Source organism: Bubalus kerabau, chromosome 1 (assembly GCF_029407905.1).
Source record: "Bubalus kerabau isolate K-KA32 ecotype Philippines breed swamp buffalo chromosome 1, PCC_UOA_SB_1v2, whole genome shotgun sequence".
NCBI lineage: Eukaryota > Metazoa > Chordata > Mammalia > Artiodactyla > Bovidae > Bubalus > Bubalus kerabau.
The window spans coordinates 21,654,509-21,726,597 of NC_073624.1; the positions used below are offsets into that span (position 1 = coordinate 21,654,509).

A 72,089-nucleotide genomic window follows, 5' to 3' on the forward strand; every position below is an offset into this window, starting at 1 on the left:
TGTTTCTTGAAGAGTTCAGTTGGTTCTTTCTACCATTCTGGAACTCTGGGGCCTGTATGCTGTATGCAATTTCCATTTGACATTTAGAGCTTTGCAAACCTGTTGAATTAAGTCGGCTACGAAGGCAGAGCTGTTGTCTGATCCTATGGTGGTTGGGAACGCAAATCTGGGGATAATTCCTTGAAGCAGACAGTAAGCCACTTCTTTTGCTTTTCAGTTCTGGTAGGGAAGGCCTCCATCCATCCTGAGAAGGTACATACCATGACCAGTAAATAGCGACCATGTTGGCAGGTTTTCATTTCAGTAAAGTCCACTTCTAAATGTTCAAAAGGCAGAGTGCCTTTTAATTGTATCCCTGGGAATTTTTGTTTATGTCCAAGGGCAGCATTGACCTTCGAGCAAGCAGAACAGTTCTGGGATTCCATTCTACACAGGGAGGAAAGTCATGGAATTAGGAAATATTTTCGAATTAATTCTTCTATTTTGTCATGTCCCAAGTGAGTTATCTGGTGAACCTGAGATCCCAGTGTGGGGGCTAATACCTCAGGTACCAGTAGTCTGCCACCCAGCAGTTCCCACCAACCTTTTTCATTTTTGGTGGCCCTTTCTGCTTCAGCCAGCTGGTCTTGGGCTGGGGTATACTGTAGGAGAGTCAAAGTTAACAAAGGTTCTGATAAATCCCCCACCAGCAGCCCCAAATTCCTCAGCCGCATGTTTTGTGGCTTTATCTGCTAGTCCGTTCCCCCATGTTGTGGGGTGTCTTCCTTTTGGTGACCCCAACAACACATCACCGCTACCTTTTCAGGTTCCCATACAGCATCTAATAGAGTCAAGATTTCTTCCTTGTTTTTAATGTCCTTTCAGTTGACTGTCAGAAGACCTCTCTCCTTAAATAAAGCCCCATGCACATGTAAAGTAGCAAAACCATACCTGCTGCTGCTGCTAAGTCGCTTCAGTCATGTCCAACTCTGTTTGACCCCATAGACGGCAGCCCACCAGGCTCCCCTGTCCCTGGGATTCTCCAGGCAAGAACACTGGAGTGGGTTGCCATTTCCTTCTCCAATGTATGAAAGCGAAAAGTGAAATTGAAATCGCTCAGTCATGTCTAACTCTTTGTGACCCCATGGACTGCAGCCTACCAGGCTCCTCCGTCCACGGGATTTTCCAGGCAAGTGTACTGGAGTGGGGTGCCATAAAAGCATACCTAGAGTCAGTGTAAATGTTTGTCTTCTTACCTTTTGACAGCTGGAGGGCCCAGATTAGAGCATATAGTTTGGCCCGTTGAGCAGACCAGTGTGATGGCAGGGAGCCAGCCTCGACAATGATTTCTTCTCTGACTACTGCATATCCCAACTGTTGTCCTTGTTTCACCAGGCTGGTGCCATCAGTGTACAGGACCGAATCTGGGTCCATGATTGGCTGGTCTTTCAGGTCAGGTTTGCTAGCATAAACTTTTCTCTAGGATTTCTTTGCAATCATGTGAGGGTCCACCTTCTGCTTGACAAGGCTCAATAGTGACATGGGGGTTCTCACATAAAAGTCCCTGATATTGAGTAATCCAAGATGTTGACAGCCATTTGTGGGGTCCCCTTGTAGGAGAGTGTTGACCTCATGGGGGACTTTTATGGTTAAGTCCTGGCCCAAAGTCAGCTTGGTTGTCTCTTGGACTAGTAAGGCAAATGCAGAAATCACCTGGAAACATCCTGGCTACCCGGTGGCAACATTGTGCAGTCGTTTTAAGAGATAAGCCATGGGTCTGTCCCATGTCCCCATAGGCTGGGTCACCACTCCCATAGCCACCTTGTCTTTTTCAGTTATGTAAAGAGATGGTTTGGTAAGGTCTGGCAGGCCCAAGGTGGGTGCTGACGTACTTGCCAGCTTTAGTTCCTCAAAGGCCTGCTGCTGTCTCTCAATCCAATTCAGTGAATCTCTTTCTGGTCCAGTTAAGAGTTCATATAACGGCTGGACCATCTGGAAATAACCCAGAATCCAAATCCTACAAAACCCAATGGCTCCCAAGAAATCTCGGGCCTGTTGTCTGGTTTTTTGTTGTGCGATTCTCAAAATGACATCTTTTCTGGACATGTCTAACAGCCTTGTGCCTCCTCTCAACAAATCCCGAATACCTTATCTCCTCCTTGCAGATCTGTGCCTTCTTTTTCAAGACTTGGTAGCCAGATTCCATCAAGAGCTCCAGTAAAGCCTTGTTCCCTTCCCAGCAGTCCTGTTTGTTCTTGGCAATCAAAAGCAAGTCGTCCACATATTGTAGCAATCTGCATCTGAACCTCTCTGGCTGGAATGAGTCCAGGTCAGAAGCCAAGGCTTCCCCAAAGATGGTTGGGAAATTCTTAAATCTGTGTGGGAGCTGAGTCCATGTGAGCTGTTGTTTGGTGCCCCCTGCTGGGTCTTCCTTTTTCAAAAGCAAAAATGGGTTGAGACACCAGGTCAAGGCATATACAGAAGGCATCCTTGAGATCTAAACAAGTATAGATCTTAGCACTCGGTGGGAGGAGGCTAAGTAAAGTATAGGGGTTAGGAACAGTGGGATATAGGGTCACAGTGGCTTGGTTGACCAGTCTAAGGTCCTGAACAGACCTGCAGTCTAGTTCCTCTTCTTAACAGGAAAGATTGGTGTGTTCCAGGCTGACTGACATTCAATCAGGGTGCCCACCTGTCATAGCCTATTTATATGTGGCAAAATGCCAACCCCCTTCAGCGGTAGTGGGTGCTGATGTTTCCTGACTGTTATGGCACCAGGTTTGAGTTCTATTTCCACTGGAGCTTGATATTTGGCGAGCCGGAAAAGGGGAGGTTATCTTCCACCCAAACCTCAGGGAATTGTTGGATCAACTCTCTTTCTCGAGTATTTAACTCATCTGACTTCTCTCCTGGAGGGTCATACAACCTCCGTGTCTCTATTCCTGAATACCTTATCAGTGATCTCAATCAACTGTGAGTGAGTCATGGCCAATAGTCTGTCTACCTTTTGAGGCTTGCGTCTGATATTGGGGTGGGCTTGATACACAAAACCTGTGTTTACTATCATCTGAAATCTAGCAGCCTCAAGATCTATTGGTGTATAGAGCCTATAAGCCTCGCACAATCTTTTGTAAAACTCAGAGGGTGATTCAGTTTCTTTTTGAATTATTTCTGTGGGCTTTGCCATATTCATGGGCTTTCAGGCCCCCCTCTTCAGGCCTTGTAAAATAGCCAGCCGATATCTCTCCAGGTGGCCCCTCCCTTCCTCTGTGTTATAGTCCCAATTGGGCCTCTCATCGGGGGTGGCTAGTTCTGTCCACCGCTGCAGGTTTGCAGTCAGGTGCCATTTCTCTTAGCCATTTTCTGGCCTCAGTTAGGATCCTGTGTCTTTCCTCAGTGCTGAAAAGGGAGACTAGTAGTTGGATTATGTCATCCCATGTAGAGCAGTGGGTTAGAAAAATAGTCTCCAACAGCCTGATCATGCCTTGTGGCTCCTCCGAGTATGATGGAGTGTGTTTCTGCCAATTTAATATGTCCATTGAGGAAAATGGCTTGTTATAATAGGCTATCGGAGGCTGGTGGTAATGTTTGTCTTCTCCCTGAACTGGGGGTTGTTGAAGCTCTCTGAGGGGCATTTGTAGTGGAGCCCTTTCCCCCGGCCTCCTTGGTGGAGTGCAGCCTCTGTTTAATTCCAGTGTCTCCTTCCCCCTTCCCATCAGTACTCACTGGGAGGGGTGGATATAGCTTAGGAGGTTCTGCTGGGGCTGAATCCTGTGGGCATTGACTAGAGGCTACTTATCCCAGGGATCAGAGCCTGCCAAGGTGGTAGCTCTACCTTCTCCAGGGGAGCTGGTGGGAGGGCAGCTGCAGGAGCCCCAGCAGGCCCTGGATTGGGTAAGGCGGACTCTGGTCCAGGTGGAGCATTAGATGGCAGGCGCCTCATCCAGTATGCAGGAAGGGGCAAATCGTCCCTGTCTGAACCCTGCAGAATTTCTTTTTTGTTATCAGTCAATTTTTTTTTTTACCATTATGTTCCCTTTTCCTTTCTGAATGTAAAGCCTTGCCCAGGGGGTAGGATCTCGAGCCAACCACGGCCATATATCAGTATATGGATATTGATCCGGGTGTCCCAGCTCTCCTGTGACCATTGTATAGGCTGCTTCCACTATTTTTAAGTCCATGGTGCCCTCTGGTGACCATCCTACTCCCACAGAAGGCCTTTTGACCTCATAGAGTATGCAGAGGTGGTTAGGCATCATCTTCACCCCATAGTCTCTTCCTAATCCATTCTTAAAATTTTTAATCATGCACTCCAATACAGTTGCCTTAGATTCATTTCCCCATATCTTGCTTGCCTTCTCGGACCTTCTTTTTCCTTTGCTTTTCGTTCAGTCTACGAATACTTTCACTCAATGACACTTAAATTGCCATTCCGCCTCCTTCCTAACTGGGGTGAGAAGAGCCTTACATTCCAGATCCCAGAGGGAGAAGGGGGATCGGTATGTCTTCACCTGGATCCAAGGGACAATACCTGCAACTTTAACTGCAGTAGGGGTAGTTTGAATAACATAAGGGCCCTTTCACCAAGGGGCTAGCAAATCATGTTTCCAATCTTTGACCCATAGTTGGTCACCAAGCGTAAACTCATGAATCTGTTCCCCAAGGGGGAATGGCACCCTTTCTTGTACAAACTTATTTACCTGACTTATTACCTTACCCAGTTCCATCTGCTGTGAAATCCTATTCCCCCTTACCTGAGGCAAATTTGTTGACACCTGTTTTATTATGGGAGGGGGCCTCCCATACACAATTTCATACCTCCATATGCCTTGGGACTGTGGGATCATCCTGCATCTGAGCAGAGCCGTTGGAAGCAAGTCCACCCAGCAGCAATGAGTCTCTATGATCCACTTGGAGAGTCTCTTTAATGTCCGGTTGGTTCATTTCACCATCTCAGGACTCTGGGCCTATATGCAATGTGCAATTTCCATTTGATGTTTAAAGTTTTGCTTACTTGTTGTACTGCCGGGAGCCAGCACGGGAGTTCCCACCCATGACAAAGGTCATGCGGAGGCCTGATATGCAAAGGCGAGTCAGGGCTCAAGGGGCCCCCCTGGACCTGCTGGAGCATCTACCCCCAAACCAAAATCTGTCTGTTTTACTATTTCACGACTTTCACCAACTCTTCTGACATTTAACGGGGAGCTATCCCCAACCACCTTTCTCTGTAAGAAAATCAACTTAAAACACTAGTTAATAAGTCTCCTGGGCATAATAGATCAGTCGCTCATTCGTGTCTGACTCTTTGTGACCCCATGAATCGTAGCACGCCAGGCCTCCCTGTCTATCACCAGCTCCCGGAGTTCACTCAGTCTCATGTCCATCGAGTCAGTGATGCCATCCAACCTTCTCATCCTTTGTCGTCTCCTTCTCCTCTTGCCCCCAACCTCTCCCAGCATCAGAGTCTTTTCCAATGAGTCAACTCTTCACGTGAGGTGGCCAAAGTACTAGAGTTTCAGCTTTAGCATCATTCCTTCCAAAGAAATCCCAGGGCTGATCTCCTTCAGAATGGACTGGTTGGATCTCCTTGCAGTCCAAGGGACTCTCAAGAGTCTTCTCCAACACCACAGTTCAAAAGCATCAATTCTTTGGCGCTCAGCCTTCTTCACAGTCCAACTCTCACATCCATACATGACCACAGGAAAAAACCATAGCCTTGACTAGACGAACCTTTGTTGGCAAAGTAATGTCTCTGCTTTTGAATATGCTATTTAGGTTGGTCATAACTTTTCTTCCAAGGAGTAAGCATCTTTTAATTTCATGGCTGCAGTCAACATCTGCAGTGATTTTGGAGCCCAGAAAAATAAAGTCTGACACTGTTTCCCCATCTATTTCCCATGAAGTGATGGGACCAGATGCCATGATCTTTGTTTTTTGAATGTTGAGCTTTAAGCCAACTTTTTCACTCTCCACTTTCACTTTCATCAAGAGGCTTCTTTTTAGTTCCTCTTCACTTTCTGCCATAAGGGTGGTGTCATCTGCATATCTGAGGTTATTGATATTTCTCCCAGCAGTCTTGATTCCAGCTTGTGCTTCTTCCAGTCCAGCGTTTCTCATGATGTACTCTGCATATAAGTTAAATAAACAGGGTGACAGTATACAGCCTTGACGTACTCCTTTTCCTATTTGGAACCAGTCTGTTGTTCCATGTCCAGTTCTAACTCTTGCTTCCTGCCCTGCATACAAATTTCTCAAGAGGCAGATCAGGTGGTCTGGTATTCCCATCTCTTTCAGAATTTTCCACAGTTTATTGTGATCCACAGAGTCAAAGGCTTTGGCATAGTCAATAAAGCAGAAATAGATGTTTTTCTGGAACTCTCTTGCTTTTTCCATGATCCAACGGATGTTGGCAATTCGATCTCTGGTTCCTCTGCCTTTTCTAAAGCCGGCTTGAACATCAGGAAGTTCACGGTTCACATATTGCTGAAGCCTGGCTTGGAGAATTTTGACCATTACTTTATTAGTGTGTGAGATGAGTGCAATTGTGCAGTAGTTTGAACATTCTTTGGCATTGCCTTTCTTTGGGATTGGAATGAAAACTGACCTTTTCCAGGCCTATGGCCACTGCTGAGCATTCCAAATTTGCTGGCATATTGAGTGCAGGCGGCTGCGACCGGCAGGCTAAGCGGGGCCGAGAGGAGCCATCCCACGTCCGAAGTCAGGGGCAGAAGCCAGGAAGTCCACATGCACGAAGGCCAGCGGCCAAGAGGAGTTACCCCACGTCCGAGGTCAGGGGCAGCGGCCAAGAGTACCAGGCTGCAATGGCGCAGGAACGGCTGTGAGGAGCTACCCCGCATCCAAGCTCATGCGGGGCGGCCAGGAGGAGTTACCCGGTGTCCGAGGTCAGGGGCGGCAGCCGGGAGGAACTACCCCACGCCCCTAAGCCTGAGGCCAGGGGCGGCAGCCGGGAGAAGCAACCCCCACACCCGAGACCAGGGGCGGTGGCCGGGAGGACCAACCCCACGTCCAAGGAGCCGTGGCTGCATGGGCGCAGGAGGGGCTAGAGGAGCTATCCCACGTTTAAGGTCAGGAAGGGCGGCGGTGAGGAGATACCCCTCATCCAAGGTAAGAATCAGTGGCTGTGCTTTGCTGGAGCAGCCATGAAGAGATACCCCATGCCCAAGGTAAGAGAAACCCAAGTAAGATGGTTGGCGTTGCAAGAGGGCATCAGAGGGCAAACACACTGAAACCAAACTCACAGAAAACTAGTCAATCTAATCACACTAGGACCACAGCCTTGTCTAACTCAATGAAACTAAGCCATGCCCGTGGGGCAACCCAAGATGGGTGGGTCATGGTGGAGAGATCTGACAGAATGTGGTCCACTGGAGAAGGGAATGGCAAACCACTTCAGTATTCTTGCCTTGAGAACCCCATGAACAGTATGAAAAGGGCATAAGAGGAATGTTTCAATTCAAACCCCTCTGATGACTTTCTAGCTTGCCTGACAGGTTTGTTCAGATTCACAGCCTCCCAACCATGAGAGGCACGGGAAGCTTAAGATATTCTAACAATGCAGAGCTTCTCAGAGAATTAAAATTTTTAAAATAGAACTAGTAGAGGATTTCTTTTTTGAGCTAATGCTTGCTGCCAAGTTTCCATATCCCTTACCTACTGTGTCCCTGGGAGTATATTGATTAATATAGTTGGTGTATAGAAATGTAAGTAGTAGCTTTAATGTTTGTAACCTTGGACCCTTGAGTTGATACTTCTCTTGTTATAGCCCACCACAATTTTGCCCTATAGGAATACAACTTTATCTAATGCTTTCGGAGGGTGGTGCCTGACTTTAGAATAATCACCTTTAGAGAAAAATAAGTTTTCTGAAGAAAGGGTCATAAAATGTTAACAGGCCTCCTGGCCAGAAGATGATGTAAATCACCTAAAACTTTTGCATATGGTAAGTTTGCAGAAAGAAAGCCTGGCTTCGATAAGGATCAAGGACTGCTGATCTTGCATAACTCTACCCCTTCCCCCATTATCCTCTATGCACAACTTAAGGTATAAAAACTACTTTGAAAAATAAAGTGTGGGCCTTGCTCATCAGGCTTGGTCTCCCCATGTTGTTCTTTCTCTTTCCTTTTCCTTTTCAGGCTGATCCCTTGGAGCGCAGGGGCCCTCTGTGTTCACTTTCCTGCCTGGGCTTCTAAGACCCACTCGAGAAGGTGCCTAAGGTGGGGCACCTTCCACGATTTGAGAGGGCGCCTGCAGCCTACGTGAACAGAGCAATTCTCGTGCTGGGGCTTTATTGGCTTTCTGCGTAAACCAAGGAATATCAGCCTCTTTCTCTCCTCTATTTTCTTAACTGCAAAATTCTTTCCTTATCTCTTTATCTATCCTTTTAATCACTGACGCTGTCCTCCCAAGGGAATCCCTGGATCCTACTGGGGCTGGACCCTGGTATTGTACTAAATCAGCTACAAAAGCTGGGTAATTGTCTGAACCAATGTGGTAGGAAGTCCAAATCTGGGAACTATTACCCTAAGCAGGCACCAGGCTACTTCTGATGCTCTTTCAGTCCAGGTAGGAAAAGCTTCTACCCATCCCGAGAATGTACATACCATGACCAGCAGGTAATGGTAGTGTTGGTGAGGTTTCATTTCAGTGAAGTCCACTCCCAGGTGTTCAAAGGGCAGTGTGCCTTTCAGCTAAATACCCTGAGGTTTTGTCTGAATACCTGAGAGGCAGCATTAACCTGTGAGCAGGCAGCATGGCCTAGGTAGGTTGCTTGGTGTGTTTGGCTTACCAGATTGTGTGCCAGCTCCTCTGGTACCAATAATTTGCCACTTGGCAATTCTCACCATGCCTTTTCAGTCTTGATGTCCCCTTCCACTTTGGCTAACCTGACAGCCGTTGTCCTTGTTTTATCAGGCTAGTGCCATCAGTATATAGGACCCAACTAGGGTCTGGAACCTTGTGTCCTTCTTTAAAACAAACCCCAGATACCTTACCTCCTCCTTGAAGATCTGTGCCTTCTTCTTTGACACCTGGTAATCTGCTTCCATCAGCGGCTGGAGCAGTGCTTTTGTCCCTTTCCAGCATTTTTCCTTGGTCTTGGCAGCCATCAGAAGGTCATCTCCATACTGTGGGAGCCAACATCCATACTCTTCCAGATGGAATGAGTTGAGGTCAGAAGCCAAGGCTTCCCCAAAGATGGCTGGGGAGTTCTTAAACCCTTGTGGGGGAGTCTAGATGAGCTGTTGTTTGGTGCCCCCAACTGGATCTTCCCATTCAAAGGCAAAGATGGGCTGTGATGCTGGGGCGAGGTGTACGCAGAAGGCATCCTTGAAATCTAGGTGAGTGTAAACTTTAGTCCTCAGTGGGAGGAGGCTAAGTAAGGTATAGGGGTTTGGAACAGTGGGGTGTAAAGTCATAGTAGCCTGGTTGACTAGCCTGAGATCATGTACAGGCCTATAGGCCTGTCCTCCTTCCTTTTTGACTGGCAGGATCAGCGTATTCCAAGCCCAATGGCACTCTACTAGAATGCTCTCTTGTTTCAATCTATTGATGTGGGGCAGTATGCCAGCCCAGGCCTCTATCAGTAGCGGGTACTGGCACTTTCTAACCTGGATGGTGCCTGGTTTGAGTTCTATTATCACTGGGGCTATATGTTTAGCCAGCCTGTGGGGAAGGGGGTTTGTCTTCTGCCCAGACCTCAGGGAATAATTGAGTTAGCTCTCTCTCATGCTCTTCCTGCCCACCTGATTCTTCCTTTGGAGGCTCATGCAACCTCCACTCATCTTGGGGTGGTAATGAGAGAGAGAGCAAATAAGTCATAGTATCCATCCAGAAGGTGGGCCTCTCCTCAGGGGAGAAAGTTACTTGTGCTCCTAGTTTGAAGAGCAAGTGTCTTCCCAACAGGAGTACTGGGCACTCAGGAATGTAGAAGAATTCATGAATCATTTGGTGCCCCCCACCCTCCCCCCCCCCCCACCTCGCATCTGACATTTTCTGGGCTGGCAAAACAATTTAATCATCTCTTCTCCCGATACCCTAGTTACAGTGGTAGTCTTTTTGGACAGTGGTGCCACAGATTTTGTTACTACCGACAGTTCTGCTCCTGTATCCACCATGAAGTCAATGTTTTGGTCCCCCACTTTTAAGGTTATCATGGGCTCTCGGGGACCTGATATCTCTGAGCCCCGGAAGCCCTATTTAATTTCCAAGCCAGCAAGCCCCACAACTGCAGGAGCTTCCTCTTCCTTCCTTGCCTTAGTGCATTCATTCTTCCAGTGGCCAAAAGCTTGGCACCAGGCACACTGGCTTGGCTGTAACGGTGCCCGGAGCCTCCGTTGGGAATGGTTGAAGGACTGTCCTGTCCCTGGGGCAGATGAGGTTTTCTGGAGGGCCCGAGATAGGCTTTCCCAGAGCAGCAGCTAGCATTGTAAATCTCTTGTCTATTCTCTTTCGTTCCCTCCAGCTCTCTGCCAGAGCGCAGTCTCTGCTTAATTCCAACGTCTCCCTCCCCTTCTTGTCAGTACTCACCGGGAGAGGCGGGTATAGCTTGGGCGGTTCGGCTGGAGCCGGATCCTGGAAGTGCTGGCCAGAGGCTTCTGTCATTGGGATCGGAGCCTGCCGAGGTGGCAGCTGTACAACCTAGGGGAGAGCTGGTGGAGGAGCAGCAGCTGCTGCAGGACTTCACCTGGCCCTGGATTGGGCATTAAGGTGGCCTCCGGTCCTGGTGGAGCACTGGGAGGCAGGCATGTCATTATCCAGTATGGAGGAGGGGTCACGTCGTCCCGTCCAAATCCTGTAGAATTTCCTTTTTTATCATCAGTCAATTTTTGTGCCATTATTATTTTTCCCTTTCCCTTCTGGATACAGAACCTTGTCCAAGTAGGCGGGTCTTGGGCTAACCCTAGCTATGAGATCAATATGGATATTGATGCAGGTGTCCTGGCTCTCCTGTGACTACTGTATAGACCGCTTTCACTATTTTTAAGTCCATGGTGCCCTCTGGTGGCCATCCTACTCCCATAGGGGGCCATTCGACCTTACAGAGTATATGGAGGCGGTTAGGCTTCATCTTCACCCCGTGCTACTGCTAAGTCACTTCAGTCGTGTCCAACTCTGTGAGACCCCAGAGACGGCAGCCCACCAGGCTCCCCTGTCCCTCGGATTCTCCAGGCAAGAACACTAGAGTGGGTTGCCACCTCCTTCTCCAATGCATGAAAGTGGAAAGTGAAAGTAAAGTCGCTCAGTCGTGTCCGACTCTTTGTGACCCCACGGACTGCAGCCTACCAGGCTCCTCCATCCATGGGATTTTCCAGGCAAGAGTACTGGAGTGGGCCCATAGTCTCCTCCTAATCCATTCTTAAAATTTTTAATCATGCGCTCCCATACAGTTGTCTTAGATTCACTTCCTCCCATCTTGCTTACCTTCTCAGACCTTCTACTTTTCCTTTTCGTTCTGTCTACGAAGTTCTCAGTACCCTATGTACTTCTGATATTTCCACTCAATGACACTTAAATTGCCATTCTGCCTCCTTCCTAATTGGGGTGAGAAGAACCTTACCTGCCAGATCCCACAGGGAGAAGGGGGATCTGCGTGCCTTCACCTGCCAGTCAGCACAGCCAAACCAGAACACCACGTGGTCCAAGACTGTTTCTCCCTTAAAGTCCATTCTGCCTTGGTGGGCTTGATCAGGTGCAGATGAAAACACAGATGGGTTAAATATCCCATGTCCCAGGCCATCTCTGGAAAAGCCAATTCATATTCACTTACGTATCCCCTTCCTTCTAGCCTAACAATTCCGAGGGGGTCAAGAATTTCACAGCAGACAGGACATCTTCTGGGGGAGTGCAGAATACAAGCATACAAGGACCAATTTCTTATCCTAAAAATCCCCTGGTGATCGCTGGTAATAATTTTCCCTGAGACGGCGTGGACACACCTCTTAAATGACCTTCACAAATTTCCTTTCTAAACCCTAGCACGCTCGCCGACCTGTGTACCAAGCAATCCCTGCTGCTTGCCTATTCCAGGCCCCTGTGGGTCCGTGCCCTTCTAGTCCCTCCCAGGGGAGTGATCAGGCCCCCTCTTCCACCCTGCCAGGTGGGTTCCTCCTCATCTGAGCGCTCAGTTCCATTGCTGCCGTTCACTACCTGCCAAAGCGAAGAAACCAGGCATTGAAAGGCTAAATTCTTCCAGAGGGGTGAGGCACCTTCACCCCTCCACGAGATTCAAGCCACAAAGCCTTGGAGTGGCCTCAAATGAGACCTGTCTCCTCAAAGTGAGGAGTTTCCTGGCCAATGCACCAAATGTTGTAGCCATGCATTCCAGGAAACAAACTCACTCAGAAGGACAATGCAGATAGTGGAGTGCAGTTTATTACACCAGCGGGCCCAAGGCAGAGTCTCATCTTAGCCAAGGACCCTGACCAGCATTTGTGAAAATCTTTTATACCCCAAGTGTACGTGTCTGAACCCACCACTCCAAATTCCTTGAGACTTACATAAACCAAGGAAAATACAATCCCAGTAACCCCATCATTCACGTGCTATGTGCTCATGTGCTCAAACAGTCAAACAATTAGCCAATAATCAATAAACCCGAGGTTACACTCCTATAGATACAGAAACATTTATGGCCTGTCTGGAGGAAGGGGTGATTAGTGTATGTTTTCTCTTAGGTGATGAGTAACCTAGATATGATCTTCAAGGTTCCCCTGTCTGGAGGGGGTCTTATCCTTCTGTTGTCATTTTCATAGGCACTAAACACAGAGTTCAGAGTCCGTTGGAGAGGTGGCCGAGCATGATCAGCATGAACAGGCCTAAGATGGAGTCCAGGCCTGATGAATTCCTTCTTCAAGATAAAGCTGTAACCCCCAAGTGTAGAACACTGACCGTTGACTCTTCTGATTGGCCAGTGACTGAGTTTAAATATTCTGAATGCGAGTGTTTCTTCAATGGTAGGAGAAAAGTATATTTCATCCTTGTGCATCGTGAAAAATATATGAGAGAAACGAATGAAACCCAATAATCAAAGCAACTCCTGTTAGGTAGCTCAGCAGAGGAAAGTACCCTCTTCAAGAAGCAAGAATATAAAGTGTGCACAGTCAATGGTGAATGGTAACTAAAAATGATTCTGTGTGCACCATCAGCTACGTGGACATGCAGACCATCTGGGAGCACACTTTTCCGTTCTGAAAAGAGGCTCCATACTTGACTAAATGCCCTACCACTGATATCTTAAAATTACTAACAAATTAAACAAAGCACTCCACCCTTTTTATTTGGCACCTGACTGTGCAAATGATGTAGTGGATTCTAACTCCATGTGCATGGAAGGGATGAATTGGGTTTTTTCCTTCATCTAATCTAGCTTTTATTGTAAGCAGCTTTTGGCAGGAAAGAGTTCTTCACAGGAAAGAGCTCTCTGAAAGTTACCAATTGAATTGGCCCCAGCTGCTCATGGCTTACCAAGTCAAACTTATGAACATTTGTGGAAGGACAAGCTGTCTTTAATCAGAAAGCTGGCAATCCGAGAAGATGGTAGACTCAATGTCCCCCCAGAACCACCTCCGAAGATTCTTCTTGGCCCTGAAAGTTGTAAAGAAAAGGGAGGAAGGGATCTCATTTCCTTGTTGAGACAGGGGAACCGCCACCCCCCACTGCATGCAGGCTTGTGGCCTCCTGGCAGTCTTCCTCTAGACTCCTTCCTCTATCTTGTTCACATGGCTTATCTGGGAGACTGAAACTCTTGGGTGGCATTTTGGGAGGGGGAGGTGCTCTGAAGAACTCTGTTGATTTATGTTTAGGCACATAAAAAATTCAGCAAGAGGCAAAGTGATAGATAAGAGGTGATTTCTTAGAACAGGACATTTGTGAGGCTTAGAAACAGGTGGGTGAGAGGATTCTGCACCAAGAACTAAATCAGCTACAGTTTTATAATCAAAAGAAAAGTGGGGAGGGGCAAAATCACTTTCTTCCTCATTTCTGAGAAGACATCATGCTTCCATCATCAGCATCTCCTTCAGGTTGGTCTGGGGAGTTTCCTTGTCCCTAAATGATCAAACCAGGATTGTCATGGCACTAAGGAACTATTTCAGGTCTCAATACAATAAGGATCTTTGATTTGAAATGTCACCTTTCCATAAATTATTGTGTGTATGTTTTTTTTTTTTTTAATGTGTGTAGAAAGCATATTCTAGGGGTCATTAACTTAAGGAGCTCACTGGGCAGGATGTGGGTTTTGTGCCACCATTCTTTTATTGTTTTGGGGCATACCTCATGGTTTTGGTGCTAAGCAAACCTGCTGGTTTTCTGGTTGAGCAGATCTATTTTCTTAAGTGATCCTTAACTTACAGGATCGTTCAAACCATTAGCTTTAACTTACAGGGGTCTCTCATACTTTTTTTTTTTTTTTAATTTATAATCCCCTAGTGGGATTAGCTATTTACTCTGTCCCCATCAAGATCGCTGAAGAAAAAGCTAGGGATGAGATCTGATCATCTGTTAATTACTTATTCTCAATTCCTACTTCTTTGATCTATGGAAAGAACTAGCAAGTTAGCCAAGTTGCTGTATGATTAAAACATTTGTAAGGTGTGCTCAAGGGTCAGAGATGAGTAGAGCATGGGGGTATCTGATTAAAAGTTATTTACAATACAGTTTTTCTAATGACAAGGAAAAGAGCCTCCTGCTGTCGACTTTAAAATATATTCACAACCTAAAAGTTGAGAGTTGTGTTTTATTTGATGGGAATTTTTAAGTCTTTAGGCCTGGGAGGCAGTTTCTCAAGTAGCCTTGACAGAACTGCTCTGAGGAGGTGAAAGGGAAGAACCAGGTTATATAAAAGGTTTGCAGCAAAGGGCAGGAAGTCTGAAATCAAAAGATTTTATTGTTCATTAAAGAAAGCCAGATATCCGATGTTAAGGGATTTAGCACTTTTCTACATATTGGAAGATGCAAGAGTTGGGCTCACTGAAATCATTCCTTTCCTATCCACCTCACCTATCTGGGGCCAATATTCTGTGTTTTCACATCTAAAGTTTCCTCAGGGCTCACCATAGGGTAGTGGCTGTGGTCTGATGGTTGATAGATAGCAGATATTCTTCTCCTTCCTGTGTTTTCCTAGCTCTCACAGGCTAACATCAGAGGGCTGCAACTACTGAGGCCTGTGAGATCCTTGTTTACTGGTATGGCAGGAAATACTCCATTTCTCACTGCTGAGATCTGTTTTCTGCAAAGAGCACCTTGCATGCCTAAGGCCCCCTTGTTTTATCTCTGTCTTCAAACCATTAGCTTCCAATTAACAGATGATCTTACCTCTTTCCCTAGTTTCTGTAATCTCATGAAGAGTGTAAACAAGATATCTTAGAAAGAAAGGTCACAAGAAGCCAACAAGCCCACACACTGGAGGATAGTGATGACCCTGACCCCTTATTTCAAGGATTGACTGACATTACTTCCCTTTTCCCTTTAAAATATTTCAGGGCTGAGCAGAATCTTGGAGGTGGTTCTCAGGGACACTGAGTCTACCGTCTCTCCAGATTTCCAGCATTCTGATTAAAAGCAAATTTCCTTTCTACCAGTATTTGCTTCCCTCGAGTATTGATTTTTGGAGCAGTGAGCTGTTGAACCTCAATTGTTTTTTATTATACCTACATTTTTTTTTAAATTAAACTTCAAAAAAACTTTTCAGATCATTACAGACTCACACTAAGTTGTAAGAAATATTACAGAAAATATTAGGTCCCTTTTACCTAGTGGACCCCATGGTAGCATCTTAAAAACTAAAGTGTGAAATCACAGCTAAGATGTGGACACTGACATGGTGGAGATACAGAATGATTCCATCACCACATAGATACAGCCTGTAGCTCTTTCATAGCTACACTCCTCTTTCCTCTCTCATTATCGTCCTAAGCTGTTGTTCTTTATCTCTATAAATTTGTCATTGCAAGAATGTTATAAAAAATGGAATCAAACAACGTGTAAAATTGTGTGACTAGCTTTTTTTTTTTCATTGCTTCAATCAAATTGTTCCATGTATCAACTGCCCATTCCTTTTGATTGCTGAGTTGTAAGCCTTTGTATGGCTGTTACAATGTTTGTCAGACTATTTTTCTGGGCTCCAAAATCACTGCAGATGGTGACTGCAGCCATGAAATTAAAAGACACTTACTCCTTGGAAGGAAAGTTATGACCAACCTAGATAGCATATTCAAAAGCAGAGACATTACTTTGCCAACAAAGGTTCGTCTAGTCAAGGCTATGGTTTTTCCTGTGGTCATGTATGGATGTGAGAGTTGGACTGTGAAGAAGGCTGAGCGCTGAAGAATTGATGCTTTTGAACTGTGGTGTTGGAGAAGACTCTTGAGAATCCCTTGGACTGCAAGGAGGTCCAACCAGTCCATTCTGAAAGAGATCAGCCCTGGGAGTTCTTTGGAAGGAATGATGCTAAAGCTGAAACTCTAGTACTTTGGCCACCTCACGCGAAGAGTTGACTCATTGGAAAAGACTCCAGTGCTGGGAGGGATTGGGGGCAGGAGAAGAAGGGGACGACAGAGGATGAGATGGCTGGATGGCATCAATGACTTGATGGACGTGAGTCTGAGTGAACTCCGGGAGTTGGTGATGGACAGGGAGGCCTGGCGTGCTGCGATTCATGGGGTTGCAAAGAGTCAGACACCACTGAGCGACAGATCTGATCTGATCTGATCTGATACAATGTTTGTTTACACCCATCTTATGACATCTGGTTCTTCATAGGTTTGACTATTACAAAGATTCATGCTTAGTATTAAAAGACACTGTGACTAACTTGATGGCAAATAGGTTCTGGACTGTCTTTCCTACTAAAATACACAAGTTCAACAGTCACACATGGATGAATTCTTCTGTGAGAAATTCAGAAACTGTTCAAGAGGCAGAGTAATTGTGAAACTAACCACATCAAAACTAGTAGGAAAAGCTGACAACACTTTTCCACCACACTCCCCATCCCCTTCACCTCAACATAAAATCAGGAGAGTTAAGTCCTGCTCCCAGATTCTCCCTGAGGAGCATAAAGTTTGGACTCCATATCTAGTATCTCAGTTTTTCCAGGTGCTACCTGAGGGGCTAGGCATACCTCATTTCCTGAGGACTACAAAGAATAATGGGCCTTTTTTTTTTTTTAAATTGAGGTATAGTTTACAATGTTGTGTTTTTTTAGTTGAGGTATAGTTGATTTACAATGCTGTGTGTGTACAGTATAGTGATTCAGTTATATATATACACATATCTAGTATACATATGCATATATATATATATATTAGATTCTTTTCTGTCATATGTTATCACAAAATATTAAGTACAGTTTCCTGTGCTATACAGTAGGTCCTTGATGATTATTTTATATTGAGCAATATGCATATATTAATCCCAATCTCTTAATTTATCCCTCCCTTAATCTCCCTTTTGGTAACCATATGTTTCTTTTCTGTGTCTATGGATCTATTTCTCTTTTGTATAATAAATAAATTCATTTTTAATTTTTTTTTAGATTCCACATATAAGTGATATCATATATTTGTTTCTCTCTGTCTGACTTACTTCACTTAGTATGACAATCTCTAAGTCCATCTGTTAGGTTAGAATAGGTTAGCTAGAATAGGAAAAGGGAGTCCAGAATGGAGGTGGCTAAAAGACAAGAAAGGGAAAAACCCTCAAAAATAGAACAAAGGAAGGTCCAAAGACTGGAGTGAGGACATCAGGTAGAAAAAACAGCACTCCTGGCTAGCCCAGTTTACATAGGGCAGACCCAGGGTGGAGAGGGGGTAGGGAAAACATATAAAAAAGAGGAGCTAAAGGGCACGGTGTCCCTTACTCTCTTCTCTTTGCGTCTTTTGGGTTGGCATGCACTCACACCTCGAAGATGTATTTTTCTTTTATTTTCTAAATAAAACTGAGCTGTAACATGGAGCTGTAACATTGATTTCTCTGAGATCTGTAACATTGATCTGTCCAAGAGCTGTAACATGGTCTGTCCAAGGGCTTTAACATCCGTTGCTTCAAATTTTTGTTGTGATGAGACAGAACCAAGGAAATTACACACTCCCATGACACACCCATGTTGCTGCAAAGGGCATTATTTCATTCCTTTTTATGGCTGAGTAATATTCCATTGTTAAGTACATACCACATCTTCTTAATCCATTCGTCTGTTACTGGACATTTAGATTGCTTCCATATTTTGAGTATTGTAAATAGTGCTGCTATGAACATTGGGATGCATGTATCTTTTCAAATTACTGCTTTCTTTGAACATATGCCCAGGTGTGGGATCACTGGCTTATATGGCAAAGGGGTGGTTTTAAATGAGCACTCTGAAAGCACTTTATATTGCTCCTTCCTTCATCTCAGAGCAGAATGAAGAGATGATAAAGTCCACTTCCAGCTTCTCATTAGAAGTTGGACCACACAACTTGCACCATAACTTTTTTGTCTGTTACCCAAGAATCTGGTTTCCAATTTGCCTGTCTCAGAGAACTAAGGAGGCCCAGCATATGATAATTCTGATTGGACCTAGTATCCTTTAAACTTCTGGGGGCCACTAAGAACAAAGACAAAGGTTTTAATGAACAAAAGTTTAAAACACTGTGCATGCATACAATGGAATATTGATGTTCAATTACATGGGTGTTTTCTCAGCAGAAGCTCCTGTATATTCTAGCTCCTGCCTTACAACTTACCCCTTGGGAACAGTCCCCTCAGCTATCTAAGTGGACGATAATCATGGGCTATAGTCCTCGGTAAGTCTGTTGAAGAAAACATAATTCTCAACTCATAGGTTGTGCATATTTTCAGTCAACAATAGTTTATGCTACTATGAGGGTAGTCATACCAGAAAGAAAAACCATGCGAGCACATGTGAGTAGAGAGTCATGACTTTGAGTTGCATTTGAGACTGAGTAGCTTTCTGTCCAAGAATGTGAAGAGAATATCCCCGTCAATTGCCTTCTATGACACCAACATTGGCAAGCAAGATGTGGAATTAGGAACAAAATATCATTTATTTATACCAGTACTCGACAAAAATGAAATGCTTAGGTACAAATCCAACAAAATGTGTACAAGTTCCATATGAAGAAAAGTACAGAACTCAGGTAAACAAAATCAAAGAATTTAAATCAGCTGATACACCATGTTTGTAGATAGGAAAACAGAATATTTTCAAGATGTCAGTTCTTTACAACATCATCTATAGGTTCAATATACTCACAATAAAAATGCAGCAAGTCATTTTATAGATTTTGGCAAAATAATTCCAAAGTTTATATGAAGAGTCATAATACCCAGAATAGCCAACCCAATATTGAAGAAGAAAATTGGGGAATGGACCCTATTTGATGTCAAGCCTTACTATCTAGCTACAGTAAGCAAGTTAGTGTGCTGAAATAAGACAAACAGATCAATGGGACAGAATAGAGAGACCAGAAATAGACCTTCATAAATGCAGTCGACTGAACTTGGACCAAAGAGCAAAGGCAATATGAAGGAGGAAACAGAACAGGCCCCATCTTGAAAGCAGGACTCCATCTTGGTCTGGACTGTGGACTTTGAGCTCTATGCCCAGTATCTATGGAAACGATATACCGATGGAAAACCAGACCCCGGATGAAGGAGCCTCAGGACTTGTACCTAGACTCTCCATCGTCTAAAAGACTATGCTAATTATCTCTGTAACAGAACAAAGTCATAAATCCCATTATGCTTATCGGGGTATGACCACAGGCCTATTGATAAATGCTCACTGTTTAACTATCTAGGCTTATGACACACGAATCATGGGTTAACTTTGATCTTATATCTCTTTTACCTTGTCCTGACTAGTTTCAAGGAATTTGGGGAGGTGGGTTTGAGCACGTACACTTAGGGTATATAAGGTTTTCACAAAAACTGGTCAGGGTCCTTGGCTAAGAGGAGACTCTGCCTTGGGCCCGCCGGTGTAATAAACTGCACTCCACTATCTGCATTGTCCTCTGAGAGAGTTTGTTTCCCAGACGCGTGGCTACAACAAATACAACGGATATCAACATGAATCTGCCACAGGTATACACGTGTTCCCCATCCTGAACCCTCCTCCTTCATGTTGATATATGGCAAAACCAATACAATATTGTAAAGTTAAAAAATAAAATAAATAAAATTAAAATTAAAAAAAAATACAACAGAGAAAAAGTAGTCTTTTTAAAAAATCGTACTTGAACAATTGAACATACAAAACACACACACACATACACAAGTTAAATGCTAATCTAACACCCATCACAAAAAAATAACACAAAATGCTATTGGCACTATTTTTACTTTCATTTCCATACAGCAATGATGAAAGAAAACTATGTATTAAATATTTAAAGAGTCAAATAGAGTAACAAGAGACTTTCATCTGTTACCTCATTTGAATCTTTAAAATAGCCAGTGAAACTGGTGATCGATTTATTTTTCATGTGAAGTACCTCTGCTTTGAAGTAATTTATAAAGGTCACAATGAGAAGTTAGCAGGCAGGAAGGCCAGGGGTCTCCAAACAGAGTAAATAGGCTGCAAGTGTCAGACATTTTTTCTCTCTCTCTTAAGCGGCAGGAGGAAACAAACAAGTGTTAGATTTCTTCCCCTTCTCTATATAAATTTAAAAGGAGGTTTCCTTAAAATTCTGTGTTGCCATGACAACACCTGGCTCCACCTGAACTTAACTTTTCTCAAACCTTGAGCTTACCAATGCATTTTTCTCATGGAAATGTTTGTCTTAAGCTATGTTAGTGTATTATGTACATTCTGCTTCTAAAACTCAATCATACATAAAAATTTGTGAGACTGGGTATCACTTGGGTAATGAGTGGAGGCAATTCACTATTTGTGATTTAAATGGGGTGAAAGCAGGATTTTAAAAATCCAATAAAGTGTAAAAAACAGATTGGTATTTGTTTATAGGTATAATATTTACTTAGCACACTGTAATTTAAAACAGAAACACTGAGAATTAAAGTGTAAAAGGCACCTTTACAGTATTTCTAATGCCTTAAAATAGAGTTTAAAGTAAAATTAGTCTTAGTAATCTTTTAAATTTTTTGGCTGCCCCAGATCTTAGTTGCAGCATGTGGGATCTTTGATATTCATTTTGGCATGTAAAACCTATTTTTTTTCCCCCCAATTTTATGATTTCGTTTCCTACTTATTGTGGTAAATGGAGAATTTATTATTATTGGAGCAAAATCCCACATGCCACAACTAAAGATTCCACATGAGGTACATCTGATTCACTTTGTTGTACAGCATGCGGAATCTTTAGTTGCCGCAAGTGGGACCTCTTGCTTGCAGGATGCAAGTTCTAGTTCCCTGACCAGGGATCCAACAGTCCCCTGCACTGGCAGCAGAGTCTCAGCCACTGGGCCACCAGGGAAGTCCCTAGACTTAGTAGTGTTAAAAACTTCTCTATAGATTTGTTTTCTTAATTTAATTAATTAATTATTAGTTTTTGGCAGCACTGGACCGTCACTGCAGTGTGTGGATTTCTCACTGTGGTGCCGTCTCCTGCAGTGAAGCACAGGCTCTAGGCGTGAGGCTTCAGTAGCTGCAGCACTCGGGCTCATAGTTGTGGCTCACGGGCTCTGGAGAGCGGGCTCAGTAGCTGTGGCACAAGAGCCTAGCTGCTCTGTGGTGCATAGAATCTTCCTGGACCAGGGTTGGAGCCCGTGTCTGCTGCATTGGCAGGCAGATTTTTATCCACTGTGCCACCAGGGAAGTCCAAAAACGTGACCATGTACATTTGGAACTGACAGTAAGGGAATTTTGAATGTGTTAACCAATGGTAACATTTCTCATTTGTTATTAAAATAATTGTGCATGGTTTCAGCTATCATAGTCATTTTTATGGTCCCACATGTGCAAATAAAGTGCCATTTGTATGGAAAAAAGGGAATTCTTTCAAAGTCGAGTCTGACCCTGTGACCCCATGGACTGTAGCCTACCAGGCTCCTTCCTCCATGGGATTCTCCAGGCAAGAATATTGGAGTGGGTTGCCATTTCCTTCTCCAGGGGATCTTCCCGATAACTTCTGAGCCAGCTCCCTAAAAATGCCTTGAAGAATTTAAGGACATGCAGACGTTATTTGTTTGCTGCAAATCCATTTTCTATCTGTATAACTTCTGGCACTGCTAATTCCAAGGTCATTCAGGTAGCCACGTTCCCCATCTCCTGTGATGATGAACCTAAAACCAAACATGAAAACGTTAAAAAAGCATAGGCTGGACATCTACATTTATTTCTCCCCTATAATCTTCAGCACCCCCACTCCACATATTTTTAATGTGGACAAGAGAAAAATGAAAATCTGTTGTTCATAACGCTTCTGAGTAAATATACACCATTTCTGTATTCAGTTCCTTTTATATTCTGAAAGTCACTGCTGGAAAATTGGAAGATTATTATCATCCATCCCAAATTCAGTTATGTTGTTGACTAGGTATTTAACTAGGACTCGCTGTTGTAGCCAAGTGAACTGCTCCCATGGGTGGTGATAAAAGAAACTGTCACATACTGAAATATCAGTAAGTCATTCTGGCTTATACATGACTTAACTTGAATTTTATGCTATAAAATAGTCTGTCTGTGCCATAATAAACATCCACTGACATCTACTTTAATTATTACACAAAAAGGCACACTGACCAGAAGTAAAGAATGTCCAAAGTAAAAATAAAGTTTAAATGTCCCTCTTCTTGAGACACCAATGCTGGTCCTGCTTCGATGATAAGACTCCCTTCCCAGGTGCCAATGCCGTATTGACCCACCATGTACTTGCTGGTCTATTCTTTTTTTTTTTTTAAAGCAAAACCTTGAAGGAATGTAACTCTGAAATGTAACTCTGACTTGTTTAATATTCTATTTTCTGACAAGATATAAAACAGGGCCAGAAACCCTGTTTCTCTGAAGCAGTTTCTCAGAGTAAATCTGGGAAGTGGGCTTCTGGGCTAGTCCTCAACTTGGCTCAAATAAAACTCTTTTCTATTCGTATTTTTGATCGTTTACTGATTATTTTAATTAGCTTTCAGGAACATGATTTTCAGTGTTCTCCTGACCTGTTTCATACATGTGTGAAATAAACGTATGTGCTTACTAGTAAATTCTTAAATGGGCTTAGCTTTGATTGAGGGAAGTGATTGCCCCTTACATTCTATATGCTCCAAAGTAATGGTTACATTTAACACATTCCCACTGAAGTGTTCACAACCCAAGATGTGTTCCTAAGTTCCTTCCAGGGATAAATTATCACAGGAGGGATTCCCACTGGTTCTCTGATGACCTTCCTTTTAGGAATGGACTGGGCAGCAGGCAGAGTGGACTGAAGGTCTGTGGATACCAATTCTTCAGTGGCTTTCCAAAACTGTAGGATCCCAGGGTACCTCAGCTGCTCTCTCTACATTCTAAACACGGATTTCAGCACAGTTTAAGTCAGTGGGTGAAAGCGGAAGAACTATGTCCAGTGTCATCATCATGCTAAAGATTTCAATTAAAAACATGGTATGTAAAGTTTTCCCAAAGGCACAGATAATAAACAGAAGAGCATACAAAGGATTTTTATTTTATACCTCATAGTGCAGCAAACTTTCCATGATATTAAATTTACCTTCCCATATATACAACTCACACCCATAACTACATATAAATAGAATAGAAGGCAGTCTAAAAACTTACGAGGCATTATATTTAGAGTCGTCAGTCCACTTCCAAGCATGATGTGGTGATTCTCTGCTAAGGCCAATCCAATGGTCAGAAGGGCCTTTGTATCTTTTCAGAAAGTTCTATTATAAAACACAGAAAGCAAAAACACATGTCTCCTTCATTTTACCCTTGAGACCAGCATTCTCTCTTTGGATGACAGGCTGGTAAGATTGAGAAGCTTAGACATTGAAGGGAAGACGAGTCCCCAGTTCTCAGCTTAAGTCACTCAAATGTCTCTGATCCTAAATTACATTAAAGTGATCACACATCTCAATTTGACTGGAAAAGTCCCAGGTTATGCCTGTGGTTCCAACATAATATTATCACTTCCAACATAAATTGTCACTTTCAGTCCCCAAAATGTCCCAACTTGGATGATAAATTACACGATTACCATACTTCTTTTTACAATGGGAACAATATATCTAATTTGAAGATTAACTATGGGTATTACATGAGAGAATGTGTCCAAATCGTCTCACAGGGTTCCAGGCAGAGAACATACCCAAGAAATATCAGGCACTAATATGCACTCCAAGCCCCCAAGTCTGCCTGGAATGGGATCCTTCCTCTTCTTTCAGCTGTCACCCTGTGCGACCTATATCCTTCTCAGGGGCTAAGTATTTAACACAGAACATGATCCAAAAATATTCCTTACCAGCTCCTCCTCAGTTTCAAACTGAGCAAGAACAGCTTCCAGTGAAGTACAGGATATCTGACTCAATGTCCAACTCTCTGAGTCTTCAGAAAAATAAAAACACTTACTCCCAAATCCAATCCATCCTTCTGGGCAGGTGACATACAGAACGTGTAAGTCTGTCTTTCTGCTTCTCACTAAAAGTTGGACAGACACAGTGAAGAATATCAAATAAATTTTCCCACCCATTTTATCTATTTTTCCACTTACCATCCTGAGGTCAGTCTTTTTTTACATATGTATATATACATAGATACACATGTGTACATGTATATGTAGGTACAGTATAACTAAATTCCAAAATGAGGGGTTTGAAGAAAAGCATGGCAAAGAACAACTAGACGCTTGTACTTTTATAGCCTTGGCTAATAGCATTTTTTTTTTTCTCAAAATCTGAACAGGGGCTACTTTCTATAGGTAGACAGATTCTTAGAAATGTCTTCCAAGTCTAAACTCCTCTGTTTTTCCCAAAGAATAGTTTTTCTTTATATGTACGTTGGCAGCATTCATTACATATAGATTTGTGGAACCAGCTCTCTGCTTCTCACTAAAAGTTATACAGACACAGTGAAGCATAACAAATAAATTTCTCATCCCTTTTATCTATTAACCACTTATCATTTTGAGGTTGGTCTTTTTTTGTAAATATAACATATGTATGTATGTACACGTATACACACATGTATTCATATATGTAAGTACAACAAAACTAAATTCCAAAATGAGGAGTTTGAAGAAAATCATGGCCAAACATAAACTAGACTCCTGTACTTTTATGGCTGTGCAAACAGCATTTTGTTTTTCTTAAAATCTGAACAGGACCTACTTTCCATAGGCAGACAGATTGTTAGAAATGTCTTCCATGCCCCATGTGCTTGTTTATCAGAATGCACAGTTTTACTTTATATGTATTTTGGCACCATACATTACACAATTTCATATTATTTTGCTTCCAGAGTCATATTCTCAGGTGCTTGTCTATGTACTAAACACTCTCTATGGAGGCCACCCAACTCTGGGTTATATGCAGAATTGCTGAGCTGTAATGAACATTACTTTGCCAACAAAGGTCCGTCTAGTCAAGGCTATGGTTTTTCCTGTGGTCATGTATGGATGTGAGAGTTGGACTGTGAAGAAAGCTGAGAGCCAAAGAATTGATGCTTTTGAACTGTGGTTTGGAGAAGACTCTTGAGAGTCCCTTGGACTGCAGGGAGATCCAACCAGTCCATCCTAAAGGAGATCAGTCCTGGGTGTTCTTTGGAAGGAATGATGCTGAAGCTGAAATTCCAGTACTTTGGCCACCTCATGTGAAGAGTTGACTCATTGGTGGGGGCAGAAGGCGAAGGAGACGACAGAGGATGAGATGGCTGGACGGCATCACTGACTCGATGGACGTGAGTCTGAGTGAACTCCTGGAGCTGGTGATGGACAGGGAGGCCTGGCGCGCTGCGATTCATGGGGTCGCGAAGAGTCGGACACGACTGAGTGACTGAACTGAACTGAACTGAATGAACTTCCAACTAATATTTCTAATGCCTCGTGAAATGCTACCAGCTTTAACCATTTATAAAATACCAACTGCTAGTTAGTGTGTGGAAAAGTGATTGTACTTTGCTGCGTGCCAAAAGAGCAGACTTCTCTGAGATCTCTTTTCTTTTTTTGGTTTCTTGGGAAATGCAGTATTGAGATCTGTGGTCACTTGCTGAGTGCAAGCTAGTGGTAGTTGTTACCACTAGCTTAGTGTAGTAATCTAATAAATGATTTTATCAGATAGAATTTGCCTTGGAAAGAATGTTCTGTGAAAAACTAACATATGAATATATATATATTTTATATGGTGACTTTTTCCCCTGAGGTCAGTCTTGAAGTACATATGGTACATTTGATTGTTGCCTCCCAGAGTCATCACTAACAGTCTTATCTCAGGCACAAAAGCCATCATCCACTGATCTTCAAGCAGAGAATCTGTGCATCTCACTTCTCAGGGGTCCACGAACAAAATGGTTTTAAGGAAATCAATTTCTGTAGCATTTAATTCCTGTAGTACGCTTTCTTAGCATCATACGGATTTCCCATTCCCCACATCTCCTTAATATCAGTCTTTCTTACTCTTGACAAAAGAAAGGCAAACTCTTTACCTTTCCTAGATTTTACTATGCTACATCTCTTAGGGGTATAAAACCTTCTAGTAGACAAAACATGGCATAGTTCAACTAATGATTTTAGTACCACAAATACAATGTAGTATTTCCAGTGTTTCTGCAAATGCTATTTTATATGTATTTCTGTTAAATATGTATAAAAATATTTGGGCCCTTGTTAGATGCTCTGAAACCAGCACGATATCAGAGGTATCTTCCCATATCAGGCTATGGGAAGAATAAGTGTTTTTCCTTCATAACCTCACTTTTTCCTTCCTTATCCAATCTGATAGGAAATACTGTTGGTTCAACTTTCGAGACAGATTGTGCCACCAGGTCCCACCTCCACTGTTATCACCAGGGCCAAGCCACAGTCCCCTCTGGTGTGGATTTCTATAAGGTTACTCTAGTAGGTGTTCCCAAAGTCTAACTTTTCTTCCAACAGTCAAAATGGTTTTATTCTAATGAAATTTACACCATGGCATTCCTCTCCTACAATTTCCCTTTTCCTGATACCCCCCACTGTGCTCAGATTAAAAGCTCAAGTCTTTACCTGCCTCATTAGGCTGTGACCTCCCTGACCCCCAGCCCGTTACTCTTCCTCATTCCCACCTTGCTTCAGCTGTAGAAGCCTCCATGCTGTTCCCCAAACCTACCAGGAGATTCTTCCTTTCATTCTACTTGTTCCTGCCATCTGGAGTGCTTTCTCCACATAGCCACATGGCTCCTTCATCTCCTTCAGGTTTGCTGAAAAGTCATCTTGTCAAGGAGGCTGACCCTGGACACTTATATTCATCTCAATCTGTTACCTTATATTATAATATCTGCATCTTCCTGCTATTAATAGAACAGGAGTTCCCTGGGAATTTTTTATGTTTTGTTCACTGATATACCTCAAACATATCACACACCCTGGCACATAATGGAGCTCAATAAATATTTATTGACAATGTGAATGTGCAAAGAACATGGTACGGTTTGGAGAACAGGGAGCTCACCTGCCAGAAGAGCAGAAAGTGTCGCCGCATTTAGAGCTACAAGTATAAAAATAATCAGGTTGCAGCAGCAAAGCTTGGCAGGTGTAACAGGAGATATAATTGCCAGGAATTTCTTTCGGAGATCTTTATCTATAAAGAGAAATGTCATAATCTCAATTTCATGGAAGCATTAAAAGAAAAACTTAAATTTATCACAGAATCAACATGTAAAATCCACTGTACCTCACCTCCCCTATTGCCAAACTCTCTCACAAAAGGTCCATGTCCAGGAGAGATGGCCATGGCCTAAAAGCGACCAGAGATAAGAGAAACAGTATTTTTCCCCTGGAGGGTCTTCCAGTTATTCTAAGAAGAACTAATAAGAGAGTAAGAGACAGACAGACTAGAAATCAGAATGAAAACGAAACATACAAACAATCCAGATTTACCTCCACAAATAACAAATTTGATTAGAAGTTCTAAGAGGAGCATTAGAAAACTAATCAATATAATTCATCACAATAACAGAAGAAGAGAGACCATCGATATAGACATAAAAGGAGAAGGAAATGGCAACCCACTCTAGTATCCTTGCCTAGAGAATCCAGTGGACAGAGGAGCCTGGTGGGCTTCTGTCCGTAAGGTCGCCCAGAGTCAAACATGACTGAAGCAACTTAGCATGCATGCATGCATGCATAGCCATAAACTGTGGAGAAACGTGAGTCATCCCACATAACAAAGCCCAGCAAATTATGAACTGAACTTTTACTTTTCATAAAAATAGTACAGCTAACATGATACTTAATGGTGAAAAAGTGAATGCCTTCCTCTAAAGGTCAGGAACAAGGCAAGGATGCCTGTTCTCACCAATCCAATTTAACATTTTCCTAGAGGTTCTATCAGTGCCAATAAGGCAAGAAAAGTAAATAAAAGACATATAGAGATTAGGAAGAAGTGAAAGTGTTTCTAGACATGGTATCCACTCACCTCCCACTAGAAATAGTAATTTGAAAATTATCTGCACATGAAAATACCTTCCCAAGAGACAAGTATTCCAGGCACACCCACTCCCTGCCTCATCCCAGCTCCTTGCACTCCAGCAATTCTGGCACATAATGCAGTCTCAGACAGCTTCCACCCCAGGTTTCCTGTGGGCTCCTAGGAGCCAAGCTCCTGTCTCCCACTGCATCTGCCAATTCCAGCAGCTCCAGGTGGGGTTCCTGTGACACTTGGCTCCTGGTGAACTCCTGGGGACCAGGCCCCACAAACCCTTCCCTCAGGACTCTGCAGTCCAGCAGAGAGAGAGAGACCCTCTCCCTGTGGGAAAAGGAGAGTAAAGCCGTGCTTGACTTGACTACAGATTCCAGGTCTACCTGCTCTAGCATCACATCAGTCTGACTCCTTCAGCCCTGGGTGACACCCTGCAGACTCACTAACCAAGGTCCCCCTCTCCCCAGTGTCTGCCAGCTCCAGTGAGCCAAGTGATTACTGTGAGATTAGACTCCTGGCAGGCTCCTGGTAACCCAGGCCACCTTTCACCCTAAGGACTGTGGACTTGCGTGGCCATAGGCAGCTCCTATCACTCCTGCTGGCTCCCATGAATCAAGAAACCAACATAACCAGTCATTGTTGTTGTTTAGTTTCTAAACCTTGTCTGACTGTTTTGCGACCCCATGGACTGTAGCCTGCCAGGCTCCTCTGTCTGTAGGATTTGGTGCCTATATCCATGGGATTTCCCAAGCAAGAATTCTGGAATGGTTTGCCATTTCCTTCTCCAGGGCATCTTCCCAACCCAGGGATCAAACCTATGTCTCCTGCTTGGCAGGGGGATTCTTTATACCACTGAGCCACCTGGAAAGCTCCAACCAGTCACTAGGAAAACATAAAATCCAGTGAGCTGCCACAAGATGTGTATCAGAGTGGCAAATAAAATAACAAAACTAAATGATGGTGAAGAAATGATAGAAATGGAATTCTCATGAACTGTTGAAAATGCAACAGTACAGCCACTTTGGAAAACAGCTTGGCAGTGAGGTGTGGCAAACATAACCTCACCACATGCCCTAGCAATGCCATGCCTAGGTATCTATGCAAGAGGAATGGAAATTTCCATTTATACAAAAACCTATACTTGAACATTTATAATAACTTTATTTATTGTCACCAAAAACTGGCAACAATCAAATATCCTTCAGCTGGGAAAAAGGTAAAGACCACTTTGTACTAAGAAAAAAGAAAAGCTTGACCCCATGCTTCAGATCAGATCAGATCAGATCAGTCGCTCAGTCATGTCCAACTCTTTGCGACCCCATGACTCACAGCATGCCAGGCCTCCCTGTCCATCACCAACTCCAGGAGTTCACTCAGACTCATGTCCATCGAGTCAGTGATGCCATCCAGCCATCTCATCCTCTGTCGTCCCCTTCTCCTCCTGCCCCCAATCCCTCCCAGCATCAGAGTCTTTTCCAATGAGTCAACTCTTCGCATGAGGTGGCCAAAGTACTGGAGTTTCAGCTTTAGCATCATTCCTTCCAAAGAAATCCCAGGGCTGATCTCCTTCAGAATGGACTGGTTGGATCTCCTTGCAGTCCAAGGGACTCTCAAGAGTCTTCTCCAACACCACAGTTCAAAAGCATCAATTCTTCAGCGCTCAGCCTTCTTCAGAGTCCAACTCTCACATCCATACATGACCACAGGAAAAACCATAGCCTTGACTATACAATTGCTCATTTATTATCTTCATTTGACTCTGTAAATTTTACGGAGACTTTCTCTTCCACAGAGACCCCGAAAACTCTGGATTGCCTGAAAATGTAAAAGGGCACTAAAGAAAGCAGTGAGATGCTTCCGAACTCATGTGTTATCATGACCTTCTGTCCCTAGAACACAAGTGAGAAGTGTGACTTTGGAAATGCCACCTGCTCTTCCACTGCGCTCTCTCTTCCAAACAGTGTTCTGTTCTCCTCCTTGCCTTACTTAAAAATGAGAATCTTTTTCACAGAGTGTTTCCTATTGTGAAAGTCCTTGTGAATAATGTCTCTCTTTATTAAGTCTACACGATTGATATACAGTACAATATAACTGAATTTCAAACGCATTATGCTGGTGAGAAAAACCTGACTCTGTGGGCATTCTTATAATGCAAGAGTATCAAAATAGAAAACAAATCATTGGTTGCCAAATGATGAGAAGAGAGGAAATAAATATATACAGAGAGCATGTGTATGTGTGTTAGGGGGTGTGGGGTGTACTCTTATTGTGCTGTGGCCACATGATTATATGTATTTGTCAAAACTCATAGAAATGTACACCAAAAGCTGAATTTTACTGAATGTTAATTATACTTTTAAGAGTTCCTGCTAACTTTCTTTTAACTGCCACATTTCACTCATTGCACCTATATCACCTAGAATGTTCAGGAGCCTGAGTTTAAATGCTAGGCTGGGGTGGGGTGGGGGGGGGATATAGGAATGACTTCTTTAAATGCTATACAATGGCATTTGGATTTTGGCTCTATATGAAACTTTCCATCTTCATTCTTTCCGGTTCTGCATTAAAGCAAAATTGTCTTGAAATTCTGTATGTTATGACTTCTGAGAAATGGAAGATTTCCGGCCATAACAGTAAGCAAAGGACGCCACAGTAATGAGCAATCGCAGTCATCATAGAATGGTGAGCTGGCGAGCCCTGAGGGAACTTAGGAAGAGGAGAAATCCCTCCTTCTAGTAACCCTCAGACTGCAGCCACTCTCTATGCTGAGCCCTGAAGGAACTCAGGATATGAAAACACAGGATACTGGCCCCAGATATTTGAGGTGCGTATCAAAGGAATGATTTCAGTGAGACCAGACTTTTGCATCTTCCCATACATAGAAAAGTGCTAAATTCCTTAACCTGGGATATCTGGTTTTCTTTAATTTACAAAAAAATTGTTTGATATTCAAAGGCTACATGCTGTTTGTTGCAAAGTTTCTATACCATCTGGCTCCCCTCTTGCCTCCTTGGAGCAGTTCTCTCAGGGTTATTTGAGATGCTCTCTCCCTGGCTTAAGTTCTGAAAGTTCCCACTGAATAAAACATGACTCTTGCAGCCAGGAAGGGTTAATTTTGACTCCATACAGGATCTGTTTCTTTGACTTTAACTCTCATTTCACTGCTTTTGTTATTACAGGCATACACAATGGCCTGCCTCAGGGAGCCCTGTCTCCCCACTTCTGCCTGCCTGTTGGGCAAGGGTGCCTCTGTTTGGCTCACAGGGAGAGAGTCTGACTCCTCTCATCTGTGAAGGGCTATGACATTCCTGTTCTTTGTGTGGGAAATGGCACCCCTCCCCTGTTGATTACCAGCCTGATTGAGAAATTCACATTTGGTGGCCAGAACTGCAGAGAGCTGTTTCATCTTTGTTTATTGATATCACAGCAAATATTTCATGTCATACCACCCAAGACTGACGTAAAGAAGTGAAACTAACACATCCCTCTGCGTGAGGCCTGCTATTCTAAGAGATACTGACAAAAATCAATTATTTTCTTTTTATTTTGATTCCTCACCTCCCCCCATCTCTGATCCATAAAATAACCTGGCATCCAGACCCTGACATGATGGTTATTTCAAGATGTTAGTCAACCATCTTCTTGGTCAGCCAGCTCTTTGAATAAAGTCATATTCCTTGCCTCAACACCTTGTCTCTCCGATTTATTAGCCTATTGTCAGGGGTGAGCAGAGTGAACTTGGGCTTGGTAATACTCTCAACTTTTAGGTTGTGAATACGTTTTTAAGTTTACACTTCCACAATTTTTTTCATTGTTAGAAGAGTAAGATGTGAATCTCCCCTTACCTCTCTCCAATGGACCTCCTATTTGCCCCTTACTAATATTCTAAAAGGGGCTTCCCTGGTAGCTCAGCTGGTAAAGAATTTGCCTGCAATGTAGGAGACCTGGGTTTGATCCCTGGGTTGGGAAGATCCCCTGAAGGAGGTCATGGTATTCTTGCCTGGAGAATCCTCATGGACAAAGGAGCCTGGTAGGCTACAGTCCATGGGGTTGCAAAGAGGCAGACATGACTGAGTGACTAAGTACAGTATTCTAAAAGTCCTCCCTTTTTCTTCTTATTTCTCTATATCTTTCTCCTAACACCCTCCCTTGTTTCATTTCTCTTTCTTGCTTACTTACTTCTGTTCTGTTTTTTTGTATGCAAATAAAATTTGCCACCCCAAAAATGTCTCTTCAACATGTAGATTATTTCAACCTGGAAATTAGCACGGCACCCAAAATCCAGGAAGAATATTTGATCTTCGCTCTATCTGTCTTAAAAAATTTAGATAGCGGGGCTGTTTAGAAGAGAGCTATCACCAGAAATATCTGCAAAGAATATGGGCCTGAGTGGGGTGGGGGAAACTGGGCAGGGCCTAGAGATCAGAGTCCATCGTGGCCCTAAAGATCTTTGTCTCTGCACAGCCCTGCAAACATTTATTCACCAAACTTTTGCTTTTCCATTTCCATTTCCTTCTTTCTGAAGTCCCAAACCAATACCTCCAACATCTTTTGTCTTTAGCTGAAGATGCTATTTAAGGTGAAGCTATTGGCCATTTTGGTGAGTTACTCAGTTTTCCTGGGTGTGTCTCATGTATACATACGATTCAACTTGAGATGTGGAATTTCTTGCCGTATCAATAAACCAGGATGTCACAGCCATCAGCAGTTTTGACCCTCCAAATGTGAAATTCTGAGCCTTGAGTGTGCTTAGGAAGGAGAATGATACTTGCTATCTCTCAGTCATTAAGCTGCAGCCCTCCCTGCCGTGAGCATAAGGAAAAGTTCAGGAGACCAACCCCAGACAGCTGAGGTGCATATCAAGGGAATGATTTCAGCGAGCCCAGACTCTTGCATCTTCTAGTACAAAGAAATCACTACATTTCTTAACTTGGGATATCTAGTTTTCTTTAAATCACAATAATTTGGATGTTCAGATTACCTGCCCCTTGTTCCAAACTTCTACATAACCTGACTCCTCCCCCCTCTACTCAGAGCAGTTTTTATGGGGTTACATGAGACATTGTCTTCCAGGCTTGAAGACCTAAAAATTCTCATCGAATAAAAGGTAAATCTCAACATTAAGGTGCATATATTTCATCAGTCTGCAAACTTTTGTTTGATTTTTGATATCTGTCTCATGTCAATTTAATTCTTCTGGTTTAGAAGAGCAGAGGAAAATATCTTCCTCCCTTACACTCTCCTGTGGTGTGTCCTCTTCCTGTCTCCCTTTAAATTCATATGGCTTTTATGTTACACTCTGAACACAATAACCTTCAAATTTCTAGTTTGAAAAATGGTGTTAGAAATTATCTCACAGAAGAACAGAGAGGAGCTGATGATGGAAGCATGACATGTACTCAGGAAAGACAAAGAAGGTCTTCTCCACCACCTACTTTTCCTTTGACCGTAGCCCAGTAAGTTCTGCAGTGCAGGAGGACACTGCCCACCCACTCAAAAGCCTCACAATTGTTCCATTCTAATAAATCACTTCTTATCTATCACCAGGGCTTCCCTAGTGACTAAGATGGTAAAGAATCTGCCTGCAATATGGAAGATCTGGGTTCAATACCTGGGTTGGGAAGATCTTCTGGAGAAGAGATGGGCTACCTACTCCAGTATTCTGGTCTGGAGAATTCCATGGACAGAGGAGCCTGGCAGGCTACTGTCCATGGGGTCGCAAAGAGTCGGACATGACTGAGCGACTGTCACTTATTCATCACTTTGCCTCTCAGTGAATTTTTTTTGGGCTCAAAGATAAAGAACTGTGGTACCGGAACTCTTTGGAGCCCCTGTAATGACACCAAACAGTTTCACCAATAGTCCTAGTTTTTGCAGTTTACCTTTTTTTGTCAATAATTAGTCATGGCTTTATTAAACAAAAGTCTCTTTAGAGAACAGTAAGAAATTAATTCTCAGCTGACATCAGGGGAAAGTGACAGGATGGTACAATTTTTTTTTAATGCAGTGATATTGATAATAACATTAACCAGAGAGGTACTATATTTCAGCAAATACTTTTAATAATAAATCACTATGTTACATTAATACTCTGATGCTCTCATTATATCAAAACTGTTTAACTAAAATGGTTATATTTAAAAGATGCTCATATTTTTATATCACTACTGACAATATCTGGTAGTGTATAAACTACTTTGTAATGTACTCTAAAAAGGATGATATAAAGCTTAGCCATTTAAGATCCACTATGATCAAAGGGCCAGAGAACGAAAATTGTAGTATATTATAGTATGTAAACAATGATAATATATATAATCTATAGAATCCCAGGGACGTAGGAGCCTGGTGGGCTGCCATCTATGGGGACACACAGAGTCGGACATGACTGAAGCATCTTAGCAGCAGCAGCATGAGCAGAGTATATAGTATATATACTATGTATGCGTGTATATATATGTATGCATATATGTACATGTACACACATATGCACACGTGTGCGTGTATATGTGCATATGTGTACATGTGTACATGTGTATACATGTACATGTATGTGTACATGTATACATATGTGCATACACACGTGTATATATCACACATATACATATATACATGTACACATATATGCCACATGCATGCATGTACATATATGTATACATATATGTACATGTGTATATATATACATAATATGCTATGTATACTATATATAGTATACTATATAGTATGTATATGTATACATAGTATATATACATATAGCATGTATATATAGTATACATAGTATACATAGTTTTGTACATATATGTACACATATATGTATAGTATATGTACATATATGTATGTACACACATGTATATATACATATATATATTATCTATATAATATATATACCATATATAGTATATCGTATATATAGAGGAGTATAATATATATATAAACTATTATACATATTATAGTATATAAATAGTATATATTACAGTATATAAACTATTACAGTATATATATTAGTATATATACTATATATATGTGTGTGTGTGTATATAGTATACTTCTGTTATAATCTCTCTCTCTTATTTTCATTCTCTGGTCCTTTGATCATAGTGGATCTTAAATGGCTAATGCTTTTTCCAGTAGTCATGTGAGAGCTGGACTATAAGGAACGCTGAGCACAGGAGAATTGATGCTTTTGAACTGTGGTGTTGGAGAAGACTCTTGAGAATCCCTTGGACTGCAAGGAGATCCAACCAGTCCATCCTAAAGGAGATCAGTCCTGGGTGTTCATTGGAAGGACTAATGCTCAAGCTGAAACTCTAATACTTTGGCCACCTGATGAGAAGAGCTGACATGACTCATTTGAAAAGCACCTGATGGTGGGAAAGATTGAGGGCAGGCGGAGAAGGGGACGACAGAGGATGAGATGGCTGGGTGGCATCACCAACTCAATGGACATGAGTTTGGGTAAAGTCGGGGAGTTGGTGACGGACAGGGAGGCCTGGCGAGCTGCAGTTCATGGGGTCCCAAATAGTCAGACACAACTGAGCAACTGAACTGAATGGATATATATAAATAACACTATATATAAATACAGAAGTATACCAGACCTCGTGAGAGAGAGAAAGACACATAAAGAGGAAAAGAGACAGAGGGAAAGACAAAGAAAAATATTTGGACACATAAATGAGCCTCAATAGATTTCAGCTGAAACACTTAATGATATTACTGAAAATCACATTTACCCTTAATTCCAAAAGGAAACTTTGCAGGGCACTTTTGTGCCCAATGGAAAGAAAACATAGTTTTGTATTTACTTAAAGTTAAAAAAAAAAAAAGAAATTGTGACTTTTACTCCTATTCCTCCAGAAAATGTGAAACCATCATTCAAGGCCCAAGTCAAAAGTAACTTCAGAAGCAGCAGCCATCACCAACTCCCTAGGTTTCATTAAATGCATTGTAGCACAGATCACATCAAATGATAGTAAATTCATTTGTCTGTCCCTGAGATGATGAAGTCCTGAAAGCAGGGTCTAAATACAATCTGTCTTTGTAGCAAATAGCAAATAACAGGTTCTAAATACCTCACTACTACATTTAATCAGACTACAGAATAGGTGTCATGGTTAATTCTTTTAACATATAAATGAATCTATTCTTATTCAAATTCTTTTCCTATTTAGTTCGTTACATAATATTGAGCAGAGTACCCTGTGCTACACAGTAGATATGGGCAACTTTTATCACTATATGTATTACAAAATTGTTGGTATCTGTTTCCCATCACCTCTGGAATATAATCATCTGTTATTTAATATCATAATGCAACTTGCCAGAGTGAAAATTGCCTGCAACCTGGGGAAAATATGAGGACTAATAAAATAAATCCAGAGAACATTTTTCTCTTAAAATTCTGTAACCTAAATCTGTGCAGAAATATTTAAGTAACCTGCCAGTAACAAAACACCTGATGTGACAATTACGCACCTGTCGTCTCACCCACCTCTAGACTCTCAAAACCTATTTCCTTCTATGGAGGTTAACTGTGAAGTACTGATATTCCTAAAGTGCAATTTCTATCCTGTCAGTGGCTGGTGGTATAAGAGCTCCCCCTCCCTCAACCCTCATTTTGTTTTATCAAAGTTTATCAATTTTCACTTACCAGATCTCCCCTCTTCCACACTTTCTCTGGAGGTAGGGTCACTCAGCAACATTTCCAAAGTCTCTGTGGGAGTAATGTTTCTACGTAAGCAAGGGTATTCCGCACTGCTTTTCCCGCGGTTGCCACAACAGGAACTGAGAAGTAAAGCAGGAAACTCTCCTTCAATGAGTAAGCAGCAACAAGATAAGTGAAATTGACAAGACTTTTAAATTTAATGTTGACAAGACCTTAAATTTAAAATGCAAAGTGCTTTTAACTTAGAAAGATCTACTCCACAGACTTTTGTTCCCTATCACAATGGAGTAACAGGGACCAGATTTACTTTCCTGTCTGAATCAACTAAAAAGAAAAAACTAAAAATAAAAAAAATGTTAGAAAAAATCCTTTTCAATCATTGGGCACCTTTCAATGAAGGACAGTGAGCCTTACACTTGCCCCAGCTTATAGCGGGGTAGGTTTTTGTTGTTCAGATGCTAAGTCGTCAGACTTTTTGCAACCCCCTAACAGCAGCGCACTAGACTTCCCTGTCCTTCACTATCTCCTGGAATTTGCTCAAACTCAAGTCCATTGAATTGGTGATGCCATCCAACCATTTCACCCTTTGTCCTTCCCATCTACTGTTGCCCTCAATCCTTCCCAGTATCAGGATCTTTTCCAAAGCAGAGGGAAACCAACAAATGCCAAGAGATTCCCTGAGGTGAACAGGAGAAGCGCAGGGGTAAGACTACAGAGTATCAGAAGAGAGGGAGAGAACTCGAGGGAGGTACACTGTTCCCTTTGGATATCCAGCAGCTTACTGATCACTTGTATATGAGGATGGAGGTGGCGGGGGGTGGGGAGGGTGGGAGGGAGTGGGAAACCCTGTTAATTACAAACTGGGCATTTGCCAATGGCAACCCACTCCAGTATTCTTGCCTGGAAAATCCCACGGACGGAGGAGCCTCGTAGGCTACAATCTATGGGGTCGCAAAGAGTCGGACAGGACTGAGCAACGGCACTTCGACAAGGATTAAATCATGTCCCGGGCCTTTCAGGCGCAGCTGCCTATGCTGGTGCCCATGACCCCAAGGCAGACTCGGAGCTGAGAGCCAAGCCAGGAAGGCTGCTTGAAGCCCGAGGGCCGCCTGCCACGCCTGGCTTCAGGCTGCTCCAAAGACTGGGCAGCTAGGCCAGCCACCCTGGGGGCCCACCGCCCGCCTGCCCCCCGCAAACCTACCCTGGTGTGGCTGCCTGTCCCTAGGCCAGCTGTGCTCCTCCTTCTCCGGCAGCCTTTCCCGCTTGGCGGCTCCCTCGGCCTCCGCCTACCCGCCTTAGCCTGGGCTTCCGCCCACCGGATGCCACCTGGGCTGGCTTCCGCCCGCCGGCCCGGCCTCCGCCTGCCTGGCCAGCCACCCTTGAGCAACAGGGAGTACAGGGGCTATGACGTACAGAGCCTTCCTACAGGGGCTAGGAAGTGCAGCACCACTTACTGCGCCAAGGTTCCCTTGGACAGCAAGGAGACCTAACCAGTCAATCCTAAACTTAGGAAATCAACCCTGAATATTCATAGGAAGGACTGATGCTGAAGGTGAAACTCCAGTAATTTGGCCACCTCATGGAAAGAACTGACTCACTCCCTGATAAGACTGAAGGCAGGAGGAGAAGGGAGTGGCAGAGGATGAGATAGTTGGATGGCATCATTGACTGGATGGACAGGAGTGTGAGCAAACTCTGGCAGATGGTGAAGGGCAGGGAAGCCTGGCATGCTGCAGTTCATGGGGGTCACAGAGTCGGACACGACCAAGCAGCTGATCAACAAAAACCAGCTGGTTGGAAAACTTGGGTCGGGGAAATTATAGTGAAGTATTTGAGGCTGTTAACATCACCAACAGTGACAGAGTGATTTTAAAAATCCTCAAGCCAGGGGAGAAAAAAAATGAGAAAATGAGAAGTTGACCTTTCTGGAGGACTCTCCTGGTGGAACAACTATCATTTAGCTGATTAACACCATGAAGGACTCTGTGTTGGAGACCAGCTCTGGTATTTGAATATATCAATAATACAGATTTTAAGATCTGTCCCATATCCTGACAGATTTTGATATCTGGTTTTAATGTCCTTAAAAAAATACCTTTATTTTATAACTACTTAAAGCTCTGAATTACTTGCCACATCAAGGGAATATGCACAGGAATATGAAACCTCACGATGTCATGAAAGAGCACCACCAGAAACACTGTGACTGATATACTGGGGTCTGGAGGGGATCTTTATCATCCTGCCCAGGACTACAATGTCCAAGTGACCTCCAGGTACTTCATGGGACCAGAGCACTTTGTGGACTAGCAGATGTATGAGTATAGCTTGGATATGTGGAGTTTGGGCTGTATGTTAGCAAGCATGATCTTTCGAAAGGAACCCTTCTTTCAGGTGGCGCTAGTGGTAAAGAACCTGCCTGCCAATGTAAGAGATGTAAGAGATTCAGGTTTGATCTCTGGGTCAGGAAGGTCCCCTGGAGGGGTGCATGGCAACCCGCACCAGTATTTTTGCCTGGGAGAATCCCATGGACAGAGGAGACTGGTGGATTACCGTCCATGGGGCTGCAAAGAGTCGGACATAACTGAAGTGACTTAGCATGCATGCACTTCTTTCATGGACAGGATGACTATGACCAGCTTGTTCACATTGCCAAGGTTCTGGGTACAGAGGAGCTACATGGGAATCGGAATAAGTATCACATAGACCTAGATCTACACTTCAATGATATTTTGGACAACATTCATGGAAACACTGGAAACATTTTATCCATAGTGAAAACAGATGCCTTATCAACCCTGAGGCCCTAGATCTTCTGGACAAACTTCTGTGATATGACCAAAAACAGAGACTGACTGACAAAGAGGCCATGGAGCACCCATACTTCTACCCCATGGTGAAGAAGCGGTCCCAGCCTTGTGCAGATAATGCTGTGCTTTCCAGTGGTCTCACAGCAGCCAGATGAAGATTGGCAAATGCTGGCCTCTCAAAGAAAGCTTCATTTCCCAGCACATCTCTCTGTACACATGTATTTTAATGCACATCTCTGGATCAAAAATGTTTTATTCACAACCATAGCTAAAGGTGGAAAGTCAGTTTTCAGAGAGAGAGGGGGAAAAAAAGATGTAATATTAGAATTTATTCAGGAAGGAAAAATTGGATGGAAGGGAAAGAAAGTTCTTCCCTCCCACCCTTTACCTCTTTTTATCCCCATGAGAAACAATTTCTCTCTATTAGGGTAATCTACATTTTTGAGCTCTGATAGGTATACATGGGGGCTTTTCTGGTAGCTCAGCTGGTAAAGAATCTGCCTGCAATGCAAGAGACCCCAGTTCGATTCCTAGGTTGGGAAGATCCCTGGAGAAGGGTGAGTCTACCCACTCCAGTATTCTTGGGCTTCCCTGGTAACTCAGCTGGTAAAGAATCCATCTGCAATGCAGGAGACCTGGGTTCAATCCCTGGATAGGGAAGATCCTCTGGAGGAGGGCATGGAAACTGACCCCAGTATTCTTGCCTGGAGAATCCCCATGGACAGAGGAGCCTGGCAGGCTACAGTCCATGGGGTCTCAAAGAGTCAGACAACACTGAGCGACTAAGCACAGCACACAGCAGAAGGAAAGAATGTGAAGTATACACAGCAGAGATATACATGAATGTGTTGGCAAAGAAAAGTCTTTCTTGTGTGCAGGGACTGGCATTGTGTGGGCTCCTACCTTCAAGACCCTCCTAGATCTCACCCTGTATAATCTCTACATCTGGTGGTTTGTCTATATCCTTTATCACACCCGTTTATAAACTGGTAAGCACAAGTGTTCCCCTGGGCTCTATGAGCCACTCTGGCAAAGTAATCAAAATCGAGGAGGGTTCATAATCTCTTTGATTTGTAGTCAAATTGAACAGGAGTTGTAACCTGGGTCCTGCCACTTGCATTGGCATCTTGAAGTAGGGGTGGGGGGCAATCTTGTGGGGCTGAGCTCTTAACCTGTGGGATCTGATGCTATCTCCAGGTTGATAGTGTTAGAAGTGAGCTAAATTGTGGAACGCCAGGCTAGTGTCACAGACAGTCATTTGTTTAGTAGGAAAGTCTTGTGCACTTGGTGTCCAAAGTGTCAGAAGTGAACAGGTCTGTGTGCGTAATAACGGAGATTCACAGGAAAGAAGAGCCAGTGAGGAAGAACTGTGGATTTTTCCTTTACCCAAATCTTAAAAGGAAGACCCAAAAGGATAGACCTGCTTTCAAATAATTTAACTTCACTTGGAACAAATTCAAGAATATTTAGAGAAAGGCAAAAATACCCAACATCCAAAGGTAAAAACTCACAATCTCTGGAGTGCAAAGATTGCACAGAAGCAGAGAAGTATGATCCCTGATGTGGAGAAAGTGAGCCAAAAAAAAAAACAACCCAGGAATGAAACCAAGCAGGACCCTGTGGGGCTCCTGGGTAGGGAAGTCTTTCTGTCCCCCATTTCTTGTTTGTAGGTTAGAGACTCCAGCCCTAAGATCTTCCTTGTGTTCTTTTTTCTTTTAATAGTTTTTTACATTTTCCTATGGTATTTCTTTTTATTATCTATATTTAATTGGAGGATACTTGTTTTACAATGTTGCGTTTGTTACTGCCATACAAGAATGGGAATCAGACATAACTATATATATATATATATATATATATATATATATATATATATACACATATACATATCCACTCCCTCTTGAGCTTCCCACTTCTCCTCCCCACATTACACCCCTCTAGGTCATTACAGAGCAAGAGGCTAGTCTCCCTGTTTTATATAGCAGATTCCCACTAGCTATCTATTTTACACGTGGTAGTTTATATATATCAGTGTTACTTTCTCAATTTTTCCATTGAGTTTTAAAGAGCAGATTAGAACAGGTGCTAATCAGGGAAGGAAAGGGACACAAGACAAGGGAGGAGGAACAGCCAAGAAACAAAAGAGCAGGCTTGGGGCAGGATCCTGGTTCTACCTCGAGGCATATATATATATATATACATATACATACATAACAATATCTTTAAGCTCTTTATAGAACTAAATCCCCAACAGATGGAAGATCCCCAACAGAATGAAGATTCTTCATTCCAAATTAAAGGGACCAGAGAAGCTCCTCTAGAAGATCACCTCAGGCCAGTTTAACAGAACCACTCTCACAACACGTAACACTTAACCACACTCACAACACATAACACTTAACCACACTCACTTAACCTGTATGACACCAAGAGGGGAACTTCTTTTAAAACACGTTTATTTTGCCAGAGAGACCTTGAGGACATTCAAACCAAGCTTAAAGAGAAATCTCCCCAAGAACATTGGACATTTGTGTCCCTGGAAAAGAGGGGAATTCAGGCCAGTTCCAGAGGGATCTCTAGTTTCCAATTAAGATGCCATTCCTGGGGGTCAGGCTATATTGAGAAAAAAGGGGGGCAATATCTTGAACCAGCTCACTAGGAACACTGGCCACCCTCTCCCAGCTTTTCAAAGCCCTTAATCCCCAGACCACAGGACCTGTCCTAAGGAATCTCCCAGTCACCTGCTAACATTCTGCAAACTCCCATGAAGAGGGCAGCTTAGGGGCACAGCTATCTGGGGAGAAATCAGGTTATATTTTCCCAAATCACCTGTCCAGGCCAGGTACTCATACCTGCATAAGAGATAAGTAAATACATACTGTGCTATCAATGAAATTTAGGAGGTTATTTATTACAGCAACTATGTTACATACCTAGTTAGTTACTAGGTAACTAGTTCAGATACTAGTTACAAGTTACTAGTTCAGATACTCACATTGAAAACAAAGCCCTGGAGAGGTCATGTTGCCAAAACTTGGCCTCTGTTCACCGATGCCAAGGAGAAACATGGAGACCATTTTGGGTGAAGTACAAAAGAATAGCCGTTAATTTCTTTTCCAGGCAAAGGGGACCAGAGCAGGCTAATGCCCTCAAGACTATGTGGTCATGAGGAGTTTCATAATGTTCAAGGAGCAGGGCAAGGACAATTCTCAGATTGGTTGGCATCCAGATGAAGTTTCAAGCATCTTCAGTCTTCTGGTCTCAACCAGTCTAGGATCAATGTTCTGATGGTCAGCAGTTTTCATCTGGAGAGGATCCACTTCTGTAAAAACACCTTAGGAATGTGTGTCATGTCTTTGTCTATATCTTTCAGGGAACTTGGAGTTCAGTGATTCAGCCATATGGCAGAATTATAATCTAAACTGCTACCAATTCCCCAGCCCAACAACTAGTCTTTGTTTCTGCATCTTCATATTTCCTGATGACTGACTCTTGAGCTGGCATTCTACTTCAAAAGACAAGAACACAGGGACTTGCACATGGGTTCAGTCATGGCCAAGTGAAAGCAGGGAATGCGGTTTCTTCATCCTCTCCTTGGCTCTCCCGGTGGCAGATCCTCTTCACTGTGAGCTGCCGCTGGCCAAAGGGGTTGGCTGGTCTCAGGACTGCAAACACTGATGCTACTGCCACGTCCTCCGGTTTCCTGGGTCCTCACACACACCCCTCACCACCCACGGCCTCTCCTGGGTAGTCTCTCACTTCCAGGCCTCAGTCTTCTGCCCAGACACGGGGGAGGCGCCAGATGCAGGGACCAGAAAACAAGTCTGACGGTAGACCAGATTACACTAGGTATCCCTCAGTCTGGATGTCACATACTGGCTTTGTTTTATTTATTGATTTTTCTTTTTTTTTTTTTTTACTGGCTTTGTTTCAACCCAGCTCTGCTTCCTGTGATTTGTTTCTCAGGGCTTCAAGCCGGAAGAGGAAGTCAGAACAGGAGGAAACAGGATGCCTGAAGGTTGCTGGTATTTGGCTCCTCTTCAAACTGCCAAATGTCTGATGGGGGCTGGTGGGCTACTGGTGGATCTAAGAGAATGAACCTCTTCTCAGGCTGTCTGCCACTCTGGGTGCCTTCCTGGCAGAGCAAAAGAAAGTATGCAGAAGGTGTCACAGCCTGGAAATCGCCTTGGCCTAGCAGAGATGCGGACAGGCTTTGTCTCTTTGAGGTTCAATCTGAGGTAACCAAGACTTCTTGGTGTTTCTGTCCTGAGGTGACCAGGACAGAAACTCTGGTTGAGGACACACATGCATATTCAGAAGGCCTTGATTTGTGGTTTGTTAGGAGTGTTATCTCTCAGGAGCCACAGATCAAAATCATTGAAACTACCCCTGGATTACAAAATAGGGGAAATGTATAAAAACCCAAACTACAATGCTACATAAATTGCTACAAGAATTAGGATTGGAGTTGGCAAGAAATAAAGGTGCTTTTTAAAGTAAGAATTGATTGGAGGTCAAAATGGTTACATAGTTGCAGGTAGGGGAAGAGGGTACTTTGAAATTATGTTTGCAGCTGGCCTGCAGCTGCAGACATTGTTCTGAGAACTGTTGGGATCTTTCCTGGTGGTCCAGTGGTTAAGATTGCAAGCATCTACTTCATGGGGCACACGTTCCATCTGCATGCTGCAGGGCATGTGCAAAAAAAAAAAAAATGCTGGTGTTATTCTTGAGTTTGATATAGTCCCTAAAGTTCAAGTTCTCAGAGATTTAAGAACATGTCTGACACCACATCCATGGATGGCTACCTGGCTCCATTTTGAATGTGTGAATCATGGATATTTCTTTTTAATTTTTAAATGATCTTGAATATGTCATCACCTGTTTTCATCACCCTTTTTTGGGGTGATCAGATATCAAAGCTAAGGATCTGTCCACAGTGAGGTTGGTTCAGTTGGAATAGACTTTACGAACATATTCTTAAGACAGTAACTGCAGAAAGTGGCCTTTGAACAATTTTTTTTTTTTCTGGTGAATTACTTTAGTCCTTGAAATGATTTAGAAGTTTCACCAAGTGGTGATAATAAAAAGCAGATGACTCTTTAGAAGATAGTTTGGCAGTTTCTTAAGACATTATTATACTCATCATATCAAAAAATCTCACTTTTTGATCATATACTCATCATATGATCCAAAAATTACACAAATAATTTGAAAACGAATGTTTTTGCAAAATATGCACAGGTATGTTTATAGCAGTTGTATTCATGATTGCCAAAACTTGGAAGCAGCCAAGATGCCTGTCAATATATAAATAACTAAACACACTTTAGACTTTCCAAACAATGGCATAATATCCTGGGACTTAACAAAGAAGCAGTTAACTCAAGAAAAACATGAAAGAACCTTTAATGCAGGTTACTAGGTGATAGAAGTCAATCTGAAAAGGCTACATACTCTAAATTTCAATAACTTACCTTTCCAAATTCAGGAAAAGGCAAAACTATGGAGGCAGTGAAAAGATCCATCTGAAAGGCCAAGGTGGAGAGGTTGAAAGGGATGAAAAGGTGGAGCCCAGGGGACTGTTAAGGCAGTGAAACTATGCTATATGGTACTGCAATGATGGATTCATTTTTCAAGATCTGTAGCATACACAACACAAAGAGTGAACCCTAGACTATAGACTTCAGATAATAGTAATGTAGCAAAGAGCTAACATCCATCCTTCTCAAACTCTTCCAAAAAATTGCAGAGGGAGGAACACTCTCAAGCTCATTGTAAGAAACCACCATCATCATGATGCCAAAACCAAACAAAGGTATTTCAAAAAAGAAAATTATAGGCCAATAACACTGATGAACATAGATGCTAAAATCCTCCATGAAATACTAGCAAACTGAATCCAGCAATGCACTAAAAGGGTCATACACCATGACCAAGTAGGATTTAGCTCAGGGAGGCAAGGATTCTTCAATATATGCAAATCAATTAATGTGATACATTATATTAACAAATTGAAGGATAAAAACCTTATGATCATCTCAAAAGATGCAGGAAAGCTTTTGACAAAATGTGATACCCATTTATGATTAAAGAAATGCTCCAGAAGATGGGCAGAGGAAACCTACCTCAATATAATAAAGGTCATATACAACAAACCCACAGCAAACGTCATTCTCAATAGTGAAAAACTGAAAGCCTTTCCTGTAAGATCAGGAACAAGACAAGGTATCCAAACTGGAAGAGAAAGACAGCAGTCACTGTTTGCAGATGACATGATAGTGTACATAGAAAATCCTAAAGATGCCACCAGAAAACCACTAGTGGTAATCAATGAATTTAGTAATGTTTCAGGATATATAATTAATACACATACATCTCTTGCATTCATTTACACTAACAACATAAGATTATGAAAGAAAAATCCAAGAAATAATTCCATTTACCATTGCAGCAAAAAGAATAAAATACCTAGGAATAAATCTACCTAAGAGGCAAAAAGCCTGTCCTCAGAAAACTAAAAGATACTAATGAAAGTAATCAAAGATGACACAAAGAGATGAAGAGATATAACATGTCCTTGGATTGGAAGAATCAATATTGTGAAAATGACAATACTACCCTAAACAAACGACAGATTTCATGTAATCATTATCAAATTGCCAAGGGCATTTTTCACAGAATTAGAACAAAAAGTTTTACAATTTGCTTGGAAACACAAAAGACCCTGAATAGCCAATCTTGAGAAAGAAAAACAGAGCTGGAAGAATCAGTCTCCTTAACTACACACAATAGGGCAAAGCTATAGTCTTCAAAACAGTGTGATACTGGCACAAAAATAGACCTACAAATTAAATGGAAGAGGATAGAAAGCCCATAAATAAACCCACTCACCTATGGTCAGTTAATCTATGACAAAAGAGGCAAGCCTACACAGTGGTGGAAAGACAGCATCTTCAACTGTTGAAAACATTGGGCAGCAACATGTAAAAAAATGAAAGTAGATTATGCTCTAACACCATGCACAAAAATAACCTCAAAATGGGTTAAAGACCTAATTGTGAAATGGGAAGCAATAAAACTCCTACAGGAAAACATAGGCAGAGCATTCTCTGACAAGAGTTGCAGCAATATCTCTTTCAACCCATCTTGCAGAATAATGGAAGCTAAAACCAAAGTAAACAAATAATATCTCATTAAACTCAAAAGCTTTTGCACAGCAAAGAAAACCATAGACAAAATTTAGAAAGACTAGAACTCACAGATTGGGAGAAAATATTCCCAGTGATATGACTGACAAGGAATTAAGTCTCCAAAAATTGCAAACAGCTTAATATCATCAAAACAACCTAATAAAAAAATCACCAGAAGACCTAAATATATATTTCTCCAAAGAAGACACACAGATAGCCAAGAGACACATGAAAAGATGTTCAACATCTCTAATTACTAGAGAAATGTAAAACAAACTACAATGAGATATCACCTCATACCAGTGAAAATGGCTATCATCAAAAACTCCAAACAATAAATGCTAGAGAGTGTTTGGAGAGAAGGGAAACCACCAACACTGTTGGTGAAAATGTAAATTGGTATAGCCACTATGGAGAACAGTATGGAGAGGCCTTAAAAAATGAAAAACAGAACTACCATATGATTCTGCAATTCCAGTCCTGGGCATGTATCCCGAGAAACACATGGTCTTAAAAGATGCATGCATCCCAATGTTCACTGCAGCACTGTTAACAATAGCCAAGACAAGGAAGCAACATAAGTGTACATTGACAGAGGAATGGATAAGGAGGATGCAGTACATATACACAGTGGGATATTACTTACTGTTAAGAAGAACAAGACACCGTTTGCAGCAAAATGGATGGACCTAGAGATTGTCATACTGAGTGAAGTAAGTCAGACAGAGAAGGAGAAATATTGTTTGGCATCCCTTATATACAGAATCTAAAAAGAAATGATATGAATCTACTTATTTACAAAACAGACCCACCGACCTAGAGAATAAATATATGGTTGCCATGGGGAAGGATGTGGGGAAGGATAGTTAGGGAGTTTGGGATAGATATGTACACACTGCTATTTTTTTTTATTTTTAAGCTTTACAATATTGTATTAGTTTTGCCAAATACCGAAATGAATCCGCCACAGGTTAAAATGGATAACTGACAAGGACCTACTGTATACTACACTAAACTTTGCTCAATGTTATATGGTAGCCTGGAAGGGAGGGGAGTTTGGAAGGAAATGGATACATGTATGTGTATGGCTGAGTCCCTTTGCTGTGCATCTGAAACTATCAAAACATGGTCAGTTGGCTATACTGCAATATAAAATTAAAAAAAAACATTGTAGATCTTTATAGCAATATTTGTAGCACTACATTATTGTTTTTAATGTCTGTATTGTTTTCTGTAGTATTGTTTAATAACCCCCCAGGCTCCTCTGTCCATGGGATTTTTCAGGTAAGAATACTGGACTGGGTTGCTGTTTCCTTTGCTAAGTGTATAGTATAAATGTACCATAATTTAACCTAGCTCATATATATAGACATTAAAGTTGTTTATAATTATTTTACTATTTTATATATTTTTGAAATAAGTATCATATAGGAATCCATTTATTTCCTTATGATAAATTCTTTGAAGGAGATTTGCTTGGTCCAAAATTTCTTGATATATAAAATATTTTGAAATATTATTAAAAAGGTTTCTATATTAATAAAATGCAAACTTATACTGAAATAGAGGAAAGCAGTAGAATGGGAAAGACTAAAGATCTCTTTAAGAAGATTGGAGCTATCAAGGGAACATTGTATGTAAGAATGGGCATGATAAAGGACAGAAATAGCAAGGACCTAACAGAAACAGAAGAGATTAAGAAGAGGTGGCAAGAATACACAGAAGAACTGTACAAAAAAGTCTTAATGACCTGGATAACCACAATGATGCGGTCAGTCACCTAAAGCCAGGCATTCTGGAGTGTGAAGTGAAGTGGGCCTTAGGAAGCCCAAAACAAAGGTAGTGAAGCTGACAGAATTCCAGTTGAGTTATTTCAAATCCTAAAAGATGATGCTCTTAAACTGCTTCACTCACTATGTCAGCAGAAAACTCAGCAGTGGCCACAGACAGGACTGGAAAAGGTCAGTTTTCATTCCACTCCCAAAGAAGGGCAGTGCCCTTCTTTTAGAATGTTCAAACTACTGTACAATAGAGCTCATTTCACATGCTAGCAAGGTAATGCTCAAAATTTTTCAAGCTAGGCTTCAGCAGAACATGAACGGAAAACTGCCAGATGTTCAAACTAGGTTTTGAATAGGCAGAGGAAGACATCAAATTTCCAGTATCTGTTAGATCGTGGAGAAAACAAGGGAGTTCCAGGAAAATGTCTACTTCTGCTTCATTGACTATGTTAAAGCCTTTGACTGTGTGAATCACAACAAACTGTGGAAAATTCTTAAAGAGATGGGAGTACCAGACCACCTTACCTGCCTCCTGAGAAACTGGTCAAAAAACAACAGTTAGAACTGGACATGGAATAATGGACTGGTTCAAAACTGGGAAAGGACTATGTCAAGACTGTATGTTGACACCAGCTTATTTAACTTACATGCAGAGTACATCATACAAAACGATGGGCAGGATGAATATGTATGTATAATATGTTATTAATAAAATTGAAGATGCCTTACCACAAGCTCTACTGTGATGCAGTCAAGACAGACATCATTATTTCCACTTTATATTTGACTTAAAAAGGTTCAGTTCAGTTCAGTTGCTCAGTCGTGTCCGACTCTTTGAGACCCCATGAATCGCAGCACGCCAGGCCTCCCTGTCCATCACCAACTCCTGGAGTCCACCCAAATCCATATCCATTGAGTCGGTGATGCCATCCAACCATCTCATCCTCTGTCATCCCCTTCTCCTCCTGCCTTCAATCTTTCCCAGCATCACGGTCTTTTCAAATGAGTCAGCTCTTTGCATCAGGTGGCCAAAATATTGGAGTTTCAGCTTCAGCATCAGTCCTTCCAATGAACACCCAGAACTGATCTCCTTTAGGATGGACTGGGTGGATCTCCTTGCAGTCCAAGGGATTCTCAAGAGTCTTCTTCAACACCACAGTTCAAAAGCATCAATTCTTCTGCACTCAGCTTTCTTTATAGTCCAACTCTCACATCCATACCTGACTACTGGAAAAATCATAGCCTTGACTAGACGGGCCTTTGTTGACAAAGTAATGTCTCTGCTTTTGAATATGCTGTCTAGGTTGGTCATAACTTCCCTTCCAAGGAGTAAGCGTCTTTTAATTTCATGGCTGCAATCACCATCTGCAGTGATTTTGGAGCCCCCCAAAATAAAGTCAGCCACTGTTTCCCTGTCTATTTGGCATGAAGTGAAGGGACCACATGCCATGATCTTAGTTTTCTGAATGTTGAGCTTTAACAAGGTTACCATATCTGGAAAGAAAAAAAAAAATTACCTATCTGGTTGAATTCACAGAATCACTGAGTAAAATAGCTGAGATTGGTACACAAATTTGTTTCTGTCCTAAAAAGTGAAAGAAAGTGAAAGTAAAGTCGCTCAGTCACGTCCGACTCGTTGCCACCCCGTGGACTAGCCCACCAGGCTCCTCCGTCCATGGGATTCTCCAGGCAAGAATACTGTTTCTGTGCTAAAGTCCTGTTTAATCTAATGTTATACTGCCTCCCAGTTGTATAAACTTATATTCACAGGCACTTGTAAATCAAGTTACATATTTCCATTCTTATGCCTTGGGAAATACTGGAGATCTATTTACTTGTTTACTAGCAAAGTAATTTTTCCTGCATAGCAAGGATGCTCTTTTTTAAATATTTACATCTCTTGAATCTGTATATTCTATGCTTAAGACACCCAACAAGCAGTTAATTATATGAAATTTAACATATATAGCATATATATTGTCCAAGTCATTGTATCCTAAAAGTTATTAAACTATTATTATTATTCATTTTACTTTAGTAGTAAAATGAATGAATCTCACAGAGACTATGTAACTTGGCAGTATCACATAGCTACCAGTGGCCAACCAATACTCACACTCTCTTGTTCATTCTCAAAGCCCATCGTTGTAACCATGAATTACGCTTCTACCATAGTTTTTCCGCAATTAGAATTTTTGTTGAGGCTTTAATCTTGCACTGCATGTTTACGGCTTTTCCAACATAATATCTTCTGCATGACCACAAGCATCAGATCTTTTGAAATCAATCCTTGAGTAATACCTTGTTCAGGTACTCATTTGTGTACTACTACTGCTACTGCTGCTAAGTCACTTCACTCGTGTCTGACCCTGTGCGACCCCATAGACGGCAGCCCACCAAGCTCCCCTGTCCCTGGGATTCTCCAGGCAAGAACACTGGAGTGGGTTGCCATTTCCTTCTCCAATGCATGAAAGTGAAAAGTGAAAGTGAAGTTGCTCAGTCGTGTCTGACCCTCAGCGACCCCATGGACTGCAGCCTACCAGGCTCCTCCATCCATGGGATTTTCCAGGCAAGAGTACTGGAGTGGGGTGCCATTGCCTTCTCCGACTCATTTGTGTAAACACAACAAATAAATATCTGATCATTGTCTACCATCTATAACTGTACACTTTTTCACAAAAAATAAACAAGAATTTGTGTTCAAATATGCATTGAATTTTGCTACTCCACTCCTGATATTGGTGGTAAAAAACAGTGGTGAAAAAATTCTTCTCTAGGTGCTTTAAGGTCTAAATCCAAACCACACCTTTAGAAGTGAAGTGATGTGAAAGTCACTCTATCGTGTTTAACTCTTCGTGTCCCCATGGACTATATAGTCCATGGAATTCTCTAGGCCAGAATACTGTAGTGGGTTGGCTTTCCCTTCTCCAGGGCTCTTCCCAACCCAGGGATTGAATCCAGGTCTCCTGCATTGCAGGCGGATTCTTTACCAGCTGAGCCACAAGCAAAGCCTTTAGAACTGCTGTGCAATAGGATAGTCATTAATCACATTTGAGTATTAAAATTTAAATCAATTATAATTAAATAAAAAATTAAAATCTAGCCACATTTCAAGTGCTCACAGCTCCATGTGGCTAGTGGCTACAATTGTGGTCGCACTGATGTGGAATATTTCCACCACTGTAGAAAGTTGATTCAAAAGTGCTGATCTAGAATAAAAATCATAGTTTTCTTCCAGATGTTGAACAAAAGGAACTCCAGCTAACTTGCTTTTAAATAATGAAGCATATGTAGCTCAATACGTTTTATAGTAATTAGAAACATTAGCCTTCTTCAGTATGTGTGCTTGTAAAATGTATAGATGTTAATATCGAAGTGAAGAAAGACTGTACAATGAGTCTGTTGGATTAATATTTTTCGTAGTTTTCTTTCACCATCTTTTTGATGTCCAAAGACTCTGTAGTATTGTGTGTGTTAGTCTCTCAGTCCTGACAATTCTGCAATCCCACAGACTGTTAAGATCCAAGTGAAGCAAGACTGTACAATGACTTTGTAGAATTAAGAATTTTCAGAATTTTCTTTCACTATCTTTTTGATATCCAAGGATTCTGTAGTATTTTCCCTTTTTTAGTTTCTAATATTATTGATTTGTATCTTCTCTCTGTTTTCCTCAGTTCACTTGAGGTTTATCAATTTTATTTATATCTTCTGAAGAACCAGCTCTGTTTTGTAGAGGCTTATCGATTTTATTGATCTTTTTCAAAGAGCCAGCTTTCGATTCCATTGATCATCTCTATTGATTTCTGCTGTTTAATTTCCTTTCTTTTCACTTTGCATTTTCCCTTCTTTTTCTAGTTTACTATGGCTAAAGCTTAGATATTTGTTTTTAGGTATTTATTCTTTTTGAATATGTGCATTCAATGTAGTAAACTTTCCACTAAACACTTATTTTACCCTATGTCACAAATTCTGAAGTTATATTTTCATTTAGTTAAAATATTTTTAAATTTTTCTTGAAATGTCCTCTTTGACTCATGTATTGTTTAGAAATATGTTGTTAAATCTCCTGTATTTAGAATTTTTTAGTTATATTTCTATGTAGCCATCTGATTCTAGTTTAATTTCACTATGGCCTGAGCACATACATTATATGATTTCTATTCTTTTAATTTTTTAAGCTATAATTTTTCAGAATGTGGTCTAACATGGCAAATATTTAACATAACCTCAAGACAAATGTATATTCTGCTGTCATTAAATAAAGTAGCTTATAAATATCAATTATTTTGTATACAGTTGATTGATGGTGCTATTAGTACAACTGTGTTGTGATTTTCTGCCAGATGGGTCTGCCCATTTCTGACAGAGGGTTACAGAAGTCTTCAGCCATAATAGTGAATTCACCTGTCTCTCCTAGCAATTCTATCAGGTTCTACCTTACATCTTGACACTGTTGTTAGGTTCACATACAAAAGAATTGGTATGTCTTCTTGGAGAAGTAATTGTTTTATGATTATGTAATGTTCTTCTTTTTCCATGATAAGTTTTCTTGTTTAGAAGTTGCTCTGCATGAAATTAATATAGTGTAGCTACTCCAGCTTTCTTTTGATTAGTATTCACAAGGAACATCTTTCTCCATTCGTTTCCTTTTTCTTTTTTTGACTACATGTATCTTCATCTTTAAAGTGGATTTTTTATAGAAAATACAAAATTGGATCTTGTTTTTGTTTCACTCTGACAATTTCTTTTAGCTGGTATATTTAAACCATTGACATAAAGATGATTATTTAAACAGATGAATTAATATCTGCCATGTATGTTAATGTTTTCTATTTGTTGCTATTGTTCTTTGTTTCCATTTTGTCTTCTATTTTTTCAGCCTTATGTAGTTTTAGTTGGGTAGCTTAGATTATTGAATTTTCTCTCCTATCTTGTATCCATTGCACTTCTTTCTTTTTAAAAAAATATTTTTAGTGATTGCCCTGAAGCTTGTAATACAAAATTACAACTAGCTCAAATATGCTTTCAATTAATACTGTAAACCTCAAAAGAATAGTGCAATATCTTATAATAACAAAATAATCCTAATTGTACTCTTGTCCCTTACATTGTTACTGTCATTCATTCCATTTATGCATAAACTACAAGAAACTAATACAGTCATTATTTTGAACAAGCTGTTACCAGTGTGATCAATTAAGAATAGGAAAAATACATTTAAAATTTTCTCATTTATTCCTCAAAGTAGATCCTAGTTTTTGACCTATATTACTTTCCTTCCCTCTTTCTATTCTTTCCTTATTTGAACATTCTTACAAGGAAGACTCCTGGCTACAAATTCCCTGAAGGTTTTTTTCCAGGAAAAAATCTTTATTTCCCCCTCACTGTGAACGGGATTTCAGAGAATATAAAATTCTACGTTGATAATTTCTTTTTCTCTCAACAATTTGAACATTTCACTCCACTCTGCTTGTTTACCTGGCTTCTTTGGAAACAAAAGGTGGCAAGGTAATTTTTTTTTCTTCTTGCTTCTTTCTAAATTTTTTCTCAATTTTTGTTTGGCTTTCTGCAATTTGACTATGATATACCCAGATGTATTTGATGTTGTGTGTGTGCGCAGTTTTATGCTGCTTGGTTTTCTCCAAGCTTCCTAGATCTGTGCTTTAGTGTCTGATACTAATTTGGGGTAAATTCTCAGTCACAGTTCCTTAAAATATTGCTTCTACTTCTTTCTTCTCCTTTTGGTGTCCCCATTACATGTTACACTTTTAGTAGTTATCCCACAGTTCTTGGATATTATTTTGGGTTTTCTTTTCTGTTTTTTCCATTGTTTTGTTTTAACTTTTCAGTTTTGGATGTTTCTGTTGCTATGTTCTAAACTCAGAGATTCTCTCCTCAGCCATGTATTAATGAGATCATCAGACACTCTATTTTTGTAAGTGTTTTGATTCTCTGACATTTCTTTTTTTCCTTTCTTATAATTTCTATGTTCTCCTTACACTACCTATTTATTCTTCATGGTGTCTATATTTTGCATTGGAGTCATTAGCATGTCAGTCAGAGTTTTTAAAAAGTTTCCAGTGTGATAATTCTAATATTTCTGCCATATCTAAGTTCTGATACTTTTCAAACTGTGCTTAACTTTTTGCTTTTGTTTTCTGTGCTTAATCATGTATGACCCTCTGCAGTGCCATGGGCTATAGCCTACCAGGCTCCTCTACCCATGGAATTTTTCAGGCAAGAATACTGGGGCAGGGTGCCATTGCCTACCTCAGGGGATCTTCCCCACCCAGGGATTGAACCTGCATCTCTTGCATCTCCTGCATTGGCAGGGGGCTTCTTTACCACTAGCACCACCTGAGTGAATGAAAACTGTGTTGTAATAGATATATTTGATCTTTACCTCTGATTCCTGGCAAGGAGCTTCAAAAATCATTATAATTTTGTCCATTTCTTGAGTCAAAGAAGAAGCAACTTTGTTATGCTAGTGATCACTCATTGTGAAGGTTCTGTATAGTTTCAAGGGAGTGTCTGGTCACCAGAAAAAACCACCACCATGTGATTAGAGGGTAGCAAATTCCTATATTTCCCCTGTCCTCAGACACATGAGCTGTGCATGCCTACACGTGGCTCTAACGTACCAAAGACACTGAGACCTAAACTCTTCATAGCTGAACATTGCCCACATTCCAGATTGGCTGTTGGTTGATTCACTTGCAAGAAATATCCAAATAACACTACAAGGGCTGTGAAAACTGAACTGGAACCAGAGCCCACAGAAGGCCTGAACCTAGCCAAAGTGATTGTTTGCTCAAACCAAAAATTTGGATATGCGCCAGATATTTAAACAAAGAATCTCCTAACAAAATATTTATTAAAAATGTCCAGAAGACAATCCAAAACTATTCAGCATACGAACAGCCATGAGAATTTGGACTTGCATGGAGAAAGATAATCAACAGAAGCTGTGCTGACGTGACACAGATGTTGGAATTATCTAGCAAATATTTTAAGCAGCTATTATAAAGATACTCAAAATACCAAAGGAATGAAGAAATAAATGAAGTCATTTACCAAGAATTAGAAATCATCTTTTTACTCTTCTGAATTGCCTTCTATCTAAATTGATTGCTACTTTTATCAAGGATAAGGAAAATTTTCCATCCTAAATTATGACACCCCAATTTTTTCCAACAGGTAAAAGTCACTTTTTTCACTTAGTAAGTCACCAAACAAAATCTTAAATCATGATTATTAATTTCAATCTCATACATATGTGTGTATATGTATATACATATATATATATATATATACACACACACACACACACACACACATTTTTCTTTCTATATGGCATCTTATGTAAGATATTTTATTTGAATGTTCTCCTAAATTTTTATCTGGAATTGTTCACTTTTTTAAATTAGTAAATATCTTTTACTTGCCTTTTAATGTTTTCTCTCCTGTGAGCTTCCATGATAAGTTTTATACTTTATTTCACAATAATAATATGCTGCATCTGTGTAACACTTTACAGTATGTATTTTTCCCACTGAAATTAATCATTCCATTGTCAGTCATAAATTTTACCTGTTTCCATTCTCTTACCTCTTTCTCTTAATAGTTCCCTTTCATTACCTGTTAGGACAAGAATTTCCATATCTGCGTATTCTTAAACAAATTATAAACACATTTAAAATTTATAAATTATAGCACTCTTTCAAGATCTCTCATCCTTGAAAACTCTGTAGCTGTGAACCACTTTCCCTGTGTAGACACTAGAGTCTTATCAGTAGCATTATTTTATCACCTCAATCTTCACCCTCATTCCTTACAGCCCAAATTCTTACCTCGTTTTGCAATCCGCACAGTTGGAAAACATCTTTCTCTACCATATTTATATCAGGCATTTTACCTCCAGCTTTTATTAGAGAACTAAGACTACAGTCAACCGTTTGTGGCCGGAACTTCCTGAGTAACTGAAAATGTCAAGCTAAACTAATTTGGATAGTGAAAGATTCACACAGTGAACCACACATTTTTAGTCAGAAGGCCACTTGCTACAAACACACACAGAAGATTGGGCTTTGTATGAATGTTTAAAAAGACAATGAAGCTATTTCATGAATAATACTTTAATTGCAAGACAATGGATTTCAAACTAATCACCATGATAAGTCCAGTTACGACACGTCAGCTTGCAAATATATCATACAGTTATTGACTATATTCCCTGCACTGCACGTTTGATACTTATAACTCATTTATTTTGTAACTGGAGGTTTTGGTTCTCACTCTTCCTCACCTATTTCTTTCCCTCTGCTCCCCCCACTCCTTCCTGGCAAACACGTATTTGTTCTTTGCATCTATAACTATATATACACAGTATAAAATTTTTGAACTGCTATATTGTACATTCGAAGTTAATTTTGTAAATCTACTATTCTTTAGTAAGGAAGAAAAGGAAATGGTGCTCAAGAGGACATGGGAGTTATTTACTGAAGCAAGGTCACTGGGTACAGCAATAAAGATAGGAGTGATGTGGTGAGGGCTGCTTTTATTCACTTTTGTCGAGTGATAGACAAAACTAGATTTGACTGCACTTAAATGCTGAGAGAATGTATTTTCTTTAAAATACATTTCCTGAAAGAAGCAGTGGACATTCTAGGTTATGCTTGTATCTGAAAAAGATGAAACATAGAAATGAAAAGAAGCTGATATTGATAATGTTGCCAAAACTCTGCCTGTGTTCTCTGTTGCCGAATAGAAACATAGAGACAGGTTTTGCCTGAACTAGAAAAGAGTAACTTCTATTGTGCTGCCAGGCAAAGGGGACCACAGAGGGCTAATGCACTCAAGACTGTGTGACCCACCCGGGAGTGGGATAGTGAGGAGTTTTATAGTGTTCAAGGAGCAATGCGTCACCAACTCATGGACATTTTTGGATTGGTTGGCATCAAGGTGACCTTTCAAGCATCATTAATTTTCCGGTTTCAACCAGTCTAGAGTCTATGTTCTCATGGTCAGCAGTTTTCATTTGGAGCTGGTCTGCTTCTTGTAAAAATAACTTAGCAACGTGTGTCATGCCTTCATGTATTTCAGAGAAATAGGTGTTCAGTGATTCTGCTATGTGGTTGAATTATAATCTAAGTTGTTACCAGTTCCCCAGCCCAATAGCTAGTCTTTGTTTCTACATCTTCACGTTTTTCTCTTCAACGAGGGGTGCTGGGAAAACTGGTCAACTCCATGTAAAAGAGTGAAACTAGAACACTTCCTAACACCTCACACAAAAATAAACTCAAAATGGATGAAAGACCTAAATGTAAGACAAAAAACTATAAAACTCTTAGAGGAAAACATGGATAGAACATTCTTCAACATAAATCACAGCAAGATCCTCTATGACCCACCTCCCAGAGTAATGGAAATAAAAACAAAAACTAAACAAATGGGACCTAATTAAACTTAAAAGCTTTGGCACAACAAAGGAAAGTATAAGCAAGGTGGAAAGACAGCCCTCATGAAACAACTGACAAAAAATGAATTAATCATGGATTCTTGAGTCAGTCTTTTATTTTAAAAACAAGGATGCAGGGGTTTGTACACTTCAGAAATACAATGTGTTAATGCTACTGCTGCCATAACAAAGTGCCATGCACTGCATGATTTAAAACACCAGGAACTGATTGTCTCACAGTACTACAGCCTGGAAGGCCCAACATCAATATATCCTCTGGGTCATGCTCTCTCAGACTGCTCTAGGAGACAGTCCTTTCTTGCCTCTTCCTGCTTCTGGTAATGGCTGGCCATGCCTAGCACTCTTTGACTTATAGATATATCACTTCAGTCCCAGGGCTGTCTTTTCCCTTTGTCTTCACGTTGTCTTCACTTTGTTAAGAGTTTTGTCTGACTCCAAATTTCCTCTTCTTATAACACCACTGGTGCTAAAGAGCTTGAGGCCTATAGTAATGATGTCTTCACTATTACATTCAGCCCAGCCCTAATTTCCAAACAAGGTCACAGTCTGAGGTCCTGAGCATTAGAATGTCAACACAACATTTTAGGCTCATAGTTGAACCTCATAAGATATGCTGCTGCTGCTAAGTTGCTTCAGTCGTGTCCGACTCTGCAGCCCCATAGATGGCAGCCCACCAGGCTTTCCCATCCCTGGGATTCTCCAGGCAAGAACACTGGAGTGGGTTGCCATTTCCTTCTCCAATGCATGAAAGTGAAAAGTGAAAGTGAAGTCACTCAGTCGTGCCCGACTCTTAGTGACCCCATGGACTGCTGCCTACCAGACTCCTCCGCCCATGTGATTTTCTAGGTGAGCGTACTCATAAGATACAGGAAGAGGAAATTTCTTGAGTCTACACACAATATACGTAACTCAGACGGTAAAGCGTCTGCCTACAATGTGGGATACCTGGGTTCCATCCCTGGGTCGGGAAGATCCCCTGGAGAAGGAAATGGCAACCCACTCCAGTATTCTTGCCTTGAAAATCCCATGGACCGAGGAGCCTGGTGGGCTATAGTCCATGGGGTCACAAAGAGTCAGATACAACTAAAGGTAGTTTCACTTTTGGTAGTTTACAAAAATAATTCTATCCCATGGGATAGATTGTGTAGTTTTTCATATTAAAATTCATAGATATTACATAAATTAAGTTACCCTCAACTGCAAAGACCCTGTGTAATCATTGATTACTGGATATTTCATCTTATAAAGGCTTCCACCTGGGTCTGAGATCTAAAGTGCTTAAAGTGCATCACAGAACTCATAAGCTCATGAAGAGCATTATTATTTAGCAAAAAATCTTCTGAATAGTGGCAAAAGGGAATTTGTTATACATTGGCTTATCCAGTGAGGGTGCATTCAGATTGTTTATGGTGTTCAGATGTTATTTCTTCTTGTTCAGGGCATGTGTGCTCAGTGGCTCAGTTGTGTCCAACTCTTTGCAACCCTGTGGACTGGAGCACACCAAGTTCCTCTGTCCATGGAATTCTCCAGTCAAGAATACGGGAGTGGGTTGCCATTTACTTCTCCAGAGGATCTTCACAGCCCAAACCCATGTCTCCTGCAACTCTTGGATTGGCAGGTGGATTCTTTTTCCATTGAGCCACCTGGGAAGCCCCTTTCCTGTTGAGAGCCAGGGATAATATCAGATTTGTTATTGTCAAAAGTGTCTTTTCTAATTTTATTTCTCCTATCAGGAGAAAATGAGTTTTTTTTTTTTTTTTCATTGAAACAATATAAATCTTCTAGAGGCTGCATCTCTCTAGTACCAGCATTCAACTTTGGTGACATCATTATGTCATGATGTCCATGAATACTGTTTTCTAGCAGCTCCCTCAAAGGCTGCTACTGCTCTTCATTGAAGATCACAAGTGCATATCTACCGGGGTCCAGCCCCCGTTGGATCCAGGGATTCCCTCAGGAGGACGGCGTTGGCGATTAAAAGATAAATAAAAGGGAAAAGACAGAGGTGAACTATCTGGTTTACGCGGAAAGCCAATAAAACCTGTGACATCAAGTTTGCTCTGACCATGGAGGCCGCAGGTGCCCTCTCGAATAGCGGAAGGTGCCCCACCTTAGGCACCTTCTCGAGTGGGTCTTAGATGCCCAGGCAAGTAAGTGGTCTCAGAGAGCCGCCACACTCCAAGTCATTCACCCTGAAGGAAGAACAGAGAAGAAAAGGAGAGAAAAGGAAGCAAGAAAGAAGGACACGGGGAGACCAAGCTTTGAGCAAGACCCATAGCTTTATTTTCAAAGGGAGCTTATATACCTTAAGTTGTGCATAGAGGATAATAGGGGGTGTGAAATCATGCAAAGTCAGCAGTCTTTGATCCTTATCAAGACCAGGTTTTCTTTTCTGCAAGCTTTTCATATACAAATGGTTTAGGTGATTTACATCATCTTCTGGCCAGAAGGTCTGTTAACATTTTATGACTCTGATAAAGGTTTGTCAACCATAAGACTTATTTTCTCTAAGAGTAATTATTTTAAAGTTTGGCGCCATCCTCCGAAGGTGTTAGATAAAGTTGCATTCCTTTATGGCAAAGATGCAGTGGGCTTACAACAAAGGAAAGAATTTATTACCTTAAGGGTCTAAAGTTGTTAACACCAAGGCCACTGCTTATTTTTTTCTATATACCAGCTATATTAATTAATACACTTCCAAGGATACAATACAAGGGATGTGGAAACTTGGCAGCAAGCATTGGCTCAACAATGAAATCTTCTACTAGTTCTATTCTAACAATTTCTAACTCCAAGAGAGGCTCTATACTATTTGAATATCTTAAGCTTCCCGTGCCTCTTGTGGTTGGGAGACTGTAAACAATCATATGCGTAGCTGTAGGAGTCCGGGTAAACCTGTCAAGCAAGTAAGAGAGCCCTCTGAGGGGTTTGGATTTAAACACTCCTATTATGCCCAGGAGGCTTATTAACTAGAACTTTAAGTATATTTCCTTCAGAGAAAGGTGGTCTGGGATAGCCCCCCGTTAATGTCAGAGGAGTTGGTGAAAGTCGTAAAACAGTAAAACAGACAGATTCTGGTTTTGGGGTAGACGCTCAGGCAAATCCAGCGGGGTGGGGGGGGTGGTGGGTTCCTCTAGCCCTGACTTGCCTTGCCCATCGGGGTTCTCCCGCATGACCTTGTCATGGGTGGGAAATCCTGTGCTGGGTCCTGGCAGCTATCTTAAAAAAAATATGCAGAAAATGTGAGCAGGAATGAATTTGAAATTTATCATTCACATTTTTATAGCATAATTGTAAAGCAGCACATTTTTCAACCATGTCATCACTGAATTATTCAAACTATAATCCCTGCCTTCCTGAGGAAAATTTTAGGGTAATCACACTCAAGAATGTTAAAAAATAAATATAAAAATGAATATATCTAAAATAAATAGGATATCACGTCATGACCAAATTGAATTTTATCTAGGAACATAAAGCCGTCTCTTAACATTAGAAAATTTAAAATGTCACTCATTACATTAAAAGATTAAGGAATAGAAACCATGACAACATCAAAACAGATACACAAACAAAAGCATACAAGAAAATGAAGTCTCTTCCTACAGAAAAAATAATCTCTTAACAAATAAAAATAGAAAAGAATCAACCTAACTTTTAAGAAAAGGATATAAAAAACTAGATACAACACGACTAATGTTAACATATCAGAAGCATTTCCTTTAAAATGTGGAACAATTTTTACCATCAATATTGTCCTGGAAATTCCACCCATTTTAATTATACAAGAAATAATTAATTTTTACAATATAGGAAAAATAAAACTGTTACTACTAGATGCTATGTTTTCCAGTATTTAAATGAATCCACAAATTATTAGAAAATTATGAATTGTCAGAAAGCATGTTGAACAGAACAAGAATACCTAAAAGAATTATCTTGCTAATAAAAACAACTATTTTAAAAGATAATAAAAGTATATAATTGCAAAAGCAATAGATACATATAATAGAGACACATATAATAAATACTATGCAGTAACTGTTTAGATAAATTGTAAGTTATACAAGACAAAAATCAATACAAGAGATACATTGTAAATGAGTAAGAAAATAATATATAAATACAACACTCCCAAAATTAACCTAGAGATTCTGTTAAATTTCATGATTCTTCTCAAATTGATATAGATGAGCCAAGATCCAGACCATTTAAAAAGTATAAAACTAATAAGAAAATTGCTTTCAAAATCATTCCAGCTGTGTCATCAGGCTATAATATTAAAGCAGTGAAATGCTGAAATTTCAACAAAAGGAAAGGGGAAAAGTTGATAAATATTAAAACCATCTTACTCCTTGATGTTAAGTCCACTGTCGGGAACTGATTTAGTGCACTTTTTTTCCTACAAATCCATTTCTTCTCTGTGTAGCATCTAGCTGTTGCAGCACCATTTTCATTAAGGTAAAAACATATTTCATTCCTTGTCATATTAATCCTACAATAAAGGAATGAAACACTGTGCATTAGGGAGTCCTGTGACTTCTCTCTTGGTCAATGACACCTTTAAAAAAAAATTATCTGTTTCAGTTCAGTTCAGTTCAGTCTCACAGTCATGTCTGACTCTTTGTGACCCCATGAACCACAGCACACCAGGCCTCCCTGTCCATCACCAACTCCTGGAGTCCACCCAAGCCCATGTCCATCGAGTCGGTGATGCTATACAGTCATCTCATCCTCTATCGTCCCTGTCTCCTCCTGCCCTCAATCTTTCCCAGAATCAGGGTCTTTTCCAATGAGTCAGCTCTTTGCATCAGGTGGCCAAAGTATGGGAGTTCCAGTTTCAATATCAGTCCTTCCAATGAACGCCGAGGACTGATCTCCTTTAGGATGGACTGGGTGGATCTCCTTGCAGTCCAAGGGACTCTCAAGAGTCTTCTCCAACACCACAGTTCAAAAGCGCCAATTCTTAGACGCTCAGCCTTCTTTACAGTCCAACTCTCACATCCATACATGACCTCTGGAAAAACCATAGCCTTGACTAGATGGATCTTTGTTGACAAAGTAATGTCTCTGCTTTTGAATATGCTGTCTAGGTTGGTCATAACCTTCCTTCCAAGGAGTAAGCGTCTTTTAATTTCATGGCTGCAATCACCATCTGCAGTGATTTTGGAGCCCATAAAAATAAACTTAGCCACTGTTTCCACTGTTTCCCCATCTATTTGCCATGAAGTGATGGGACTGAATGCCATGGTCTTAGTTTTCTGAATGAATTATCTGTCTAGAACTCTGAAAAAGTATGCTGCTACACAGTCCTTTCTTGCTAAGGTTAAGATGTCTGTATCAAATTGGACCAAAGTTGTCTCCCTTCCAAGAATCTGTATTTGTTAAACTAAGTTACATGTTATTGGTAGAGTCATCAAATTGTAGAAATCAATGGTTCTTAACCCTGGGGTGAGTTTGCCTTCCACCAGCCCTTCCAAGGGACACTTGGAAATATCTGAAGATGTTTTTGGTTGCCTCAAGAGGAATGGGGCAGGGGAATTTGCTACTGTCTCATGAGTAGAGGCCAGGGATGTTGCCAGCATCCTATTGTGCACAAGAAAGTGCTCCCTCCACACAGGAAAGAACGATGTGGTCCAAAATGTCCACTTTGTCTGCTATTGAGAAATTCTAGCATAGACTAAATGCCTAAGTGGCTGGCAGTCACAATTTGGGGTGTTTATACTGGGTCGTATATGCAGTGAACTCAATTTTTTAGGTCCAATTCTCCATGTTGTAAAATAGAAGGTATGAATCCCAGGTTAAATTGCAACTATCAGTGCAAATAAAAGCAGGTTAAAATAAATTTACCTTGAACTGTGAAACTTGTCAGCAAACAGTTAGCATGAAGCTTGTGAAAGAGATATAAGATTAGAGAAAATAGGGTAAAATCATGAAAAAGTCTACTCTTACTGTGTATGTGAATCTCAGGTCTTTACTTTCAAAGTAACCAACTAAGAAGTCTTTTCCCTTATATCTTTTTTTTCATTTTTTAAATTGGAATATAATTGCTTTGAAATGTGTTATTTTTTGCTTTACTTTTTTTAAATATAAATTTATTTATTTTAATTGAAGAGTAATTACTTTACAATATTGTAGTGGTTTTGCCATACATTGACATGAATCTGCCACGGGTGTACATGTGTTCCCCATCCTGAACCCCCCTCCCACCTCCCTCCAAATCCCATCCCTCTGGGTCATCCCAGTGCACCAGCCCTGAGCACCCTGTCTCATGCATCGAACCTGGCCTGGCAATTGGTTTCACATATGATAATATACATGTTTCAATGCCATTCTCCCAAATCATCCCACACTCACCCTCTCCCACAGAGTCCAAAAGACTGTTCTGTACATCTGTGTCTCTTTTGCTGTCTCGCATACAGGGTTATCGTTACCATCTTTCTAAATTCCATATATATGCATTAGTATACTGTATTGGTGTTTTTCTTTCTGGCTTATTTCACTCTGTATAATAGGCTCCAGTTTCATCCACTTCGTTAGAACTGATTCAAATGTATTCTTTTTAATGGCTGAGTAATATTACATTGTGTATATATACCATGGCTTTCTTATCCATTCGTCTGCTGATGGACCCCTAGGTTGCTTCCATGTCCTGGCTATTATAAACAGTGCTGCAATGAACATTGAGGGTACATGTATCTCTTTCAATTCTGGTTTCCTCAGTGTGTATGCCTCGTAGTGGGATTGCTGGATCATATGGCAGTTCTATTTCTAGTTTTTTAAGGAGTCTCCACACTCTTCTCCATAGTGGCTGTACTAGTTTGCATTCCCACCAACAGTGTAAGAGGGTTCACTTTTCTCCACACCCTCTCCAGGATTTATTGCTTGTAGACTTTTGGATAGCAGCCATTCTGACTGGCATGAAATGGTGCCTCATTGTGGTTTTGATCTGCATTTCTCTGATAATGAGTGATGTTGAGCATCTTTTCATGTGTTTTTTAGACATCTGTATGTCTTCTTTGGAGAAATATTTGTTTAGTTCTTTGGTCCAGTTTTTGACTGGGTCATTTATTTTTCTGGAATTGAGCTGCAGGAGTTGCTTGTATATTTTTGAGATTAATTCTTTGTCAGCTGCTTCATTTGCTATTATTTTTTCCCATTCTGAAGGCTGTCTCTTCACCGTGCTTATAGCTTTTTTTGTTGTGCAAAAGCTTTTAAGTTTAATTAGGTCCCATTTGTTTATTTTTGCTTTTATTTCCAATATTCTGGGAGGTGGGTCATAGAGGATCCTGCTGTGATTTATGTCAGAGAGTGTTTTGCCTATGTTTTTCTCTAGGAGTTTTATAGTTTCTGGTCTTATGTTCAGATCGTTAATCCATTTTGAGTTTATTTTTGTGTATTGTGTTAGAAAGTGTTCTAGTTTCATTCTTTTACAAGTGATTGACAAGTTTTCCCAGCACCACTTGTTAAAGAGATTGTCTCTTCTCCATTGTATATTCTTGCCTCCTTTGTCGTAGATAAAGCGTCCATAGGTGCTTGGATTTATCTCTGGGCTTTCTATTTTGTTCCATTAATCTATATTTCTGTCTTTGTGCCAGTACCATACTGTCTTGATGACTGTGGCTTTGTATTAGAGCCTGAAGTCAGGCAGGTTGATTCCTCCAGTTCCATACTTCTTTCTTAAGATTGCTTTGGCTATTCGAGGTTTTTTGTATTTCCATACAAATTGTGAAATTATTTGTTCTAACTCTGTGAAAAATACCGTTGGTAGCTTGATAGGGATTGCATTGAATCCATAGATTGCTTTGGGTAGTATACTCATTTTCACTATATTGACTCTTCCAATCCATGAACATCGTACATTTCTCCATCTATTTGTGTCCTCTTTGATTTCTTTCACCAGCATTTTATAGTTTTCTATATATAGGACTTTTGTTTTTTTCAGTTCAGTTCAGTTCAGTCACTCAGTCGTGTCCAACTCTTTGTGACCCCATGAAGCACAGCACACCAAGCTTTCCTGTCCATCACCAACTCCTGGAGTCCACCCAAAATTATGTCCATCGAGTCGGCAATGCCATTCAGCCATCTCATCCTCCGTTGTCCCCTTCTCCTCCTGCCCCCAACTTTCCCAGCAGCAGGGTCTTTTCCAAGGAGTCAGCTCTTCACATCAGGTGATCAAAGTATTGGAGTTTCAGTTTCAACATCAGTCCTTCCAATGAACACCCAGGACTGATCTCTCCTAGGATGGACTGGTTGGATCTCCTTGCAGTCCAAGGGACTCTCAAGAGTCTTCTCCAACACCACAGTTCAAAAGCATCAATTCTTCAGCACTCAGCCTTCTTCATAGTCCAACTCTCACATCCATACATGACCATTAAAAAAACCATAGCCTTGACTAGACGGGCCTTTGTTGACAAAGTAATGTCTCTGCTTTTGAATATGCTGTCTAGGTTGGTCACAACTTTCCTTCCAAGGAGTAAGCATCTTTTAATTTCATGGCTGCAATCACCATCTGCAGTGATTTTGGAACCCAGAAAAACTCAGCCACTGTTTCCACTGTTTCCCCAGATGGGACCGGATGCCATGATCTTCGTTTTCTGAATGTTGAGCTTTAAGCCAACTTTTTCACTCTCCTCTTTCATTTTCATCAAGAAACTCTTTAGTTTTTCTTCACTTTCTGCCATAAGGGTAGTGTCATCTGCATATCTGAGGTTATTGTTATTTCTCACCGTAATCGATATACTCCTAAGTAGTTTATTCTTTCTTTGTAATGGTGAATGGAATTGTTTCCTTAATTTCTCTTTCTGTTTTCTCATTGTTAGTGTATAGGAATGCAAAGGATTTCTGTGTGTTAATTTTATATCCTGAAACTTTGCTATATTCATTGATTAGCTCTAGTAATTTTCTGGTGGAATCTTTAGGGTTTTCTATGTAGAGGATCATGTCATCTGCAAACAGTGAGAGTTTTACTTCTTCTTTTCCAATATGGATTCCTTTTATTTCTTTTTCTGCTCTGATTGCTGTGGCCCAAACTTCCAAAACTATGTTGAATAGTAGTGGTGAAAGTGGGCACCCTTGTCTTGTTCCTGACTTTAGAGGAAATGCTTTCAATTTTTCACCATTGAGGATAATGTTTGCTGTGGGTTTGTCATATATAGCTTTTATTATGTTGAGGTATGTTCTTTCTATTTCTGCTTTCTGGAGGGTTTTTTATCATAAATATATGTTGAATTTTGTCAAAGGCTTTCTCTGCATCTATTGAGATAATCATATGGTTTTTATCTTTCAATTGGTTAATGTAGTGTATTACATTGATTGATTTGTGGATATTGAAGAATCCTTGCATCCCTGGGATAAAGCCCACTTGGTCATGGTGTATGATCTTTTTAATGTATTGTTGGATTCTGTTTGCTAGAATTTTGTTAAGGATTTTTGCATCTATGTTCATCAGTGATATTGGCCTGTAGTTTTCTTTTTTGTGGCATCTTTGCCTGGTTTTGGTATTAAGGTGATGGTGGCTTCATAGAATGAGTTTGGAAATTTACCTTCCTCTGCAATTTTCTGGAAGAGTTTGAGTAGGATAGGTGTTAGCTCTTCTCTAAATTTTTGGTAGAATTCATCTGTGAAGTCCTCTGGTCCTTGGCTTTTGTTTGCTGGAAGATTTCTGATTACAGTTTCAATTTCTGTGCTTGTGATGGGTCTGTTAAGATTTTCTATTTCTTCCTGGTTCAGTTTTGGGAAGTTGTACTTTTCTAAGAATTTGTCCATTTCTTCCAAGTTGTTCATTTTATTGGCATATCGTTGTTGATAGTAGTCTCTTATGATCCTTTGTATTTCTGTGTTGTCTGTTCTGATCTCTCCATTTTCATTTCTAATTTTGTTGATTTGGTTCTTCTCCCTTTGTTTCTTGATGAGTCTGGCTAATGGTTTGTCAATTTTATTTATCTTCTCAAAGAACCAGCTTTTGCTTTTGTTGAGTTTTGCTATGGTCTCTTTTGTTTCTTTTGCATTTATTTCTGCCCTAATTTTTAAGATTTCTTTCCTTCTACTAACCCTGAGGTTCATAATTTCTTCCTTTTCAAGTTGCTTTAGGTGTAGAGTTAGGTTATTTATTTGACTTTTTCTTCTTTCTTGAGGTAAGCCTGTATTGTTATGAAGCTTCCCCACTAGCACTGCTTTTACAGTGTCCCATAGGTTTTGGGTTGTTGTGTTTTCATTTTCATTCACTTCTGTGCATATTTTGATTTCTTTTTTGATTTCTTCTCTGAATTGTTGGTTATTCAGCAGCATGTTGTTCAGCCTCCATATGTTGGAATTTTTAATAGTTATTCTCCTGTCATTGACATCACGACTGAGTGACTTCACTTCACTTCACTTCACTTACCGCATTGTGGTCAGAAAAGACGCTTGGAATGATTTCAATGTTTTTGAATTTACCAAGGCTAGATTTATGGCCCAAGATGTGATCTATCCTGGAGAAGGTTCCATGTGCACTTGAGAAAAAGGTGAAATTCATTGTTTTGGGGTGAAATGTCTTATAGATATCAATTAGGTCTAACTGGTCTATTGTATTATTTAAAGTTTGTGTTTTCTTATTCATTTTCTTTTTAGTTGATCTATCCATAGGTGTGAGTGGGGTATTAAAGTCTCCCACTATTATTGTGTTATTGTTAATTTCCCCTTTCATACTTGTTAGCATTTGTCTTACATATTGTGGTGTTCCTATGTTGGGTGCATATATATTTATAATTGTTATATCTTCTTCTTGGATTGATCCTTTGATCATTATATAGTGTCTCTCTTTGTCTCTTTTCACAGCCTTTGTTTAAAGTCTATTTTATCTGATATGAGTATTGCTACTCCTGCTTTCTTTTGGTCTCTATTTGTGTGGAATATCTTTTTCCAGCCCTTTACTTTCAGTCTGTATGTGTCCCTTGTTTTGTTGGGGGTGTCTTGTAGACAACATATATAGGGGTCTTGTTTTTGTATCCATTCAGGCAGTCTTTGTCTTTTGGTTGGGGCATTCAACTCATTAACGTTTAAGGTAATTATTGATAAGTATGATTCTGTTGCCATTTACTTTGTTATTTTGGGTTCAAGTTTATGCATCCTTTCTGTGTTTCCTGTCTAGAGAAGATCGTTTAGCATTTGTTAGAGAGCTGGTTTGGTGGTGCTGAATTCTCTCAGCTTTTGCTTGTCTGTAAAGCTTTTATTTTCTCCTTCATATTTGAATGAGATCCTTGCTGGGTACAGTAATCTGGGCAGTAGGTTTTTTTTCTTTCATCACTTTATGTCCTGCCATTCTCTTTTGTTTTGAAGAGTTTCTATTGAAAGATCAGCTGTTATCCTTATGGGAATCCCCTTGTGTGTTATTTGTTTTTCCCTTGCTGTTTTTAATATTTGTTCTTTGTGTTTGATCTTTGTTAATTTGATTAACATATGTCTTGGGGTGTTTTGCCTTGGGTTTATCCTGTTTGGAACTCTCTGGATTTCTTGCACTTGGGTGACTATTTCCTTCCCCATTTTAGAAAAGTTTTCAACTATTATCTCCTCAAGTATTTTCTCATGGTCTTTCTTTTTGTCTTCTTCTTCTGGGACTCCTATGATTCGAATGTTGGCGTGTTTAACATTGTCCCAGAGGTCTCTGAGGTTGTCCTCATTTCTTTTAACTGTTCTTTTCTTTTTATCCTCTCTGTTTCATTTAGTTCTACCATTCTATCTTCTACCTCATTTATCCTATCTTCTGCCTCCGTTATTCTACTGTTGGTTCCATCCAGTGTTTTTGATCTCATTTTTTGCATTGTTCATTATATATTGATTCTTTTTTTATTTCTTCTAGGTCCTTGTTAAACATTTCTTGCATCTTCTCAATCCTTGTCTCCAGGCTATTTATCTGTAACTCCATTTTGTTTTCAATATTTTGGATCATTTTCACCATCATTATTTGGAGTTCTTTATCAGGTAGACTCTATCTCTTCCTCTTTGGTTTGGTTTGGTGGGCATTTATCCTGTTCCTTTACCTGCTGAGTATTTCTCTGTGGTAGGTTATAAAAATGAAAATTAAAGGAATAATAGAAGACTTAAAAATAATAAAAAAGATTTTAATGATAATAGTAAAAATATATCTAGGACATTCTCTGGAGCTGCTGCATACAGTGTGGGGTCAGTTCATTTTCATATAGTTCCTTGATCTGGCTTATATTTCTCAAGATTTATAGGCCCCTTTCTATGTAGTCGGTGCTAACTACAGGGTTTGAATCTATTACACCTGTCACTTCCAAAGCAGTTCCCTCTGTTTATTTTAGCTTCTGCTTCTGTTAGGTCCATACTATTTCTGTCCTTTATCGAGCCCATCTTTGCATGAAATGTTCCCTTGGTATCTCTAACTTTCTTATAGAGATCTCTAGTCTTTCGCATTCTGTTATTTTTCTCTATTTCTTTGCATTGATAGCTGAGGAAGGCTTTCTTATCTCTCCTTTCTATTCTTTGGAACTCTGCATTCAGAGGCTTATATCTTTCCTTTTCTCCTTTGCTTTTCGTTTCTCTTCTTTTCACAACTATTTGCAAGGCCTCCCCAGACAGCCATTTTACTTTTTTGCATTTCTTTTCCATGGGGATGGTCTTGATCCCTGTCTCCTGTACAATGTCACAAACCTCATTCCATAGTTCATCAGGCACTCTATCTATCAGATCTAGTCCCTTAAATGTATCTCTCACTTCCACTGTATAATCATATGGGATTTGATTTAGGTAATTCCTGAATGGTCTAGTGGTTTTCCCTACTTTCTTCAATTTCTGAATTTGGCAATAAGGTGTTCATGATCTGAGCCACAGTCAGCTCCTTGTCTTGTTTTTTTCTGACTGTATAGAACTTCTCCATCTATGGCTGCAAAGACTATAATCAATCTGATTTTGGTGTTGTCCATCTGGTGATGTCCATATGTAGATTCTTCTCTTGTGTTGTTGGAAGAGGGTGTTTGCTATGACCAGTGCGTTCTCTTGGCAAAACTCTACTAGCCTTTGCCCGACTTCATTCTGTATTCCAAGGCCAAATTTACCATTATCCCAGGTGTTTCTTGATTTCCTACTTTTGCATTCCAGTCCCCTATATGAAAAGGACATCTTTTTTGGGTGTTAGTTCTAAAAGGTCTTGTAGGTCTTCATAGAACCATTCAACTTCAGCTTCTTCAGTGTTACTGGTTGGGGCATAGGCTTGGGTTACTGTGATACTGAATGGTTTGCCTTGGAAATAAACAGAGATAGTTCTGTCATTCACCTGAATTTAACTTTTCTCAAACCTTGAGCTAACCAATGAATTTTTCTTATGGAAATGCTTGTCTTAAGCTATGTTAATGTACTATGTATTTACCCTAGACTCTATCTTCAAGAGGGTTCTGCCTAAGACTCAGAAGAGACTTGACAAACCAGTATGTTTTACTCATACATTGTTCTCCTAATCTATGTTAATGAAACTAGCTTGTAAAAGAATACTAAGTCAGTTAGGGTCACAGTTTGATTCAAACATCATTTGTAAGTTAATCACACCAAGTTTACCAATATAAATTTTACTGATTGATTTATTTTACTGTCCAGATTTCTGTAAAAATT

At 40.8% G+C, this 72,089-nt stretch overlaps 1 protein-coding gene and 1 pseudogene across 3 annotated transcripts; one reads left to right on the forward strand and one right to left on the reverse strand.

Moving 5' to 3' along the window:
* Positions 1–18,774: 18,774 nt before the first annotated feature.
* LOC129644701 (C-type lectin domain family 2 member H-like) lies at positions 18,775–43,875 on the reverse strand. 3 transcript variants are annotated; one of them, XM_055570204.1, is made up of 6 exons: positions 43,028–43,875; positions 37,208–37,341; positions 27,589–27,717; positions 24,411–24,586; positions 23,726–23,832; positions 18,775–22,239 (listed from the first exon to the last, which is right to left on the reverse strand). In XM_055570204.1, exons 2-6 carry the CDS (start codon positions 37,257–37,259, stop codon positions 22,119–22,121), a joined length of 585 nt encoding a protein of 194 aa, XP_055426179.1. In that variant the 5' UTR covers positions 37,260–37,341; positions 43,028–43,875; the 3' UTR covers positions 18,775–22,118. The 3 variants fall into 3 exon arrangements, with proteins under 3 accessions (XP_055426179.1, XP_055426176.1, XP_055426183.1); XM_055570201.1 differs by lacking the exon at positions 43,028–43,875 and adding an exon at positions 38,424–38,554; XM_055570208.1 differs by lacking the exon at positions 43,028–43,875 and adding an exon at positions 38,424–38,551 and having other exon boundaries at positions 37,208–37,366.
* On the forward strand, positions 38,627–40,187 carry LOC129626317 (casein kinase II subunit alpha'-like; annotated as a pseudogene).
* Positions 43,876–72,089: the final 28,214 nt, after the last annotated feature.

Excerpts from the sequence above, each read along its gene's own strand:
- LOC129644701 (XM_055570204.1), bottom strand. The coding sequence starts at position 37,259 with ATGTTGCTGAGTGACCCTACCTCCAGAGAAAGTGTGGAAGAGGGGAGA. Across the intron at positions 23,833-24,410 it reads TTGAAACTGAGGAGGAGCTG|AACTTTCTGAAAAGATACAA; the intron begins GTAAGGAATATT and ends GTTTTATAATAG. Across the intron at positions 22,240-23,725 it reads GACTCTAAATATAATGCCTC|GTTCATCATCACAGGAGATG; the intron begins GTAAGTTTTTAG and ends GTTTGGTTTTAG.